The 53,241-nt window shown below is 42.7% G+C and overlaps 6 protein-coding genes, 1 long non-coding RNA gene and 1 other non-coding gene across 10 annotated transcripts; 2 read left to right on the top strand and 6 right to left on the bottom strand.

The window, feature by feature from the left end:
- The first annotated feature begins 808 nt into the window (after positions 1–808).
- oxtr (oxytocin receptor) lies at positions 809–8,412 on the top strand. Its single transcript, XM_037251383.1, has 2 exons — positions 809–2,232; positions 6,799–8,412. Exons 1-2 carry the CDS (start codon positions 1,326–1,328, stop codon positions 7,050–7,052), a joined length of 1,161 nt encoding a protein of 386 aa, XP_037107278.1. The 5' UTR covers positions 809–1,325; the 3' UTR covers positions 7,053–8,412.
- Positions 8,413–9,648: 1,236 nt separating this feature from the next.
- cav3 (caveolin 3) lies at positions 9,649–11,824 on the bottom strand. The gene is made up of 2 exons (XM_037251384.1): positions 11,571–11,824; positions 9,649–10,528 (listed from the first exon to the last, which is right to left on the bottom strand). The coding sequence occupies exons 1-2, from the start codon at positions 11,685–11,687 to the stop codon at positions 10,187–10,189; spliced, it is 459 nt and encodes a 152-aa protein (XP_037107279.1). The 5' UTR covers positions 11,688–11,824; the 3' UTR covers positions 9,649–10,186.
- Positions 11,825–12,669: 845 nt separating this feature from the next.
- On the top strand, positions 12,670–15,205 carry LOC119122805. The gene is made up of 3 exons (XR_005097952.1): positions 12,670–13,077; positions 13,158–13,190; positions 14,699–15,205. It is a non-coding gene; the product is annotated as an uncharacterized LOC119122805 (long non-coding RNA).
- A 4,242-nt stretch (positions 15,206–19,447) lies between these two features.
- On the bottom strand, positions 19,448–22,470 carry gpr61l (G protein-coupled receptor 61-like). The gene is made up of 2 exons (XM_037252680.1): positions 21,981–22,470; positions 19,448–21,299 (listed from the first exon to the last, which is right to left on the bottom strand). Exon 2 carries the CDS (start codon positions 21,242–21,244, stop codon positions 19,967–19,969), a length of 1,278 nt encoding a protein of 425 aa, XP_037108575.1. The 5' UTR covers positions 21,245–21,299; positions 21,981–22,470; the 3' UTR covers positions 19,448–19,966.
- Positions 22,471–23,535: 1,065 nt separating this feature from the next.
- Positions 23,536–27,018, bottom strand: parp3 (poly (ADP-ribose) polymerase family, member 3). 2 transcript variants are annotated; one of them, XM_037252073.1, is made up of 10 exons: positions 26,785–27,018; positions 26,401–26,611; positions 26,195–26,320; positions 25,660–25,839; positions 25,433–25,571; positions 25,054–25,277; positions 24,730–24,969; positions 24,480–24,657; positions 24,255–24,398; positions 23,536–24,098 (listed from the first exon to the last, which is right to left on the bottom strand). In XM_037252073.1, the coding sequence occupies exons 2-10, from the start codon at positions 26,584–26,586 to the stop codon at positions 23,929–23,931; spliced, it is 1,587 nt and encodes a 528-aa protein (XP_037107968.1). In that variant the 5' UTR covers positions 26,587–26,611; positions 26,785–27,018; the 3' UTR covers positions 23,536–23,928. The 2 variants fall into 2 exon arrangements, with proteins under 2 accessions (XP_037107968.1, XP_037107967.1); XM_037252072.1 differs by having other exon boundaries at positions 26,401–26,593; positions 26,785–27,017.
- Positions 27,019–27,690: 672 nt separating this feature from the next.
- Positions 27,691–48,023, bottom strand: LOC119123228 (metabotropic glutamate receptor 2-like). 2 transcript variants are annotated; one of them, XM_037252151.1, is made up of 7 exons: positions 46,773–48,023; positions 46,417–46,674; positions 39,782–40,531; positions 32,169–33,006; positions 30,715–31,772; positions 28,205–28,382; positions 27,691–28,101 (listed from the first exon to the last, which is right to left on the bottom strand). In XM_037252151.1, the coding sequence occupies exons 3-7, from the start codon at positions 40,307–40,309 to the stop codon at positions 28,028–28,030; spliced, it is 2,676 nt and encodes an 891-aa protein (XP_037108046.1). In that variant the 5' UTR covers positions 40,310–40,531; positions 46,417–46,674; positions 46,773–48,023; the 3' UTR covers positions 27,691–28,027. The 2 variants fall into 2 exon arrangements, with proteins under 2 accessions (XP_037108046.1, XP_037108047.1); XM_037252152.1 differs by having other exon boundaries at positions 46,417–48,023.
- trnal-uaa lies at positions 33,198–33,280 on the bottom strand. Its single transcript has one exon. It is a non-coding gene; the product is annotated as a tRNA-Leu (tRNA).
- A 1,299-nt stretch (positions 48,024–49,322) lies between the features above and the next one.
- On the bottom strand, positions 49,323–52,644 carry LOC119122686 (testis-expressed protein 264-like). Its single transcript, XM_037251155.1, has 2 exons — positions 52,454–52,644; positions 49,323–50,576 (listed from the first exon to the last, which is right to left on the bottom strand). Exons 1-2 carry the CDS (start codon positions 52,563–52,565, stop codon positions 50,212–50,214), a joined length of 477 nt encoding a protein of 158 aa, XP_037107050.1. The 5' UTR covers positions 52,566–52,644; the 3' UTR covers positions 49,323–50,211.
- Between the last annotated feature and the right edge of the window lie 597 nt (positions 52,645–53,241).

The following is a 53,241-nucleotide window of genomic DNA, read 5'->3' as shown; positions in this document are numbered from 1 at the left end:
CCGTCATAGTGTCATTAAGAAAGGTGCACGACAGCGAGAGTGGGTCCTTGAGATGGCCTTCAGGCTACGCTCATCAAGCATCTCTCCAAATGAGACCATGATCCCCACAGAGCCCACCACTATTTATTTCCGCATCTCCTTAAAATATTGAAAATGTCATTTTATCCCCAAGATATTTTGCCCTCCAACCATGTTGCCAAAAAATACAAGTTGGCAAAACATTGGGTAGACTGACAGCTCCGATCTAGAAAAAGCGAAAAGATTTAATCATTTGTAAGTCAAGATACCCCCGTATTTGCATTCAATCTGAAAATATGTTAATTACCTTTCGACTACACTTCATCCTTCACAGACACTGACTTGTTGGCTTTTTCCATGTGGCTGACCAGAAGAATGTACTTCAAGAAGTCAGTATATATTTTCCTCACCAATTCCTTCCTTTTTTTCCCTTGCCCTTTTGCTTTGCTGGTATAGCACTAAATCATAATCACTCTTCAAATTACCGCTCTCAATTTGCAGTTAGTCCACAGTTTTCCAGACTCAAAGCCACAATGAGGAGGCTAGCTGTTGGGGTCTGAAAATGCATGTTGCTGGAAAAGATGCATACAAGTTACACTTTGGTGATTTCTCTAGCAAATTGGGCTGTTTTATAACAAAACAATTTCATCAAATTGACCTAATTTCCTGGGCGTGTTCAATTTATATACCCAGCAGTTTAGAAAATTATCTTAATTGGAAAATGCAATTGGGGGGGGGGGGGGGGGGCAAACAGCCCTGTTGTTACTGTAGTGCTCTTAATGGATATCCTCAGGTAACTCCACAGAAAGTTGCATTTGATAACAGCACGAATTATATATTCTTTTTTTTTTTTCTTGAGTGGGCGTAACTTTGAAAGAACGTGCAACTGGTGCGCGGCGTCCCCTAGTGGCTGTGATGTAGCAGCCTGTTGGTGGGACGGGTAGTTGGCTCAAACACAAGAGCCAGCACACATATGCTGTGGTGCTGTTCTTGTGCTGCTCATTGTCAGTCTTAGCGGCGATGATGCCGCAGCTCTTTTGTTTTGCACTACTTTTATCCACTTTTCTCCTCACTCTCTCCGTTATTTTTGCCTGAGAATGACGCTGAGAATTTGCTTGTGATGTTTTCACTCTAAATAACGAGTGACTTGTTCTTTTTTTTTTAATTATTATTTTGGTATATGGTTTGGCTTAGGGTTATTTGGAAGCGGATTTGAACGCCGACTTTGGGACCGATGGGTCTAAATTGCAGTAATTAACGCAGTATGTTTGGAGGATCCTAATTGTCGTGACGCACGGACTGCGCCAATGGAGAGCTTTTTGAACCAAAGTGACTTGTGGCCGGGGAACAACTCATGGTCCTCCGAGCCGAACCAGACGAACCCCTTGGAAAGGAATGAGGAGGTGGCCAAGGTGGAAGTGGCCGTCCTCGCCCTGATTCTCTTCCTGGCGCTCACCGGCAACCTGTGCGTCCTGGCGGCCATTCGCAGCGCCAAGCACAGCCAGTCGCGTATGTACTACTTCATGAAGCACTTGAGCATCGCCGATCTGGTGGTGGCCGTATTCCAGGTCCTGCCCCAACTCATCTGGAAAATCACCTTTCGCTTCTACGGCCCGGATCTGCTGTGCAGGCTGGTCAAGTACCTGCAGGTGGTGGGCATGTTCGCCTCCACCTACATGCTGGTGCTCATGTCCGTGGACAGATGCCTGGCTATCTGCCAGCCTCTGCGCTCCCTGCACAGGAGGAAGGACCGCTTTTACGTGGTGTTCTCCTGGAGCCTCAGCATGCTCCTCAGCCTGCCGCAAATGTTCATCTTCTCCCTCAGGGAGGTGGTTTCGACCGGTTCCGGGGTGTATGACTGCTGGGGCGACTTCATCAGGCCGTGGGGGGCCAAAGCGTACATCACGTGGATCAGCTTGTCCATCTACATCATCCCGGTGGGAATCCTGAGCGTGTGCTATGGTCTGATCAGTTTCAAAATATGGCAGAACTTTAAGCTGAAGACCAGGCGGGAGCAATGCATCAGCCTGACACCCAAGAGCCGCAAAGGTACCAGCGCGTTGGCGCGCGTGAGCAGCGTCAAACTCATTTCCAAGGCCAAGATGACCACCGTCAAGATGACGTTTGTCATCGTGCTGGCGTACATCGTGTGCTGGACTCCCTTCTTCTCCGTGCAGATGTGGTCTGCGTGGGATCCTGCAGCCCCACGTGAGGGTGAGCGCAAATCCTTACATTATTTTTCGCTCCAATCTGCGCGTAAAAGCAACCGCAGTGTTGCCAAACCTTTGATGAACCCAAGGCGTATATTTTACATTCGTGACGCTATCAAACAAAATGTCACATGGCAATTGAATTTGATATAATTTAATATCTCGGTCTGGGTGGTGACAGAAATCTCATGCGCGCGCACGTCACCAAACAAAACAGGATGAGGGCAGCCATGTATAGGCTGCTGAAATAATGAGCCGGTCTCATTTGACTCACAAATAAATATGACTCACAAATGTACTTCTACGTGGACCCTCTGCCCCCCAGAAAGATGAGCACAAAGCTATTATGCTGTGTGAAAAGCTACAGGTGGCAGGTTAAATGAAACTTCTGCTATGGAGTGAAAGCACATTCGTCTGATTGGTCTGCAGGTCTTCATTTGTCGCAGAAATTGCTTGATGAACAAAGACACATTATTCATAATTACATTACGTTTCCAGACCACTTTAGTGAAATTGGATCTTTCTCTTCTCCTAAATACTTTTAGCACATCATCTCATTTCCTTCTATTCAACTTTTGGCACTAAAGACACTTTAAACAAGAAAAATGGAACAATATTGAATAAGATTTATACAGGCTCATTGTAATTCGACTGCATGTCATGAGTGTGGTGATTGACGATCATTTATTGTCACGTGCATTTCATTTGAATATCACCGAATGAATATCAATGAAGTTAAGGAACAACAAAAACTTGCTACTTCGGTAGGAACACTTGCCTGATTTGATCAGATCCAACTCTTGGTTACAAGGTATACAAAGGCAAGCTTGGAAGACTTTTATCTTTCTATCTGTCTGGCTGTCACTGCACACATTTGAATACATTTGTTATATTTTCCAATATGTCTTCCTCTTAGAATGCACAAGGCACCCGACTCCCATGAGTCCTGCGTCGCCTATCGCGCTGCACAGTGTCAGACGGCTAATCATTAATCAAATTAGTGTGGGCGACCGCACGCACGCCCACAAGCTTCATCTCTGCCCTCTGGCGCCAGATCGGAGCGCCTCGTTGACATTTAACAGCAATAAACTGCAAAGCACGATCATCACTGTACAAGTCATGGCTCGGATGGACGAGGTCGGGCCACACCCGACGAACCAGCCACATCATTTTCTTCATCCCTTGTATTTCATCTACAAGAGAGCAGACATTCATGAATTGGCAACTTTGAGGCTGTTAGCAATAGGCACTTAGGTTAAAAATAACCACCTAATGAGATCCAGTACAGTTGAATCTGAAAATCTGACCTTTGCAGTGTAATTGAAGTGACTTCAGTATACGCTTTACTTTTACGCTTCTGAAACTTCTTGCCGGGCAACAATTCTGTACCGCTGTTTCAATGTCAACGGATGATGCTCCAAAAAAATAATTGCATAGCTTAAACTGTCAAATGCGACTCATGTCTGTGCAAATAACGCCTGGAATGAAACAGTACAAATGAAGCTTGTGGTGACATGTAGGACCCCCCTGCATGTTTGCTATTGTGGCTTTCAGTTATGGTGTGGAAGTGAAAGGCGTCAAAGTGAGAGCTTTTCAAAAATCATTTAGGCATCCCGTGTGGCTGAGCAACAAAACATGTTCAATTGTATTTTTTTGCCTGGATGTTTTGTTTTCATCTAACCACAAAGAGGGGATATTTTTCTTCCTGGTAATGCTATTTCCTAAAGCCACGTAAGAAAAACAGTCAAAAAAAGGAGCTTGAATAATCGAGTTTGACCGAAACAAAAGGGTCAGGAAGTATCATGGCGAGGGGGAAGTAAACAAACTTTGATGGAGAAAACCTTTCTTTTCTTTTGTATATGTCTCGCTTCTGGGTGAAAGCTTCCAAGTGACAGAGTGAATGCCACCCTTTGACTCTCTAGCCGCATTATTTGCTTCAGACCAAAATAGCCACTTTAGTAAAATGTGCTGCTTTTTTTTTTTTTTAATTCTGTCTGCATGCTTGCAGGAAAGAGGTTTATGACCACGTGAATAACCCTCAGTAAGACCACAATTGTCTGATCCACGTGCCGGTGTTTGCGTACCATAGATAGGCCCGAGTGCCTGCTGCTTGTGTGCAGATCACTATCCATTTAGACTGACACTAATGTCAACTCAGACAGACAGTAGACGGCAATGAACAAACACTATTCAGGTAAATCTCAATCCTTTAGATCATATAAAAAAAAAAAAATTATTCATTGAATCAATGTCATTCCGATATGACATTTTTATTATTTCTTATGTAACATCCACATTTCTTGAGATGGTAGATTTTCTTACTGTAGAAATTATCAAAATCAAAATGATTAATTTTAATATTTCATAAAATCCACAATTCATTTGAATGCACTACTGCACATAAAAGTTAAATAAAACATTTTTAGACCCCGTCCAAAAAAACCCCAAACAGTTTAAAATTAAATGTAAATGAATTGAAGTTAAAAGTTAAATACAACTGAATTGTACAAGCAGTGACTCTTACCGCTCATGGTTTTGATACCACACTTTGCAAATCATTGCTAGTAATGATACAAATGAATATTTAGATTCGTGAGACGCACATATTAATCAATCCTATTTTCTCTTCACAATATTTTTTATCAACTCTGAAATTGCATCGGGTAGCAAATAACACGGTGCACTTCATGATCCTTTTCGGTAATATTTCGAGAAGTGACACTTGAGTCACATTGTGCAATATCCCCCTTTCACCGATCCAATCGTTAAGTGCTAAAATGGAAGGTGAAAATGGCCTCTCACCGTCATGTTGAGACTGGTACATCGCTTCATTTATTCTTTGGCTCGGCTTCAACCCGAGAATGCATCAGCATTACGAATTTGCCAAAATGATCAGTGGGCAATAATTGTCAGTACGAAACCTTCCCATTAGCTGACACCTGTGATTTCACATTTAGCCTACGTGGTTGGCTTTGATTGCGACAGAAAAGCGTTGGAAGGTGAACGCCGGCCGACTCAGACTGACAATCTGCAACATATTGGTGCTGAAAAACAGAAATCTCCCCCGCTGAGCCTGCTGACTCACCCTAGCTTTGCTATTGATTTGCATTCAACACTTGGTGCCTAGAAAGCCCAAGGAGTTTTAGACGCGCTAAAGGTCGACTCGTTTATTTTTAATACGCTTTCTTTCTTTGAAATGTATCGAGGAAAGAAAACAGCAAACATTTAAGAGAAACCACTTTTGCGTGGAGGGATATTGCTATCAGCCTGACTTTCTCAAAGATTCACCTCGATACATTCTCATTCCTGGCAATTAATCACACCCCGTGAAATCAATTAACAAGAATGAAATAAAAAATATATATTCTCTCACCCTTCAGAGGTGAAATCAACACTCTGTATTAAGAATGAGGTTGAAAGAAGTAATATTAATAAATTTTTACTATAGATGGAAAAGATTAATGTCATCATTTCTATATACTCTGTCTGCATGTGTTGCTGCACCATTTGTGCCCAAATGTCGTTGTTGAAACAGTGAGTGGCAAAAAGCTACTACCAGTATCGTACTTCACTTTATTAAGTTTGCCGCTGCCATCTAGCTGTGTGGAGTGCCTGTCACAATAAAAGTGCCCAAGTGTGACAACTTTCGAGACCGCACTGCAAGTATAATTTATGCATCTGTTGGTCGGTCGGTCAGTCAGTCTAGGTTTTTTCTCCTACCAATTCCAACCTGATCTAGTTCTTACTTTCCATGACCTTATACTCTTTTTTTTTTCTCAGTGGAGGAGGGCTGCAGACAAGTTCCTCAACACATGATCAGTCGCGCAGGTGACGAGACAATTACCGAGATCTTGAATACATTTGTAAAATGTCACATGTGAGAGAACAGAATCGACGCGGTTTAAATGTCATCCATCATGGCGCCACGTACAAGCTGTGATGTATGCTATGTTGTCAAAGATTTGGTATAGTTTTTAGGAATCCTCCCCACTTCTTGTTCTGTCTTTGTCTAATTCAAGGCCATAGCTATTATTGGAGGTGTATGGACATTCACAATTGATTGCCTGTGAGTGAACACGGGGGATTTAATCCCTCTTAACACTGCACTACAGGATAATCTCTCAGGGTCACCTTTCTAACCTTCAGATAATTAGACAAATGAGTCCTATAATGTTCAGGGATCATTATGTCATTTTTAGTCGACAAGTGGCGGTACATGGCTAAATGGCCGCCCACTGATATCAGAAAAAAATAGATGGATTATTCTGGGTAATTCATTTTCTACAATTGTAATTGTTTTAATCATAATACAGGTTTGGATTTATATGTTTTTGGGAAGATATTTTTTTTTATTTTTGCCCATTAAGGAAACTCCAATGTGAGCTTGCGGGAAATGTTTGTCTTTGTTTATCTAGTATAGTAGTTTGCACTAGAGAACGCTGAGTAGTCTAGACAGCTTGGCTATTGATGTGATGACTTACTTGACCTCACAGTATGTAGAATTTATGTTCCTGTCAGTTGGTGGATGTTTTTCCTTCTATCTGACGGTTCTCGTGACCTTTGCTTACAGTGATGCCCTTCCTCATCTCCATGCTGCTGGCCAGCCTCAACAGCTGCTGCAACCCGTGGATCTACATGTGTTTCGCGGGGCACCTCTTCCATGACCTGCGGCAGAACTTTCTCTGCTGCCCGGCGCGCTACCTCAAGTCGTCGCGGTGTCGTTGCGAGCGCGACTTGGACTGCAGTCACAAGAGCATCTCGTCCACCTTGGTCATTAAGAGCACGGGCAGCCAGAAGAGCATCACGCAGACATCCAGCACGTGAGCACTCAGCCGGGCAAGTAAACAAAAGATTCTTTTCGCTCATGAAAGAGAAATGTGAATTATTTTAATCACAGTACAGCCATTTATGCTGTGAATAGAAAATAAATATAATGTTTGAGTGCAATGAATATTTTCAGGATATAGGCCAAGCAATCAACATTTGTTTGCTTATTGTTATGTTTTGTACAGTGTATATACTACACACATATACCAGCCATAATATTAGGTACACCTGCACAATCAACGCAATAGTATTTGAGTTGTTTTACAAATTTTGAAATGCTATCTTTTGATTGACACTGTCAGAGAACAAGTGGCGGAGCTACAGGGGGATCACAAGGGGCACTGACTCCCCACTCCAAAATATGCTTCGACACCACTGGTGCCAGACCAGATAATTGACTTGTAGGTGTTTTTTTATTTTTGTTTTTGTTTCCCACATTTTCACCCACCCCTTGAAGCAAATATAAAATAAATCTTTACCAGCATTTTCTGAAGAATAACTCAAAATGATCCAACCCACCTTCTCCATAAATCAGATTCATAAAATCAAAATTGACAAATTATTGCTTGCAATGGTGTGTAATTTTAATAGTTATTTTGTTGTCAGTTGATAAATGTTTGAATGCATGTCAAAAAGATATTGCAACAGCAGTGCACACTGAGGAATTCTTCAATAATTATTGAAGTTTTGTATGAAACTAATATTGTGCACATGTGTAAACTACATGCTTGGCAGGCAGACAATGTAAAAGAAAGTGCAGCTGAGAGCATAAAACGTGTGTTTATGTGTTTATGAGTAATCATGTGCCATGTTGTTCACTTTGTTGCATCTGCAGTTGATCGCATAAGTGTCAAATATTTATACACTGTAATGTGAGGTGTAAAAATTCTTAAAAGAGAATAAAGTGCAAAAAGAGGAGACTAATATTATGTCTTAGGGATGTGCAACAGCACTTTATTCACTCTTGAGTAATCACTGATAAAGAAGTGCTTCTGTTAGCACTTTATTTACCAATTGCGAACATTCTTGATCAATTAACCGCATTCTTTCTGCATTCATTCACTGCTCATTGATTATTGCCACCGTTCAGTAGGAGTGATCTGAATGAAAAGAAACAAAGCACTGCCCGAGATTCCCTAAAGATTCTCTTACTGGTCTCATTAAATATTGACCCATTGTATATACATTATATACTCATTATAAATCTCAGGCAATTGCCGCCAAGCTTTGCCTGTAGTCTACACATTACTTCTGTCCACTCAAGTCTTGTCTACAACTAATGCTATATACAGTAATAGTGGTTATATTTAGTTTTTGAGAGGCCTTAAAAAGTCTCTGCTTTCCTTGGAAAAAAAAACACTGTATGCTTAAAACACTTAATAAATTGACCAAGGTAAAAAATATATATACATATATTGGTGCTTTTGTTGGTTGTACTACAGTACAAAAACAGTATTAGTGGAGCAAAGAATGATGAAGGAAATTATATAACATATGCTACTTAGTTTTAGATAATCTTAACTCTGTTTGTACAAAATGGCATTTGTCAACATTTGACTAAAATATGATTTACAATCTGAAATAATTCATAATTTCCCAAGCATAAACGTTGGGTCATTATTGCTCACGGTCTGCCGCACTTCTATTTATCTTTGTTGTAAGGAGGGGGAAATCTCATTTATGGATTATTAATCATACCAATAGACTTTCATTTCCATAATACAATTTGATGCTGGACAATAAGTTAACTAAAATGCATCAACTATAATTAAGTGACTGCGGACGCATATTAACACTATGATTTACAACCACTATGCCATGCAGGATGCATTCGAGATCATCAGGTGTGCAGGATATTTTTCCATTTCTTTTAATTGGTAAAAAAAAAGATGTGAAAGATGCACAACAGCAGCCTCTTGTGGGGGGCACTGATTAATTAACAAGGCAATCTAGTTTAAACGGGAAAAGACACAACCCACTCACATTTACATGTCGTTTGTGTTTAATCATTAAAGGGGTGGTGAGTTTGACAAATTCATTTTCAAGAAATATGACGGACGATCCATTTGATTTAACTTGCACTTAATGATGCAATCGAGCAAGTTTAATCACAGTTAGCTGAAGTCAACAAAGGTTAACGCATGACATCGTAAAAGACATTTTTCCATCCAGAAGACGTGTCACGCTTGCATGCACGTAAGTCGACAGTGGGCGCAACAACGATGAGCACTTCCCTCCATCTCATATGAATTATTGACGTTGTGGAAGGAGGCGGGGGGAACATGGCCCCCTTCCCGCGCCCTCCCAATCAACAATAAGGCCTTCCAGAGTGGCAGAGCTGCCACAGAAGCATGTTGCCTCCTGCAGCTGTCGCTGGGCTTCTGTGGCAAAGGCACACTGGGCATCCAGTTAAAAGAACGTGTGTGCGTGCGTGCGTGTGTGTGTGTGTGTGTGTGTGTGTGTGTGTGTGTGTGTGTGTGTGTGTGTGTGTGTGTGTGTGTGCGTGTGTGTGGGTGTGCGTGTGTGTGTGTGATTGTGTGTGTCACCGGCCTGCAGAGATGCACTTTGAAATAATAACGCATTCCACAAAACGTTGCCGTCCACTTAGAAGCATTTTACTTAAAAAGAAAGCTGACTGTCTCTGACAAAATTTTCATTGAACAACAGCCGTACTGAAAATCCTCCATGATGAAAAAGCTAAGTTTTGTACTTTGGGCTAATTTTTTTTCGTAATATTTTCTTTAAAGTCAATAACTCAAAAACAACATATTCCATTTCCTGCTAATAACTCTACTTTGTTGTGTGTTTTTTATAAAATCCTACAAAAGAATCTCTTTACAACACCCAGAGTACAGCAAGACAGGGTGCCAAAGTGGTTAAAATGTTTCTACTAATAACTAATTTTATGTGCAAAATATATTTTTTAATTCTCATGATAATAGATCTCTCCATGAAAAGGGGGCGGGGCAAACTTATAGATTTCCTATTAATAATGCTACCTTTTTTTGTACAAAATCCTACTAACAGACCTCTCTGGGATGAGAGAATGGTAGACAAAATATAGTCGCCAACGTGGTGTAGAAAAAGATAGCAGGCCTCGTCTGATTTTCCCAGCAGCGTCGTGTGAGTTTTTAGACCTCCTTGCGCAGTGCCACGCGTACGCTGCCGAAGATCTTGCCCAGGGCTTCGAACAAAGGATCGCAGAAGGTCTGAATGCACAGCAAGTAAATGCGGCTGACGCACTGCGACTCAATCAGGCAGCTCTTGATGCAGGGCATCACCGCCCAGATGTGGCAGAAGGAGATTAAGGCAAACAGGAAGCCCCAGATGAGAGCCACGGGGATGCCGAAGATGGCGGACAGAATGCGGTAGCACCAGTACTTGGACACGGTGAAGGTGGTGTAGCTGAGCTTCCAGACGCCGTCCAGGCTGTGTGTGCCATCTGGCTCCGCGATGACGTCCTCGAACTCCACCTGATGACATTAAGGTCAGCATTATTGGTCCTGAAATGTTCATGAACTGAGATCACATGTGTATGTAAAAGGTTGAGTGAGTGACCTGTGATGTAGCAAACAAACTTAGTGTGGCTTTGACTTGTTTCTGTAACCTCACGAGGAAGATAGTACGATATCATTGTGCTTTCTAATTGTTGCTGCTGTTTTGGTTAGCGATTCAAATGCGCTCAGTTGTCAACTGTGTCCATGAACGGAGGTAATTATAATTGCCAAGTGGGTCGTGTTAGTGTGGACAGTAGTACAGTATGACATGTGCGGGCAAGGTTACGCTGCAATCTGCCAGTTGAGCTCTTGGTAAATCTGTCTGCATTCCAAACTGAGACTCCAACAGAATGTTAATGAACTTTTCAGACAGGCAGGCGGGCAGCAGACGCCCCACACATCTATAAACATGTTGTCTTTGTCTTCCAAACCAATGGCCAGGTTCCGCTCGAGCTGATTGTTCAAAGAAAACCGTCTGGGCTCATCCTCGGAACAAATTGATGAATTGGTTTACATTTTGTCAAGCGCTGAAGGCGTTTTGAAGAAGAAGGGATTGCCTAAACCCTCCAGAACAATGTTGTTATAAAATTGTCCCATGCAGAAATGTGTGTGTGTGCGTGTGCGTGTGTGTGTACTTATTCATAAAATATGCATGCAATTATATTTATACTGTGCATCAACCTTCCAGACTTCCCATTCAGTTAGCAACAAAACAAAATCTAATCTCATGGTAAATGTAAATAAGTGATCCCCGCTAACAATCAGAGAATAAACAGCTGTCGAATCTAAATAAAACATGATAGCTCGGGATATCAGTTACACGCATACTCCACCATTCCCAAAATAAACACGACTTTCTGAACAAGCAACAGGAATAGTTCCTGATCTATTTAAGGAATTATGATCAAGTGCAGCAACCTGTATTTGCTAGCTACACATTTTTATGTCCATGCACGTTCTACAAAATATTTTTCATCATCCTTCCACTGAAAGGGAGGGGTCGTCGCATGGCACAAACCTTCACCACGTCCTCATTGATCTGCTTCGGGTCACGGTTGATAAGATCGATCTCCTTGGTGTTGCTGTCCTTCACGATCTTTTCATCGTTGGCGTTGTACTGGTACTGGTCCGCCATATTCGGGGCTGCAGGTCCTGGATGATGAAGAGGAGTGAAAAGGCGCACTGCAGGCACGGAGTGAACCCCTGCATGGACTGTGCTGACGATCCCGTTGACATGCCAGTGGACAGCTGCTGCACGCCCTGGTAAATTTGGAGGCCTGACCTCCCACCGTACACACACACACACACGCACGCGCACACAATGTACCGTGGTGAAGTTATGCCTTAAAGGAGAGCCCACGCTTGTGTCACATTTCACATGGGCTTGCGGGAGGCCGACTGGGCAGAGTTTGCACTGTGGCACCAACTTCCATCACACTGACATACAAGCAAACAATCCTGCATGTGGAATGTTGTGTTAATTACATTTAACTGCAGAGAAGACAATGAAATAATCACAGCGTCGTTGAACCGTTAAAGATGTTTCAAGATGTATTCTACGGCTTGTTAAATTAATTCGGATTTGCGGTGCGGATCAGGAAGCTTGTCATGTCTTTTTCCAGTCTAATTATTAAGAGCTACACTCAGCAGCCACTTCACTGGGTACGTGTGCATGACCTAATGAATTCCAACGCTAGCTTGAAACAAAAGAAATTCATTACAAAGCTAAAAAAAAAAAGTGTTGCTCAGTTTGCTTCATCACTGCCGGAGAGGTATTAATTTAACACAATATTTATTACTCTGTAGAATGAAGACCCATTAGAGTGAAAATGTCAGGCTGGAGTGTTCCACATTAATGGCGGCCTCTTTGTGAGCCCCATCAGTGTGGTGCAAATAGCCAGGATGGCCATTTTAGTCTTAATTGTCCTCCTACCATCATGCAGTTGTTGCTATCAGTCAGTGCTTTCTAGAATAGAATCTTGTATTCAAACAAGAAATAGCTCATCTACTGTCATGTTTCCAAAAAAAGAATAGGAAACCCTCATGGGAACTTGGGGAAGAAGGCAGCTAACAGATTGTTGATTATTGGATCTTATGTTGAAGCAAATGGCATTGGGTATGCATTAGCATTTGGCGCTCTGGTTCCCAGGCGGCATCAATGGGCCAGGGAAAGGGGATCAGAGTGCGTGGATCCATCCGACTTGATTAGACGGGCAGCATTCCTGCTGTGGCAAGCCAACAAGCCAGGAGGGCGATGGACACAAATAGATCAGCAGAGAGTGAAGGTGGGTCCGCCTCGCCCCCTCAGAGTGCAAGCGAGGCCACCTGATCCTAATACACGTCACGCAGCCAGCCCGCACCTAAATTTAGACCACGTTTACTGTGATGGGGCGGGGAGATGCCAGTAATGGGTCACGTGTTTAGTTATCAAATTGTCAAATCATGCAAATTAGCATGTTTGATGCTTTGTACTTGGATGTCATGCATACATCAGTATGCACGGATTTATCAGTATGTTAAATCAGGTGACATTTTCTCTCGGCTAACATGTTGTTTTGAAAGACAGTGGCAGTGTATTTGATTTATAAACATATGGAAATTACAGATGGAGCGAGTTCCGTTTGGAATCTCACCTAAGGTACATCGGGGTCGGGTGTGAAATGAGCAGTCGTGCCCTCACCATGGCAACAGTAACATGCTTCCCCCCGCCAACAAGACGTCATTGTCATTATTAGCTCATTATTAACAAGCACATTCAAATGACTGTAACACACAACCTAATGTGGCAGTTCACTTTATGCCATTCTCTAATTAGTCTTTGAAGAACCTTTTACGACCTTTTACTGGGAGTGGGCCATTATGGCTCACATATGCGATAATTAGCTAGCAAATGGATGGATGCTTGTTTGAAGACAATAATCAGTGCATTTTCCCAACTAATGATAATTCTTGATAAAGGGGCGGTTGTAACTCCAGTCATTTTTTTGTCTCTTGAAATGCAACCTTTTTGTAACACACACGCACACGCACGATCCAATGATATCAAGTTGAAGAGCTGTGACCTTCGTAAAGATAATAAGGCTCATTTTTGATGGACAGAGGTATTCGCTCTTCAACAAAAGGAAGTCAGAGTCAGACGCACTTGGGAATTGTTGCAAACACAATACTGTAAGGTTAACGAGGCCTGGATGTCAATACATATCCGCTTTACCCTTGAAGCCCTGTTCCGTGTTCAATATGAATAACATACAATATTAGAATGAAAGAGAAATTTCACCAGCTGCAGTATTTGATTTCCAATAGTGGAATCGCCAGCCATTGAGGATTCACACATGCATAATTTAGTCCACTTGGGGGCAGCAGTGTGCACTAGATCTAACAAGTGAATAGACTAAAATGCAATTTCTGGAGAAATTGTGTGAAGGCTAAGAAGCTAAATAAAAACTTGGGGAATGTTAGGGAAGGTCAGTAGGCATAAGCTGACTAGTTTAAAGGTGGAACAGTTTCAATCTCTCTAAATGTGGGAAATAAAGGGGGGAAACTAAAAGAGTCCAAATTCTTGTGGGTTTTGTTATGGAGAAAATTTGGAATTTTTGGTAAGGGAGAATTCTTGGAATTGATAGGAATAAGATAAACAGCCACTAGGGTTTCCAACTAGATAAAGTAAAGATTTTTTCAAGCAATAAGAGATCATAGATGAATTTTTCTTCAGGCGTTGTGCTTTTGTTAAATCACTTGATTGTCTACTAATAAGGCCTAATGGATGGATGGATGAAATCCTGTCATTTTTTTGACTGCAAATAAATGGGAGGCTTCCAACCTGCACAAAGGGCCCCTTGCGCTAAGAGCTGCTCGTAGTCTTCCCGGCAGTATGGACATCCGTCCCTCTCGAAGCAGCCTGTGGTGCTCAGCTGCGTCATCAGAGCAAGACAGGAAGTAGTTCGTATGTGAGTGAGAAAGATTTGAGTAGCAAGCCCAAGAGCAATAATCCAGTACCTTTCCCACAATCACTTTTGCTGCAGGCGGCACAGAGGCCCTTAGCTGCGGTGTGGACTCCGATCTTTTCCAACTCAACTGTGTCTTTGCCCCTGACTGAAGTCTTGACGTCAAAATCCTTTTAACCATCTTTTGTGTTCTTCTCATCAGAGTGTTCCTGTAAAAGAGGCGAGGATGCTGCATCCTAAATGGATAGGAGGCCAGACATTGGTTGCTTGCTCAAAAGTCAGATGAGTGATGGTGACGTGAGGTTAGCCTCCAAATTGGAACAATGTTGCTGTTAAATTCACAAATTCAGCATGCATTTGATTTCAGTCAATTATCCTAATTACCTAATGCAAAAAAAAAAAAAAAAAGTTACATAAATGTGAAGCTCTTGGTTAAGAAGAATCACATTGTATTTGACATTATTTGCTGCGAACATAATTCATTCTGTCTTCCTTTTATGAAAGGCTAATACAAACACTGGTGGCCATAAAATAGCACTTTGTTGACACTCTAAGAGCATTATCAACGTCCTGTAATGATTTCCATTATATATTAACCATAGCTCGCTCACTGTACACATTGACACGCTGATCCTTTCCTGCCTATACTTAGCACATGTTGATGAAGACTTTCAGAACATATAGGCTGGATCCGGTCATGCGTGCAGACTAGTGTTGGCTCGTGAGTGAACGATTCGTTCAAAGGAACGACTTTTGTTTTTCAGTGAACGAGAGGGAACGAATCACTTCCTAAAGTGATTCGTTCTTTTTTCAGTTCATATAACTTCAACCAGTAGGTGTCGGTAATGCGCATTGAAGCTGGTGCCACCTCGCCGTAAAACAAAACGAAGAAGAAAATGATGTAACTTCCCGTTCACGAACGAGTCGCGAATTGCATTTCCCGTTCGCCAACTGAACGGATCTGTGTGTGAACGAGTCAGTGAGTGATTTGCATTTCCAGTTCATTGCGAGAACGGATCAGTGAGGGAAAGAATTCTGACTTTCCCGTTCGCGAACGAGCCAATGGGTGAACTGCCTTCCTTCCCGTGCATCAACGGATCAGTCAGTGAACGTGTTGCGTCTCCCTCCTGGCGTGAACTATGTAAGCCAGAATGTAGATTTACGATTTGCCAAGGAAAGAAGGAACCACTCACTGAAACTCCACTTCTATTAAGCGCGTTCTCTCCAAGCTAACGGCTAACTTTATTGCATTAAGGAATGCGCCGTTATGCAACAATGGGAAGATTATGCTTCTCTTTGGGTCATCTTGATTTTATAACACTTGTAGTAGTTTTTAAATAACGTGTATGCATATATATGCCTAAATATTGTTATCCAATATATCTGCTGCAATTTCACATTAGATTGCTGGTTTGAAATTTACTTTTAATATTATTATTATTTTCAAATAAACATTTATGTTAAAACTTGTCTGGTGTTTTATTCCTTGTTTTTTTATTCGCCAATTAAAACATAAAAATCAGACATTTGGTTAACTGCTTTATATGACAATATGTGTAGGTACACCTCATGGACACGTCAATAGGTACACTGCACGAGGTAAAAAAAAAATAAAGTGTAGCGAACGATTCGGTGAACGATTCTTTTGAACAAATCTTTTGAGTGAACCGATTCTAAAGATTCAGTTCATGTAAAACTGGACTGCACATCACTCGTACAAAAGAGTGCAGACCGCTAAGGTTCACCAGGTTGAAATAGCCGACTGGTTAGTGGCACGGACTCTTGCTTGGTAAGAACCTGGGTCGATCCCAGGGTTGAGCATATACCTATATGTGCTTTTAGAATTGGAACCTTGCTTTTTATGCAAATGGCAGTTTTTATGTGTAAATACATAAGGTGGCCCCATTCCCAAGTAAAAAGTGCCACACCCGCCCGCACCCCCACTTTCTGATTGGCTGGTTAATCTGTGACGTCACTTGGACACTCCATTAGGTACACCGCCATTTCAAGTGTACCTAATAACAGGCCACTTTATTAGGGAAATATGGTCAAAGGTCACAGGTGTCAAGCTCTAGTCCTCGGGGCCGCGTTCCAATATGTTTTCCAAGTTACCCTCGTTAAACACACCTGCGTGAAAAGATTTTGGTCATTTTCACGTTCTACTGAAGCAAAACTTTTCACGCAGGTGCGCTTAACGAGGGAATCACACGGACACTCCATTAGGTACACCGCCATTTTCAAGTGTACCTTATAACAGGCCACTTTATTAGGGAAATATCACGGTCAAAGGTCACAGGTATCAAGCTCTAGTCCTTGGGGCCACGTTCCAATATGTTTTCCAAGTTACCCTCGTTAAGCGCACCTGCGTGAAAAGTTTTAGCTCCTTTCACGTTCTGCAGGAGCTAAAACTTTTCACGCAGGTGCACTTAACGAGGGAATCACACAGACACTCCATTAGGTACACCGCCATTTTCAAGTGTACCTAATAACAGGCCACTTTATTAGGGAAATATCATGGTCAAAGGTCACAGGTGGCAAGCTCTAGTCCTCGGGGCCGCGTTCCAATATGTTTTCCAAGTTACCCTCGTTAAACACACCTGCGTGAAAAGTTTTAGCCACTTTCACGTTCTGCAGGAGCTAAAACTTTTCACGCAGGTGCACTTAACGAGGGAATCACACGGACACTCCATTAGGTACACCGCCATTTTCAAGTGTACCTAATAACAGGCCACTTTATTAGGGAAATATCATGGTCAAAGGTCACAGGTGGCAAGCTCTAGTCCTCGGGGCCGCGTTCCAATATGTTTTCCAAGTTACCCTCGTTAAACACACCTGCGTGAAAAGGTTTTGGTCATTTTCACGTTCTACTGAAGCAAAACTTTTCACGCAGGTGCGCTTAACGAGGGAATCACACGGACACTCCATTAGGTACACCGCCATTTTCAAGTGTACCTTATAACAGGCCACTTTATTAGGGAAATATCACGGTCAAAGGTCACAGGTATCAAGCTCTAGTCCTTGGGGCCACGTTCCAATATGTTTTCCAAGTTACCCTCGTTAAGCGCACCTGCGTGAAAAGTTTTAGCTCCTTTCACGTTCTGCAGGAGCTAAAACTTTTCACGCAGGTGCACTTAACGAGGGAATCACACAGACACTCCATTAGGTACACCGCCATTTTCAAGTGTACCTAATAACAGGCCACTTTATTAGGGAAATATCATGGTCAAAGGTCACAGGTGGCAAGCTCTAGTCCTCGGGGCCGCGTTCCAATATGTTTTCCAAGTTACCCTCGTTAAACACACCTGCGTGAAAAGTTTTAGCCACTTTCACGTTCTGCAGGAGCTAAAACTTTTCACGCAGGTGCACTTAACGAGGGAATCACACGGACACTCCATTAGGTACACCGCCATTTTCAAGTGTACCTAATAACAGGCCACTTTATTAGGGAAATATCATGGTCAAAGGTCACAGGTGGCAAGCTCTAGTCCTCGGGGCCGCGTTCCAATATGTTTTCCAAGTTACCCTCGTTAAACACACCTGCGTGAAAAGTTTTAGCCACTTTCACGTTCTGCAGGAGCCAAAACTTTTCACGCAGCTGCACTTAACGAGGGAATCACATGGACACTCCATTAGGTACACCGCCATTTTCAAGTGTACCTAATAACAGGCCACTTTATTAGGGAAATATTATGGTCAAAGGTCACAGGTGTCAAGCTCTAGTCCTCGGGGCCGCGTTCCAATATGTTTCCAATATGTCCATTGGTTTGCTCCGCCAACTTGGGGGCGGGGCCACTTTATGTATTTACACATAAAAACTTTCATTTGTTGCATATGCATACAAAGCAAGGTTGAAATTCTAAAAGCACAGTTAGGTATATGCTCACATCTGGACTTGAACCAGGTACTTACCAAGCAAGAGCCCACTTCACTAACCAGTTGGCTATTTTGACCTGGAAACTCACGGCCGCCTGCATTCTTTTGTACTAGTGATGTGCATTCCAGTTTTAAGTGAACTTTAGAATCGGTTCACTCAAAAGACTTGTTCAAAAGAATTGTTCACCAAATCATTCGCTACACTTTCTTATTTATTCATTTATTTATTTTAGTTGATGGTGTTATTATACCAAATGTGTTTGTGTTTGAATAAAAGGTAGAAAAAAAATCCGTTTTGTCGACATTTGTTATTTTGGGGGACACCAACTCATATAACGTAAAACACATACATATTGTCATATAAAGCAGTTAACCAAATGTCTGATTTTTATGTTTTAATTGGCGAATATAAAAACAAGGAATAAAACACCAGACAAGTTTTAACATAAATGTTTATTAAAAATAATAATAATATTATTAAAAGTAAATTCCAAACCAGCAATCTAATGTGAAATAGCAGTAGATATATTGGATAACAATATTTAGGCGTATATATGCATACACGTTATTTAAAAACTACTATAAGTGTTATAAAATCAAGATGACCCAAAGAGAAGCATAATCTCCCCGTTTTTGCATAACGGCGCATCCCTTCATGCAAGAAAGTTAGCCGTTAGCTTGGAGAAAACGTGCATAAAAGAAGTGGTGTTTCAGTGAGTGGTTCTTTCTTTCCTTGGCAAATCGTAAATCGACATTCTGGCTTACATAGTTCACGCCAGGAGGGTTTACGATTCGTTGAACGATTCGTTTGAACGAATCTTTTGAGTGAACTGATTCAGTTCACTTAAAAGAACTGGAATGCACATCACTAGTGCAGACCCAGAATAAGTAGACCCCAACAAGGATCTATAAGATACATCCAACCGAAAGGTCCTTGTTGCCATGTGAGTCATCGGCTCACTCAATTGCCATGACGACCGAGGGGGATGACATTCAGCGTCTATCAGCATATCTGTTGCACACAGGAACTTGGAGGTATTGTCCCTCAGATTCACAAGAGCTGCTCACATTGCGGAGATGGCTGTGTTTGCACTGTGCGAATTTATTGAAGTTACAACATTACCTGGCAACATTAACACACAAAGGTCAATTAATGACATCAATGACAATATAAGCAAGTTGTTTTCCATTACGGTCAATTCTTAGGACTAATCACTAAGAACAATAGTTGAACTTCACAAACATCTTGCAGTTCCATCCAGCAGATGGCGTTTGAGTGGAAATGTGAATAAATAATGTTATAAACCCTGTAGTATTTTTTGGGGTGTAATGCAATTTTGTCTTTGGGTCCTGGTATATTTGTGCTTTCTTTTCTGTGTGGGGAAGTGTGCAGTGGAAAAGCAGGCCAAGTGGTAAATTGTCCACTAATCTTTTCAATAATAAAACAAAAAAAGTTCCATCACAATCATGAAATAGTTTTGTTATAGCAAAAGCACCCTGGCCAAATGTGAAAGACCACCCTGGATGTTTTACTGTACTCCGATTAAACAACAAAAAGAAGCCTTGAGAATAATAGAAAAAATGTTCCACTGACATCCTAAGTGTGATCTTCTGGTATTTGCCCTGGGATCTTAACCCTGCTGTCCAGAGTGGTTCTGGGACTGGAGCGGGTTTCAGCTGTGCTGGTGGTTCTCTGGATGAACTGGAGGAAGTTCTCCTGCAGGGAGCCCTCGTGGCTGCTAACGGCAAAATCCACCGGCTGGGTCAGGCAGCAGCGGCGAAGCTTAACCAGCTCCTCTCTGATCTGCCTGTTGAGCAAACCGTAGAAGAACGGGTTGACTGCAAATGAGGAAAAGGCGAGCCAGTTGACTGCTTCTTCCAAGTCTCCTGGGCTGCGCATGGATCCGGTCAGAGACATTTGCAGGTGGAAGATGAAGTAAGGCAGCCAGCAGATCAAGAACTGGCCCACAATGAACACTAAGGTGATGGCCGCCTTGCCCCCGCTGAAGGCCCTTTCCGGGGAAAGTCTCTGGGGCAGAGAGCGGTTGGTGTCGATCATGGTGGTCTGGCTGCCGATGGAGTCGGACCGATTCTTATCCGGGTTTGGGCTGGCCCACGTTGAAACAGGGGGCACTTGTTGCAGGGCAGCTGAACGAGCGACCCTGTACACGGCGCAGTACACGGAGAAGATGATCACCGAAGGAACCAGGAAACAGAGAACACTGTAGAGCACGGCAAAAGTTCCTCTAAGGCGACTGTGGCTCGCATGGAGAGAGCAGTGAGCCGCAGCGATGGAGCTTTGGTTCCCGTATGCCGGCCATCCAAACAGAGTCAACAAAGCCAGGACAACCGACTTGATCCAGATAAGAAACATGACACCGATGGCTAAATTGATGGTCATCTTAACTTCGTATCGCATCGGGTGCACGATGTAGAAGTAGCGTTCAACGCTGATAGCCGTGATAGTGAGAATGGATAAACAGATGAGAAATACATTGAGGAAAAGGTAAACCCGACACTCCAGAACGGTGAACACCACCGTTCCGAAAAAGGGAGAGCTGGATATGATCCCCAGGGGCATGAGGAGAATGGCGCACAGTAGGTCCACAGCGCAAAGGTGGCACACAAAAGCGAACCTCTTCAAGTGTGGGGCGCGAGCGATAGCCACCATCACGCCAATGTTGGCCAACAAAGCGATAAGGTTCAGCGTCACCATGCAGAACAAGCCAAAAAGATCTTTGAGCTGCGACTGGGAGCTCGTGACCACGCCCACGTCGGAAGGAACTGTTGGATGTTGCTCCCATGGGACAGTTGAAGAATTTGGATTGGGCTGATTTGAGACAGACGAAATCATAGGAATAAACTTCTCCGCCATTATTCTTCCATAACTTGATCCGTTTCTGTCGGAGATGTCTTTATGGCTGGATGTCCTGAGATCAAGAGACAGAGTTAGTAATTAAAGCACTCAGCAGACTTCATTGGCCAAAGGAAGCTAGAACCTGCTGTGGTAAAAGTCATACATGAGACCAAATGGGTTTTAGTTATGAGTTTGGATGTATTTCTGAAATCGCCAAATGTCAAGCCAGATTGCTAACCTCCAGTCCTGCAGGGGGCAGTCATGCATTTTACCCAGTGGATACCAGCCATCACTGCTTTTTTCCCACCAAAACTGGTTATGTTAGGCCACTGTCTCAATAAAACCAAAAAGTGGAAATTTCTTTGGAAACTTAAATCGATATCTTTATCCTACCCTACAACGTAAACTGTCAAGTATTGTGGTTGTGTTTTGCGGCAGTGTATCCATAGATACTATTCAGCACAAGGATAACAATCCGTGTCCACGCAGTCATAATAAATAATAAAAGAAATTTAAGACAACCACTTAACAAGTAAAAATTGAACAAGTAAATTAATATGCCCTGTTCCATTCTGTCACAAAGTGCTATTGACATTTTTCAGAACAATAAATCCTCGTTAGGTTCCTCCATAAACAGTTTTCTAAAGCGAGGAATTGAAAATACATTGTTTGGCATTATAAAGCTAGACCATGAAAGGTATGACATATAACCTTAAAAGTTCAAGCAGAATTTATCATTTTGAAAAGTACTCACCCATCGTCTGTGTTCTTCACTTCATAAACAGCTCAATCAGACTCCTGAGTAGCTAGATTGAAACTCCACATGGCTCCAATGGAAAAATCAAGCTCTATCATTCCTTGTGATAACAAAAATGGGTCTGCACCCCAGATGAGGGTCCATCTTGTCCTAATGCAACAGGTTGATTTCTCCCAGACAGGCTCTTGAGGTCATAAGTGCGTATCTCCAAGATTACAGCAGCAGAACACGTGACTTTATTATGACTGTCACGTCATCATCTTCTTCTATTTGAGGTGAATCTCGTCCTTCTTCTCTGCCCTGCTCCTGTAGGGCTGCCATTCATGACTCGTGCTGTGTATGGCACCGACTGTCACACATTGTATTGTGCGTGTGTGTGTGTATGTATGTGTGTGTGTGTGCGCCCTCCCCCTCCTCTCAAACCTACACACACTCCACTGTCCCCAGTCAAGTCCGGTTTTTCCAGGGTCCTACTTCCCACCAAATTAAGGCTAGACTTCCAACATTAGGTGTTAAAAACGGCTTGCTGACTTTGACGATGCATCGAACACAATTAATATCCAGGAGTTGAGGAATACAAACTAAACATGTTTGTTCGGGGACATCAATTTATTGGTTCTATCATATAGTGCAAATGACATCACAGCGTGTCGGTCATTCTACGAGCACCGCGTGATGCTGCCGGAACCTCTAAAGTAGAACACAATCTGTTCGGGAACACTGGTTGACAAAACAATGTTTCCCATGGGAAATTTATAATCACATGAATTTATTAAATCCAGCCTTGAACTGCTGCCATTATAAAACTTTAAGAACTTAACCATATGCTTTAATAAGCATTGTACCGTAATTTTCGGACTATAAGTCGCGGTTTTTTTCATAGTTTGGGTGGGGGGGCAACTTATACTCAGGAGCGATTTATATACATATATATGTTTTTTTTCACTTTTTTGGGCATTTTATGGCTGGTACGACTTATACTCCGGTGCGATTTATAGTCCGAAAACTACGGTAACTTCTTTTTTTTTTTGTTGGTCTGATACCAGTGTAAAGAAAGTGGCAAAGCATAGAAAATTAAAACAGTTTAAGTCAAAATGACGATGAAATCAGCTGAGACAAATAGAAGCGTAATGGGCAGCAAAAATGTTTGACAAGCTTCTCAAGTCATTAGTCATATTTCCGGCTACATGATAGCGTCATTAGCATCTAGCTAAAATCCCTTGGGATTATTGTACGGACATTAGCATAAAATTCAGTTTGAACTCCAAATTAAATGAATTTTGGGGAATATAACTTTGTAGGTTCCACAACCAAGGCAAGAAATCCACCCAAAATATTCCAACTTCCATATTGCTTTGCTTTACAGAAGCACTTAGTGGGCATTTTCTTAGCAGTATGGACAGTGCTTTAGGATTAGTAGTAACATTGCAGTTTATACCATGTTTTCCTCTAAATATTGAACAATATAATTACAGAAGAATTGAAACATTCTAGTGTATAGAATTGAAAGCATTTTCAAGATTAGTTTTAAAGTATGGACAGTGCTTTAGGATTAGTAGTAACATTGCAGTTTATACCATGTTTTCCTCTAAATATTGAACAATATAATTACAGAAGAATTAAAACATTCTAGTGTATAGAATTGAAAGCATTTTCAAGATTGCATGACATGCATTCGCAAAGGCTTCACAACCAGATTGCACATATCAAGTGATGCATTAGAAAGCAGAAGCAAGCTTCTTCAAGGAGACTACCAAGACTCCGGCCATAACATTAGGTACACCTTCAAAATTCATTAAGGGGTGCAAAATGAGCGGCAATGCAGATTGAGATTTTTTAAATTGAGTGAACCAAAGTTCAATTTTTCCCACTCTTAACTGGATGAATAGACTGTAGAACTTGTGAGTAAAAAGGCAAAGGCGGGCATAAGGTGGTCCCGTCTTCCTTACATATTGAGCTCAAGCAAGAAGCGCAGGCGACACTGACTCTCTTTGTAGATGAGATATTCACTGTTGCTGAAGTAGCTGTCAGAGTACCGAGACTGCTTGATAGGCTTACCCTGTGGGACGGACACTTTCTTGCCCTCAAGGGTGATGAAGGTGTCTTTAGAGGGATCTGAAAACACACATCGTTTCAGAGCAACACTTGATTTTTGTGTTTTTTAGTCAAAATGATTTTTCCTCGGGGATGCCCCAAGACTAGTAATTAGTACATTTTTGTAAAATCTTTCAAAGTATCGAGATTCATTGACTTGTGTCGTCACTCAAATACCTGGTTCCACATTGCCACGCGCAACGACAGAATCGTATCCGTTAGGAGCCTTTTTCAATGACGAGTCGTCTTGAGTGATGGTATGTTCTCTACCGAGGGCCACTTCACTCAAAAACATCACGCCTGTTTTTTTGGACGTGCGCACTAGAAATGAGAACGAGAAGCAATTTTTGTTGTGGTTACCGTGATTTCAGATATGACGGGTAAGCATTTACTCGTCCTCACCATAAGATGCTGACTTGCTGTTTTCAGATGCAAAATAGATACCACGACCAACGCGGCCCCCCGAATGGGGCATTATCCTCAGGCCGCTCTTCAGTATCGCAGCCACGACCGCGATGTTCGTGCCATGCCACAGCAGACGGCGGTTCTCCAGTGCATCATTCTCCTGAAATCGCTCCCCCTGCAAGATGCAACAATTTAATTGCAGCTTCGGGTCTTAGTAAGAAGGACCAAAGTAAAGCCCAGATCCTACCTCGCTCTGTCTGTCAACTTCCCATACATTGACAATTTTGGGCTTATGATAGCCCTGTGTTTGCTTCAGGTATGTTTCGATTATCTTGAATGTTTCTGTGCTTTTCTCCATCAGAGAAAGCTTGCTCTTGAGGGACTCGTAGTCCTGGTCGAGCGGGTCGGGAACCACTTCTATCATCTCTTCCTGTGCCTTCTCCGTCTCTGATTTCAGGGTCTGGGCGAGCTCGATATCAGCCAGCACCTAGTTGAGAAGATCGTAATTTGTGAGGAAAATCATCTGAAGGAGAGCCATTGAACAACTGATAAATAACGAAAGAAAAACAACCATCAGCATCTCTTTCTTCTTGTCCACAATGTCGTTGTTGTCGATGATTGGTGGTCTGTTGCGACCAAAGTTATGCGGGATCGCTGTGAAGAACTTGGAGGAAAGTTCTTCAAGCTGCGGCCTTTTGCTCTTTTGAGTCAAGGCTGCTTCAATTTCTTCCAGCACCTCGAAGCCCTTTGCGATCTGCAGCTTACTGAGCTTACCTAATGGCATCTTCTTGATATCTATTTTAACACACAAATTCGTCACATTGACATCAGGTGGGAGGTAAAGTCAGATCTTCGAGTTTGTAACAAAGGTCAGTCATAGTGGCTCAGGTATGCATGGACTTTGGAAAATGACAAGAGTGGTCAAACCTGTCCGTCCATGTCGCACCCACCTAAGTTCATACATTCCATTGCCTCTTTGAACATGTCATTGCTGAAAATGAGCTTGATGAGCGCCTGTGTAGCTTCATCCAGGGTGCAAGGTAGCACATTTTTAGTGACTTTGACAGTATTTCCATCCACACTGTCCACCTAACAAATGGGACAAACAGTTTCGGAGTTGCTAGTCATCATGTTTGCTTGTTTATAGTCAGCCTAACTTGCCTGTAAATAACATTACCTTGACTTCAGCATCCTGATCTCCATCCACCTCAATCAAGGTGTACTTCCCAGAGTGACACACAAAATTCTCACGGTCATTCCAGTTGTTCTTTGTCTTGTCTTTAAACTTTTTTTCAAAGTCCTTTATGGCACCTTCAATATCTGAAAACATTTGCAGTTTGGATTGTCCCCTCTCGCCCTGAATTTGGATGAAAAGGAATCTGATGTTATCACGTTATAGATCAAAATTTATACACAGCCAAAAATATAAAGGGAAGCAAAACAACCATAAAAAAGTGATTATTAAATCGTGGGAACTTCTGATCTATGAGAGCTTAAGAAATTACTTGGCTACAAGTTAAACACTAATGCCAGTTTTACAGACAAATACCAATAATAGTGGCTGGAGTATCTCTCTTGTACTAAGTGAGCACATGAAAAGCACTTTCAAAATAAAAGCACCTAATATTTGACTTATTGCTTTCCACTGTGGGCGGGTCGGATGTCAACAAGCCCAATATTTTGCCCAAGTGTGATCCAGCAGCACAACTTACCACTCTGCCCCATCTGTTCCACACATGGTACTTGTTGGCTGCTTTAATGATTTGAATGACATAGAACTTATTATTGTTGTGTCCAATATTCGTCTGATTGAGCATGCAGTCAAAGTCTTCGTGCACCTGGAGGGAAACATTACAGCATTTGTTATTCCATTGTGTTTGCATCTGACAACTGACTGGGCCTTGACGTGCTTCGCTACCTCTCCACTCCCTGACAGTGAGCAGTGTTCGTCCACCTTCCTCCTGCCTTTGATTTGTGGCCCTGCGGCCAGAAGGGCCTCTTTAGCGGAGGTAAAGGCATCCTTCGGCTTCGGTGCCTCGGGTTCTGCCTTCGCCTTCTTGCCACCCGCTTTGGTAGCAGCAGCAGACCGTCTCTTTGGTGCCATGATGATGCTGTTTGGACAAACACAGCTGTTTTTTTGCTAAAGTAGCCGCCATGCCCTTCTAATACTACAACAGCAACGTTTGTGTGACGTGCAACCAGTGATGCGAGTGCTCTCTTTTTTTAATCGAGTCATTAAGTGTGCAGAATTAACAATGTTCAAGAACGAATCTGCGTCACCATAAAGACGTCCGGAACTCACCTTTTAACTTCGAATGGAGTCGAACGGGAATGAAGATGGATTGTTGCACGTAAATAAAAAAAAAACTTTACAGTCACTGCACAGTCTTGAAGGTCTGAAACACTTTCCAGCCACTGCACAGTCCTGAAGGTCTGACTTAAGCGTTTTCGGGAAGTTTTCCTGGTGTCAGTGTGTAGGGAGGAGGCGGAACGGGATTGTCAAGCTTCCTTCCTCCATGCTGCCGTCACGCAGTCAGCTGTGAGACAGCAACTAAGCAAACATGTTGGCCTGCACTGCCACCTAGCGAGAATGTCGGGAAATGTTCTACGTTCAAAAATATTTAAACACGATGTGAAATAAAAAATAAAAAATTGTTTTTAGTCATATAAATCTTTATTACACGATTCGAACTCGATACAAATATGGACCTAATGTTTTGCTACTTTTTTATTTGCTCGCATATTTGTATTTTTCAGTGACTTAACTTTCCTCATCCAAAAGACATACAATGACAGCAATATTTTAATTGCGGCTTTTAATTTTTTTAATAAATAACTAAATAAATAACTAAATAAATAAATAGATAAATAAATAAATAAATCTGTTTTATAAGACCAACCCCGAAGTTGACGCTTAGACGATGAGCATGTTAAAACAATTTGAACACAAGATGGCAGTGTTAAACTACTACTGCTCTTTTTAAACCAGAATTGAATAATGCTGCTGTTTTAAAATGCCAGTCGAGATGATATTGTGTGTTTATCTTGAGAGAAAAGGGCTGTTGCACAAATTAAATTATGCATGTTGTCATAGCATTCTTTGATGACAATCAAATCTATTACGTTTGGCTATTACATTAAGTTCTCCTGAGAAAACACAAACAATGTTCATGATTTATCCCAATAGACTACAAGGGAAATCTTCATATTAATTTAAAAAAACACATTTTATTTACATAAATTACAAGAAAGCACAAACCGTTCACCAAAATCTACATGAAAAACATCCTGTATATAATACATTTAACGGATTCACGATCATTGTTGCAGTAAAAACGAGGGCAATACTCTATGTAACCTTTATTGGCATTAATTCACTCAGTAATTTATTTGAATCGAAAAACAGAAGAAAATAATTGGGACATTGTACTCACAGCACTTTGAGGACAACAAAGTCAGGACAATGGTCCTCTTTAATATCTGAGACACCTGTTTGAGGACAAGTAGTTATCTAATGGTTTACATCGCTTGGCAGAAGATGATCTTCACAAGGAAGACGTCGTGGAGTCCACCACCTCTCGCCCATTACACACCGTTGGAACAACGTTGGACACCGATGCTGCAAAACAAAGACACAGAAGCACAGATTGATACAGAGACGTCTTTCCCTAATTGATTAATTGAAATTTTATTGATCCCCGGCCATCAATTGTGCCACACACCTTGAGAGAAACTGGAGCCGGGGCCAGTGGTGACGCTGAAGCGGGTGGTGGCCACCCTGAGAGTGCTGACATTCTTCTGCGGCTGGAATAGGATGATGTGGACTTTAGGGGCAAAGAGGCAGCCTAGGACAACCGAGCCGCTCAGACTGACCGAGATGCACATCGTAGTGGTCTGCACCTGTAAACACACGGTCAAATTCACTTATTAGAATACCATTGACACTACCATAAAAATATACAATTGTGCATATCTGTGGTCATTATTTTGACACTCTGATTTGAGTGATTTGAATTAGGTACAATTTATGCAAAAGATACTGACACACGTGGAATATTTGGACATTAATGTTATTTACTTCTAAAGATATGTAAACAAGAGACTGCAAAGGCGAAATGGTCCCTGGTTAGATCAGAATCTATTTAGAATATTCCCGCATACTGAACTGCATTGGAACGACTTTTGGGTGACTAATTCACAAATGTTGCGTAGGAAGAGGACAGCAACGTTCTGTTGGAGACGCCTCCTGCTGGAGGATAAAACCATGTAAAACGCGTCTATGCCAGTTTCACACATTTGGAAGTATGATTTTTATGTCACAAAAGCAGCACTGCTGGGCTCAGTATAAATCGTGTATTCGTCTCTTTTCACTGATTTTTTTTTTGTGTGGTTATTGAAAAGCGTTTGAGATGAACCAGCAAGCCAGTCTACAAAGCCGGTATGGACTTTGAATTTTATAGTTGGTTTGGCTTTCTAAGTGTGGAGGTCAAAACAAATCACTATGTCCAATGTACATTGTCTCCATTTGTCATTGGTAAACCTTGATTTGTATTTTTCTTTTTCTTTTAATCTTAGCGATACATTTGTGCAATGTCCTCATACTGCTTTTGGGCAAACAAGAGCTGCAGGATTTCTTCCTGCGGTTGACCCCGTTTGAAGCTCCATTTCCGAGTGCAAGATTCTGTAACATGTCAGGAGTTATACTTCTGTCCTTCCCGTCCGCCCTCGGTGTGATCACGGAGGCGCCGTCTGTGACTGTGAGTGTTTAATCGGTTGTGTTTGCTGCCAAGATGAGATGACCAGGCCTGGCATAAGAGGGGAGACCTTTCTCCCTCGGGGGCGCGGAGAGCAGCTTCAATATTTCATATGATAATCAGATGAGCTATTCATGGCTCAGTGGATTGTATTTAATTTATGTTAACATTTCATGACAGACCACAGTCAAATTTTTCCCCTCGCTGGAGATTTGCATCAGGGTGTGACAACAATTTGAGAAGCGGTATTAAACTCAGGAAACACTAGTAATGTTTGAATACAGCTGACTCTATGCTTCACTTATTATTTATTGGTCAAATTGGTGTCTGATGAGCTCACTCTGGATGCAAGTACCGCACGCTGCCAGCAGGGGCGGAGCATCTCACAGTGGTCCCAGGACGGAGGGCACAGCTGGGGCGCAGCATTCTTGTCTTTCACACTCCATTCCACACAGCAATGTGCAGGGACACAGTGGGACATCCAGTTCCCTTTCTGCCCTCGCAGTCCTGTCTGTCTTTCTCTTTGTTTCTGCAGAGGCTGTTGTGTCAAGGGAGTCTACATCTACCCCCTTGGCTCCCCGATTTGGCAATGTGTTCCGATCCCAGGGGCAAATAGTCCGACAACTTTGCTCACTGATTTTTCTGACAGTCTATCAATTTGGTTTATATGGTGCGTGCTAGCTTAAGTACAATGTTTGGTTCGGAATATTATATGAATTCCGGGATTAGCCACTAGGGGTGCTACAATATTAATGTGATATTTCATGTAAGAGTAATTACTTAACAAGTAACATTTTGACGGAAAACTACCATTACGTAGTTGATATAAAATGGTTTATACACCTCTGAATAAAAATAATAATAATTATGAATGACTCCAAAACGTTTTACGCTATTAAGGTGATAAACTTTAATTTAAAAAAAAGAAAACTTTAAGAAAGGGGATAGTACAATATAAACAGCTGGCAGTGTCGCTGCATAAATGTTCACACCCTCTTGTAACTGGGGAATTGCGTGTGTTAATAATCAACCACTCACATCTAAATTTAGGTTTAATGGGAGTCAGCACACAGCTGCCTCTATTTAAAGCACCTCTGATAACCCCAGGTACAATTCTAATGTGTTAGTAGGCTTTTCCCTGCCCCTTTTTCCCCCACTTGCTTTCAAGCAGAAGCCTAAAGGCATTGTGCAAGGATTAACTTGTATTGAAACTGTTCCCAATCCTCTCCATCTATTCTGAGGCTCTCTGCAGATCACGACTTTAGCTTTAAGATTGGATGGGAAAAAAACCAGACGGAAAGCCTATTAGATCAGCGGCGTTAATCAGAGAAAATTCAAACGGTGGCAGGTATGTGTTAAGTCTCATTTCACACGAGTTCAAATCCGATTGATGAATTCCGAACATCACCAGAGCCCAGGGTGTGTACACTTTTGCAACCACATGATCTCAAGACATGGACATTATTGTCATAACTCACCCTGTAGTCACTGGCGGTGACGTAGAAAATGGGCTGAAACGCCAGCCAGATGATGCAGGTTGTATACATGGTGAAGCCAATGAACTTGGCTTCGTTGAAGTTTTCGGGGCACTTGCGGGTCTTGAAGGCGTAAACCGTGCAGAGGATGATGAGGATGCAGTTGTAGGTGAGCGACATGAGCATGCTGGAGTCTTTGCTGTTACACTTGAGGGTGACGACATCCCTCTTCTCCGGACTCACTTCCTTTCTCACCCCCGGAGCTTCCACGAGCAGCCAGACTATCACCACCACCAATTGGCAGGAGATCAAACCTCCGCAGATGGCCACCTGTGAGGCCGGGCTGATAAATCGCGGCCGCTGGGCCCCGCCTTTAACCCCGTTGAAGATCCGAGCGATGCGATTGGTCTTGGTCAGGAGGGCTGAGTAGCACACGGCAAAGGAGGTTCCCAAGCCCAGGCGGCGTAGCGTGCAAACCGCCGTGGAAGGTTTGGCGATGTAAATGAAAGTCATTGTATAGCACATCAGCACTCCCATCAGGAGAATGTAGGAGAGCTCACGTCCACTGGCTTTCACCACGGGTGTCTCGTTGTGTTTGACGAAGAGGCCAATAACGAATAGCGTGCTCATCATGCCCAGACAGGAAATGCTGACGGGCCCAATGGCCCAGGCATCTTCCCAGCGGATGTACTCCTCGGGTAGGTCGTAGCAACCTGTCAGATTAGCCAGAGGCCACTGTCCGAAGCTGCAGTCGGCGCACGTGAACTCATCCTGCAAGTATTGGTAAGACTGACACGGGATGCAGATCCAGCAGCACACGTCTCCGGGCTGCATACTCTTCACCTCGTTCTTCCTGCAAGGATCGCTACACTGCGAGGTGGGGGCGCCAGCCCAGGGGATGAGGCTAGTGTTGAGGATCAGGGCCTGAGCCCAGTAGCCCACCTTGCGATAGCTGTAGCGTCCGCCCACCTTGTGATAGTGGAAGATGTTGTAGCGGCCGAAGCTGTCTCCGAAGGAGTCAAAGCGGACAAAATTATCGGTATCTGGCGGACGGAATGGTGCTGTTGGAAATAAATGGAGAGAATGTTAAAATACAGATAAGACATCGTAAAAAGCACTGGACAATGTCAACAACATGCGGCCTTTCCCACTATTTATTTATTCATTGTTTGTTCATTCGTCGGTTCAGTTGTTGGTTCAGTCGTTCGTTCGTTAGTTACTTAGTTCGTTCATTTGTCTGTTTGTTATTTAGTCGTTGTTTCTTTCGTTCATTCATTCGTTCATTTGTCCGTTCGTTTATTCATTCATTGTTTCTTTTGTTCGTTCTTTCGTTCGCTTGTTCATTTGGTCATTCTTTCTTTCATTTTTCACACCACTGTAAATGCAGAAAATTCAATATTCTTGCATGAGAATGGATGAAGAGATGAAAACTTTTGGTCAATGAAGACTTCACTCACCCTCAAACTTGGTCTTGAGGATATAGTCCCTGTAAAACTTCCTGCCATTGCCAGGCTTAAGAGCATCGCAGACCTTGGTGGAGTTCGGGCACAAGGCCTGCCTCATGTTGTGCAACGCGGTGGCCATCGCATAAACTGCATTCACCACAAACATAATTTTAGATTCGGGTTGAAATGGAGCCTCTCGCAGCGAGTGCTTCCCACAGCTTAAATCATGAAGACTGCACTGGAATTGGTTCTCCCAGAACTCTCTGAACCAAGGATTCCTGGTGTTGTTGTACGGATGGAGAGCCGTGAAGTAGTCATTAAACTGCGGGATCTGATAGGAGGCCAGCTCGATGGTGAACGCGCCGTCCGCAACGGCTTCGCTGCCCCTCACCACACTCTCCTGTGCCCCCCATCCATCGCTGGCCACCCAGGTGAAGGTGACGTTCATGCGGTTGGCCGCCACCAGGAGCTCACGGGCGTCTTCGCTGCGCGTAAACATGATGACCACCTTGGCGTTGGACTTCTGCTGCAGGGAGCGGATCACGTTCTCGTAGCTCCAGCGGCTCATGGAACGGCTCACCTTGGCCGACGTGGCGATGCAGATGTGGTGGGCTCGAGCCTCCTGTTGAAAGGCGTCGATACCCGTCTCGCCGTAATCGCCTTCCGACGCCACCGTCGATACGTACGTCCAGTTAAAGTAACGGAGGATTTCGGCTATCGCCTTAGCCTGGAAGAAATCTGGGGGCACGGTACGGGCGAAGTAGTCGTAGCGAGTCTTGTCGCTGAGTTTGGCACTGGTGGAGGCATAACTGATCTGAGGGATCTGAAAGAGGCGTAGCAAGTTGGCCACCTGGAAAAACAAAAGGATAATAACATGAATATACTGCTATAAACATATTTGGGAGGTCAAATTAAGACAAGAAGCACACATGCTGGGATATTGAGAACAAAGTAGCACTCTGACGGAATTATAATTTGGCATGAGACTTCATTTCCAAAGATTGGGCCCTAACAGAAGGCCTACTGTTGCTGAAAAATTGCTACCAGGAGTGGGGTTCGAACCCACGCGGACAATTGTCCATTGGATCTTAAGTCCAACGCCTTAACCACTCGGCCATCCTGGTGATGAAAGCCATGCTCCCTGTTATTTGTCCCAAAACAATTATCGGAGTGAACAGCCAGCCGGATAACTCAGTCTCGTGTCCACTATTTCTTGACAGCATCTTCTAATTGTCAACCAAAGTGAGTGACGATGGAGGCCACACTGAACAGAATTTGCTGTAAAACTGCAAACCCTGTCAGAAAGTTCCCGCTACACTTTGGAAAGAAGACATACGTAAGTCGGCGGAAAGGATGACGGTGGAAAGGTTTGAGAGTGAAGCAGAATGAAACAATCATGAAAGTTTGAATATTCTGACTTCAAGGTTTTGTCAGGGCTGCGACAACTTGGACAGCGTGCAAAAGAAGTGACAGACTAGTTTTTGCTCCAGGCAATTCTGAACGCCCAAGGGCAGCTACGCTCATTTAAAGGAAAAGAAAATCTGGTTGGGATTCAAGTAGTGGCTCATTTTCACTCGTATAGTAAAAGCAATCAGCTCAAATACCGTAATGGCGTCGTGAAACTGCTTGCACATAAAAAATTATTATCCATCCAAACACATTATAAAGCACAATATATTTGGTGATGCACATTAAAGTTCAAACTATAACTAACAGGAACCAACAAATAGAAGTCTCCATTGCACAAGCAGACATTCTTGAGTATGTCTTAGATGCATTAGATGGCTCAAGACATTTATGCAGGAGATGAGAGATGAATATCAAATGTGTCAATCTTGCGAAAATTTCCAGGCCTCAACATTTGTTGGGAGGTTCAGCACACACACAAAAAGGAGATGAACTCCCGGAGTCCGGTTTCCATCATTATCATAAGCAATTTAGGACTATTTCGGTCTCATCCGAGACATTTCAACTGAAATGAAAATATAGATTGCCGCAACGCACGAGTGCACATTTCGCATCAGTTCAAAGGTGAGGAAGCCAGGCCAGATGAAGAATGCATATGGCTTAATAATGACGTTTCCGTGGAAAATGGTATTTTTCTTCAAACAGCCTTGGCAGCATTTCTCAACATGTGGCAAAGCAGCTGGCAGCGGTGCACCTGTTCTCTACAAACTCTTATCTGGAGTGGCACCCCCTTACCCTACACACACACACACACACACACACACACAAACACACACACAAACACACACACAAGTCATGAAAAATTGCATAGGAATCCTTTTCAAATGACCGTAGTGACCAAATGGAGTTGCTTTTTAGGTTGACTTAATAGATAATTTAAAGCCTCTTCATTTTTCCTCTAGGATGTTTCACTACATGCTGACTGAACTGTAGGAGACTTTACATGAATTAATAACTCTTCAGAATTTGCTGCGATGGACTTTTTTTCCTTTTTACTTCCTGTGTAATGTGTGGACACATTCTGGCTTTTATGGTTTGTTAGCACAAAGGCAGTCGGAAGGCTGGGAGGGCACCTGCAGGGAAGTTTTAGTTGGATTTAAATCCACTTTAAGATGAGATGGTTAACATAAGTGACTTTGAATTATTGGTTGCACATTTACTTTTGGCTTTGGATTTTTTTTATTGGTTTTTTTCTCTCATTGTTTTAGTTTGTTTTGTCTTAGTCTGTATTTAAATGTTTGAGCCCCCACGTAGCTTGATGAATCTCCAATTGAAAGAGAGGAAGGAAGGAAGGAAGGAAGGAAGGAAGGAAGGAAGGAAGGAAGGAAGGAAGGAAGGAAGGAAGGAAGGAAGGAAGGAAGGAAGGAAGGAAGGATATAAAGTAAACTATGCTGTATGCTAAATGTGCTGACTTGGCACCTTAAAGTCATGTCAAAGGCCATGAGCAACTACCTGTTACAAGTTAATCTTTTTTCGGGGCTTTGTGATATAAAAGAAGCAGAATACTGAGAAAATCTCCTGTAGGGATGTGATGATCTTTTCAACATGAAAAAGCCATCCGCTCCTCCCAGGAGACCCGAGCCGAAGACGTAAGTAAGACATTTATATGACCCAAGTTCTGACACACAAATTCCAATGAAGGAGAACACGTCAGTCGTCATTGGTTGTTTTTTTTTTTTTTTTGCAGTTGCCTGGTAACTTGTTAGCGCCACCGAATGAGGATGTTTTTGATCAACCGCAGCCCCTTCGTTCTGCAAGATGAAGAGCATCTCATCTACCGCAGTCATCTTTCACAGCCCACATTGAATGGAGCAGCCTTTCATACTCCAACATGCATTGAGCACTTCCATTCATTTACAAGGTCAGCTACTCGGAACTGACGCATGCAAAGCTCGCCGCATTATTCGACCAAAGTCCGACGCGGGTTCTGCCTGTACCAAACCGACATCTGAAGGTTTTGGTTGGCAAATGACATATCGGGAAATATTCACTGATCATATATAACGCAAGTGCACAAATAGAGACGTCTTCCAAGCCACTGAATAATCCAATCATATTTGAATTATTTATAATTTCACAAGCACATTCTTTACTTTTATCCATGAATAATTAATTTTCACTGGGCGGCTTTAGTGATACGTTTGATCACTGTTGTTCTTTCTTGGCCTGAAATTGGCACGTTTGACTAATGAGATCGGTATTCATGTCTATCGGCACACGGAGACGACTCTATAAAAACGGCTGGTGCTGCATGAATGAAAAGACAATGCTAGGCTCAGAAATGTAGTTGATTATCCTGCGCCTATATTTGGGCTGAAAATGTCAAGAAGTGCATCCGTGTCAGGTACTTTGTCTTTGGCTAAAGGCCGTACGAACCCGAGGATGTCCGATTTCGTCCGTTGCAGAATCTTTTTGAATATCTCAGTCTCAATAATCAAACAAGCTACAATGGAAATAAATAACACAATTATGAACTTAGCTGTTGTTGCGTCTGAACAACCTTTTTTTTTTTAAACTTGAATTGAACTGACCTTTACCAGCGGGAAAAATAATGAATATTTAGCTATTTGGCATTCCAGATGTGTGCTTCTAATTTGCCCTGGTGATTATAATTTTTTTTTTCCTTTTTGCCCGGGGGCACGCTTTTGCGGCCTCTACTAGTGAGTCATATTTAGCATTGCAGCTCACTATGGGGGTAAAGAAAAAAAAAAAGGGTGGATTTGCTCCAGCGTATGGAAATCAAAAGGCAGGCTTGAGGCTAATGTTCCTGGACTGAACTATGGAATACATCTGATTAGCTCACGCCTTCAGGACGAAGATCCCTAAATGAGGAAAATGCTGATGAAATACTGACAGTATGTCGGACATCTTGATAGATGAAAGCCTTTTTTTTTTTATGTAATATCGGTATGCAAACAACCGGCTGAATATTTTTCGCTTCACACCTGCTTTTTAAATGGAGGCGAGGATTTTCATTGGAGAGTCATTAAAAGATCCCAGATGGCTTCACAGAGTTCTTTAAAAAAAGAAGCATGCTTTGATTGTCAAATGGCTTGACGCCACGTGATGACGGGTGACTCTTCCTCCATCTCATTGCCTCCATGTCTGGCCGTCACAAGTGTTTGTGGATTCTCACAATGTCTCAATATCTTCCACGCGCATCTCTGCCAAAGTACCAGACAGCCCGGCTGCAACCACAGATGGAGAAGACAGCAACTTCCCGGCGAGAATATCGCACAACTCAGGCTCCGCACGCAACTCCGTCTGTAGCGAGGCCTGCAGCCAGCGCCGCCTCCGGAGCTGCGATTGTCACACCGGTGGCATGGCAACATGCTCCTTTTTTTGTGAAAGATTTAGAAAGCACTTGCTACCTGTCAGTTCAGATTGCTCCCACCATGTCACCATGGTGATCAGGCTCTTTTTAAATGATGGTTAAATTGCAGTAGAGCTGCCTGATCCTTACACGCTAATTGACTCAATAAAACTGCAGCAAAATCTTCCCTCACTATCATCGAACATGTACAAATAAAATTCTGAGCGTCAAAATATGGCCCGCGGGCCAAATGTGGCCCTTAGTGTAATTATATTTGGCCTGCAAAGACAAATTGTGCATTGACTTTTTCTCGATACAATTGTGAAATACAAATACAATACAAATTGTCTTCACTTTTAGAAAATAGAGATGTTGCTACTTTCATCTTTTTAAAAATCTGAACAGTTTTTACTCGTCTCTGATTCCAAAACTAGTTAGTTTGTTGTGTAGTCTATGCTGTATACAATATGAGACGTTCATCCATTTATTTAGGTTGACAGTCATAATGGCCCTCCGAAGGAAACTATGACTACAATGCGGCCCGCGACAAAAACGAGTTTGACACAGGACAGGGAATGATACAGGTCCAACAATCGGTGGGCACAAATACCCCCAACATACCCCAGGCGCTGACAATACACCACATTTGGCGCTGCCTGAGTTTTTTTTACTAAACAAATGAAGTTACCCGGCCAGTGAAGAAAAAAAAAACCCTCATCGTGACTGAGTGAAAATAAAGAGGGCCATCCACGGCGAAAAGGGGAACAGTATCCCGCGGTGCTATCCTGATCATCAGGAAGATTCACCGGGAAGGTCAGGCAGACCTGAGGCTCATAATAGTACATCCATAAATTACAACAAGACAAGGGCATTCTCTAAGGATCCCCAGATACAGGGTCTCACTAAAATTACACCTCATTCATCAAATCCAAACTGTCGTTTACATCAGGAATCCATTTTTGGTGCTCTGGATTCTCTTCCCACATCATTTCCCGGGAGGCTTCCTATCTGTACAACGTATCATCGTGCTCCTATGTAGGTTTTCCGTATTTCTTTTGTGAGTCAAAATATTTGTTTTACAACTGTGGAAAAAAAAAAAGAAGCTTTTGTCAAAGAATAGCTCCAAGGAGTTTACGTGGCTATATGAGGAAACAATTGATGGCTGACGTACTGATGGAGCTTCACAGTGATACATATGGCGCGGTTATATATATATTGGCTCTGACATGTTCTCCTGGCCTCTGTTGTCAAAAAAATAAAACTAACCGCAGTTTCTCGACCTTTGACCACTGAAGTTCAGTCATCCATGAGCCCAAGGGAAGAGTTCAACATTTGAATAAAAAAAAATGCCTCGGCTGTACGAGATGTTTCGTTTGACCAAATAAATGCCTCATCCTAAAAAGACGCCTTCCACATTTCCACCAAATGGATTTGGATTATTTAGTTATGATTTACTATGCCACACCCTCCATGAATTCATTAGCCTTTCCACTCTGTACTCTAGGTCAGCATATTAGATGAGCTCTCTCGTATAAAATCGTAGTAGCAGAAGAGTATGCGGCTCACCATTAAATTCTACTGAGAGAAAAAAAAAAAAGAACCCCACAGCATTTTTTATTTAACATGGCTTTTGTTTTTCCTCACATATTGCAGCGCAAGAGGCTGGTTTGGCTACTATGGGGAAAAATTAAGATATAGCATATTTGATCAAATCTAGCTAGATGTGTTTGTTTAGCTAGAATACATTTTGCAACATTGAGGAAACAAAGGGGGACGATTCTGCCTCTCATTGCATTCCATTGCATTTCAAACATGGCTATGAGGTTCATTCTTTGAGGATGTTATTTACGCCCAACATTATTTCAAGCCAAGTGAAGCCTACATGATCAGCTGAGGCAGAAGACGTGGGCCTCCTCTGCTTGAAGTTCACGCTAGATCTGTGCATATTTACACAAGCGAGCTTCTACGTGACATGCCGTCCCTTCTCACAATGAGCCGAGATCACAAACATATTAGAGCGCCCAAGACTGGAGACCCAATTAGCAGAGCTTTCATCGCATCAGCGCGAGAGAGCCGAGCGGGGCGCCGCCGCCGCCGCCTCCGAGAGTAAATCTGCCGTCACTAGTCATCCTGTCAGCCAAATCTGCGCACAACATCTGCAGCATGTCAGCCTCTGACAGCCCTTCAGCTCAAGTGTGAATTACCGGGAAAGAAAATGGCATGCTCCAAATCACATCAGGTAAACAGATCCTCCCTGTGAAACGGATGGACATTACCAACCAGTGTAACATCTCGCTAGGTGTAATCACAGATGCTACTTTAGTGCAAATAGGCACTCTTAGGATCATCCATCATGGTCTCTTTTCTTACTATCGCTACAGAGCCAGTGGTAAAAGCTACTTGCTATGCTTCACTGATCACAATCTGAATCATCTTTATAGGCCAAGTATGTAAAAACACAAGGAACTCGTCTCTGGTTTTGTGAGCCACACCAACAATCATCAACAACAAAAACAAGATTTAGGAGTCCGGATACTTAAAGATGCGAAATCAGCCATCGCAATTCATCTCAGGCTTGATGAATCACGTTGCACGTGCTAAATGACTCGATTTGCATAGACTACACACAATTAACTCTGCAGTAATTCAGTGCTTTTGGCAGGGAGATGCAATCCTGGTTGTGCCTGGGTAATCAATTTCTACATCTGTTTGGGAGTGCAAATAAGCTTGTAGTGAATCTCGCCTTGTAAAAGTATGGAGTTAAAATATTTTGACTGGCAAATGCATTCGAATGTACTTCATTCATTCCTAGAATTTCATTAACCCTAAACACACACACACATACCTGAATGGAAACGTCGCTGTACGATCCTCCTATAACTCCAGAGATGGCCAACGGGACTTCATCATGGATGGCGTAGGATCCGTCGGGGCACGTGTACTCACTGTCGTCCACTTTGGTGAGTGAAGCCCTGACAAACTCCAGCGACTGCTCCAGAGCGTACGTGTCCTTGGAGCACGTGTCCAATATATGAGCTCCTAAATGAATCCCGGGCAAGATGCGCTCGTCCCTGTTGATTTCATCGAGAGCGAGCAGCATGGCTTCCAGTCGCTGGATTCCTCGCTGAGCGTTGATCTTCCCGCAGTCCTCGGCAGCCTCACCTTTCTGGTGCACGGGGAAGAGACCGCCGATCATCAGATCTCCTTCCAGCGTGATCTCTTTTTTGGAGTCTGTGTTGTAACCAACCACAGGCAAACCCTTAGAAGCCCGGGCCAACAGAGTCACGCATATGACCAAGGGGACCATGTGGGACAGCCAGAGGGGTCGGGGCACAGGGCGCACCCCCAACACTGGGGAGCTACCCAGAGACATATCCCTGGTCAGAGCAAAGTGCTGACTCTGCTTTTTTTTTTTGGGCGGGGGTCAGCGTTTGATCTGCTTTGGATGTGGCAGCCTCTGAAGAAGAACACAGCGAGGCACAACGGCACCAGATCTCACAGCAGCACCAGTGTTTTTATTCTGACTGAGGCCATTGAAAGCATCGGTGGGATCCACTTGCTCAGTCTCCTCCTCTGTGCTTTTTGAGATTACAGCCTGGAGATCAAACGGAGAGGAAGTCACTCACAGTCTCAGATGCAACACAACAATTTCTTTGTCTTATTGTGGCTGTGGGGACCCCGTGAGCCATTGCGTGAGCAAGGTTAGCGATAGGGTCGGAAGAGAGGAAAAATTAAGGCAGTAGATGAAAGTAAATTATTATATTGAATATTTTTATACTAAGCACTGGCTTGTGTGCCAGGCCAGATTTTTCTGAGATTTTTTTTCCCACATTTCCCACCCATCACCTATAGGAAACATATAGTAAATGTTTATCAGTGTGGTTTTTTTTTTAAAAAGAAAAATATTTTGTTTAATTTTGCAAACTTCACAAGATATCAAGGGTTGCTTATCAGGCAACAAACCGTTACTGATATTGTCCGAAACGTTTTATGTCTTCAGGCCAACATTCCATCAGAAAAAAACATACTGCCTTGGTGAAGACATTAATGAGCACTAAAAATTCTTAACAACCCATAAAGATGCCCCTCTGGTCCATTTAGAACTCCATGGTAACACTCAAACAAATTCTAATCTTTCCTTAATCCCCAATGCAAAAATAAATGTCAATGCGCAACAAGTGTCTGATTAGCTTCATCGCTTTTTAACAACCATTACGAAAACCAGAGTGGTGAATTCCGGCTGAGTACATCTCCTCAAACTAAACATTCTTTTATGTGCTATTTCAAGCTTTCGTGCATCAGTGTTATGTTGGGAGCAAAAGCAGATCCTGTTAATACACTGCAGAGGCGAAGGGTTATTGTTCTTTGTCTCCACTATTTCTGCCTGGGTTGCCCAGAGTCCCAGAGGCTTAATCAAGCAAGAGGTTGACTGTGGGTAAAGTTTTTATCGGAGTAAATCATTGAGCCAAAAGGATTTGTATCATATCCAGAGTCTCAACAAATCAACTTGACAAGACGTGCAAATAATTAACTGCACTGAAGTCATCAAGGTTGCTAAAAATGCGAATGAATCATTGCAAAACACAGAAAGCTTGTAGATTAAAACAAAATAAAAGCTCTCAGTAGGAGTTAAGACTGCAGACAAGATTCTTTTGGGGTTTCCTCTGTTTTTCCTGTCTTCCTCCATCCCTCTCCTCCCTCTGCTCGTTGTTTCCATGGAAACTTGCCGGTAGTTGGAGAGGGTGAAGCGCAAAGTGGAATGCAGACCAAGACAAGTTGGTGTGTCTGGCCATGCATGGTGCTCGGTCCTCTGGGGGAACTGGTGAGAGAGCGTACGGCGTGTCAACTGCCCCTACTCGCCCCTCGTCTCGGCTTCACGTCTGCTGTCATTAAAGGAAAAACTATCAGCATCACATATGCTTGTGTTTGCTCTTGTTATCTGTACATGGATTTGGAGAGATATTCTTCCTGTCACCGGGTCTCCTCCACATGGTTGGTTGGTTACGATATCATAAAACAAAAAAGCCAGGCAAGGCGACAGCATGTCAATGTCAAATGCTGGTTAGGACTGCATTCATGATTTCATACGCTCTCAACTTGAGTTGAGCGGAACAAACAAACAACACCGGCGGGGAAGCACAGACCAGAAGAATACTTCTTGCCCGGCAGCCCACATGCAACTTTTAATGAAAAATGAGAGGTGGCATGTTGCATTAGACACAAAGTGTGGATGTCAGATGTTTCATTTGCTCCCTCAGCAGCTTGTCAACAAGTGGAGCGGTTGACAGCGTAAATGGGTCAAGTCACTTCGACTTCCCTCGAATACAAAAGCACCAGCAGACGGGAGCGCCGGCGTTGTTACACAAGAAGACTTTTTCATGTTGCAGAATGCGCACTGCAGCTCGCCGAAGTACGAAGCTTTGCCTCATTAGACGCACAGGCGGGCAAACAAAAACTTGGGAGATTGTTGACAAAAAAACGTTTCCTTTTTTTTTTTTTTACACACTGTATGTAACAAGACAACAAAGGTAATGTTGTGCGTCGCTACAAAGCCTCAAGAAACAATGGTGGCAAACAGATTTGTGGCTGTCACATTTGCAGCCTCCTTCCCAAATGTCGACAGCCCCAGGAGGCCTCCGAGCTCACCAGTGGATTCTCTTTCTCTTTGCTGGCTTTGTTCACTCCCACGTCTGTGCTCTTTTAATATTTTTCTCTTTAGTGTTCTTTCGAAGAATAGAGAGAGAGAGAGAGAGAGAGAGAGAGAGAGAGAGAGAGAGAGAGAGAGAGAGAGAGAGAGAGAGAGAGAGACTATATCTATATAATGTGACTACATTTGTAATTTCACATGTAGCCGTGGCTAAAAAGCGAAGCGTGGAGAGTCTCTGTTGTTGTTGAAATGCCTGAGTGTAGGCAATGATTATTAAGAGTCTCTCTCATTTCCTCTTGCCTCTTTCCTTATACACAATTTCAGTTGCCTGCCCAAAAGCAGCTAACATTTTTGATGCTAGCTGAACTACACTGTTTTCCAGCAACACTGAATGAAATAAAACAATAGCCTTGTTACAACTCCATAAACATCACAGGCAACCTTCCCGGGTCTCATATTTTGCCTTTTTGAATGAATTTTTACAAAATTTCGACTAAGCTCCACTCAGTTACTGACACACAGCCAGTTGTTCATTGTTACTTTTACAAGCTTATGAGTTCAATAAAACACAAGATGCTGGTTGCACATATACATTTAAGACGTAATATCCAACCAAGGATTATTGCCTGCTCCTTTTTTTTCCCTCTCCTTTTCTCCTCCTGTGTGACCGTCTTTACTTTCTTCAGCAGATGGCCTTTTTTAATTCAGGTGCATAAATCCCGGCAGCCTCTTCCACACTTCAAGCCAGACTGTGTGAAGGAATGGCAAAAGTGTGTGTGTGTGGGGGGGGGGGGTTGTCAAAAGAAAAAGAGTAGAGAAACAAAGCAGCAGAAGCAGCATGTGGGCGGAAAAAAGGAGATGAAGAATATTGAGGTAAGGTTTTGAGAAAGACGTCATTCAGATTTGATTCTTATTTCGGAATATTCATATTAACAAGGCCAATTGTAGCATAATGTAAAGCTTTATCACACGCGGAAAGTGGAAAGAATCACAAGTAGGACCTCCCAAAAATCACATTGTACGCATGCAGACAGAAAGACTTGTCTTGAGTGGGCGGGTGGGTTAGTGGAGCTTGTTAGTAGGAAGGGCAGATGAACGACTTGCCGCTGTTGCCGACATCACACTCAAATATAAATGTCACACAGAAGACATGAAGCTGAAAGAAAGACTGTCAGAATTGAAATGTTTGCATGTGGACTCAAACTGGGTCAACCAATCCACACCCAATGATGCTCTCATTATGCAAACAGTATATATAATTTCTCCTTGACATACGATTAAACCTTTTTAGTTCCCATGAAAAGATACTACATGAATTGAAGTTATTTATTATCACAGGCTGAATACAAAATAAGAGCACTTGAGGATTTGTCACCCGTAAAACGTACATTCTATCGATCGTGATACGGCTGCTAAATGTCTAGAAATGATTGAAAAGATTAAAAATGTAATATATGTAATGTATTAAAACTCAAGGCCACATTATGCTTCAAGTTGTTGCAAGTACAGTGGCCCTAGTGGGTCAAAAAGTGAAAAGCCGTCAAATAAAAAGCAAAACCAACTGATTGTGACACTTTTCAAGAGATATATTAACATAAACTATTCTCCGCATAAATCACCTTGGAGGTGTCAAGTTTATTCCGTGCCGCCTGCTGCCACTGATCATCAAAACTAGGAAGCGCCTCCCGAAAAATAACGCGTCTGACCTTTCGTAATAAGGCCAAAGATACAATTAGCGACGAGGACCTTCAAGTTGAAACTGTGTCATCACACATCTCCACCTGGTTGCCATGGTAGCCAAAGTATTCCAGGACAATTTAACCGATCCCTCACTGCTGCCCCTCCCCTAGCCTTACCCACCTGGAAAAAAAGGGGGAATCCCTTGCATGCGCCCTTTTCCTCCTCCCACCAGCCCCATTTCACCTTCCTCATCTGGCTGTGTCTCACACAGATCGTTACTGCAGAAAGTGGCACAAACTGTGTGATGGATGGACGGCACTTTTGTTTCTGAGACGCACACTTTTTATTGTCTTTTGCCTTTTTGTTGTTTTGCATAATTCATCATCCCTCTGCTACATAGAAATGATGTTCCAGGGAGTTACTGTAAGGTATTTTATATTTTTGTGATATCATTTGGAATTCCAGCAATAAGTTATTTTTTTTCCATTGGATTATCAAGATTTTGTTACGCTGTCAATCTTACAGTGCTTTATGATTACATTTTATTACCATTTTCATTGTAGACATTTTGAAATGGTTAAGCAAAGCCATAAAAGTAAAGCTTGACAGTTCAGTCTCGGTGTTGTATTGTGCAAATATGGTCACTGTAGATTTGCTAAAATAGTGTCTTGCAGTAAAGTTTAAAATCGTCTATGAGTGATTCTCAAGGTAGGTGGTGTGTGGGCTCCCTCTATTGGTACAGCATCATGGAACTAAAAGTTCTTTCATTTAAAATGTGCAGTGATAGTTCAGTTGTATTTAACTTTTAAGTACAATACATTTTGACTCAATATTTCATCGCTGTTTTCAAGTAGCAATTTGATTTAATTTGTACGTAATACATTTTGAATTATTATCATCTTGAATTTTTGAATCATTTGAATTATTTAGCTATTTTAGTCGTGCTTCCTTCATTTTGTATTCCATCGGTATTTCAATGAGGTGGTATGCTTGGTGTAAAACGTTTGATCTGCTTAATATCATTCATTGTTAAATTGGACAGTTGTGAGCACAAGGGAAGGAATTAGATGAAAACTTTGCACGCACATAATGAGACGTAGTCATTCAGTGTCAGCACACGCATTACTTTGAATCCGACAGACTAGGAGGTCATTCATCGGAAGATTTTGGCGCCTTTCCATCTCACTACACATCTCACCTAAATGTTTGTTCACTCTTTTCTTTTCAGGCATCATGTACTCACTGAAACTAATTTCCCCTTCATTTATATTTACAGAATGCACATAAGAGCACCAACAAGCTTGTATATTAATGTGAGGATCTGTCATTGACGACGGCAGATGTTACGTGGGCATCAGGTGCACAATGGAGCAATAAACACACACGTGCACTCAAGTGGAGCTCGGTGACTACTAGAACAACACATCATTGTATGAAAAGCCACACATAAATGTACAAAATCAGCCCAAATAGAAGCTGCTTTCAAGTCAACTCCGCATGTTGCAACTAAAGTGACTCCAAATAAACAGTATGAGGGATATTTCTTTCTAAGTGAGTGATCCTTCAAGCCAAACTCAAATGTAACAGGTGACAAGGAGTGAGGTGTTTTAACATTATGATAGCCGGGAGCGCACACTCTTCTTCACATATTTAAATAATTCACCATTATCACCTTCTTCATGAAGCTTGTCATCACTCTACACATCCTTTGGGTTTTTATTTCTTTATGAATCAGAAAATATATATTATTTGCTTAGCAGTGGCATTTTCAAGCTTGATGTGCACTTTAAACCTGATAATCATTTTTGATATGTGTTCCGTTTTATTAAGTGGGGAGATGATGATTGATTTTATGAGTATTAACTACTCAGCTGTGAGCAGCAAGAAATATCGTTTATTAGTTTGTCTTTTCCCACTGCAACAAAAAAAATGTCCTATATTTTTGTAAAGATCTTAACTAAAAGCATAATTAAATAGATTATGCGTTTATTGTGTGTGGTTGAATGCACCCGCAAATAAATCCCCAATCTCCGCAGTCCTAAATATGTATTGTGTGCGTCATGAGAGGGTGTGAAGAGGCTTCACCAAGAAACCGAACTTGGACTAAGCAAAGAGAAAGATAACATTGGCATGCATCCATAGAGACTTCTTACCTGTGCGGGCTTCCTCAGCTTCCAGCGGGCTGGACGTGCAGCGCAGATCCGGCGCACATCGTCCGGAGCGCTCTCGAACGTGCGGAGCGAATGAAAAGGTGGAAAGAAGGAAGGCGGGCTAAGTTGAGAGAAAGAGGCGCGTCTGGCTGCGCCGCTGTCCGTGGTGCTGCACACGAGAGCCGCCTAAGCTCCTGCAGACTCCTCCGAAGTCACATTTCACCCTCGACCCGCAGCGCAATCGACGCCCACTTCATTGATCTGACAGTGAGGGGAGGGGGGGAGCCTTTTAAATAATAACGCGCGAGTTGGGAATTGACTTTTTTTTTTTTTATATTGCGCAAATTGGAAAATTCTACCTGTTACTCCACGAGGTGCTGAAATGATCACTTAGACAAAAGCGAGCCCGACTGCAGAGTCCACCCAGCAAGGCTGATGCAGTGGAGAAATCATTATTCTAGGAGCAAACTAGGTTGTGGTGTAACATTTAAAGCTCAGAGCAACCACAATGTGTTTGCATCGAGATGTTGACTTGCAAAGCAGAAAATCTTAAGGAGTCGCACTCTATTTGTGCAGGCGAGATAGAAAAGACGGTCTCTTTGGAGACTGCACATTTTTAATTTGGTCTCCACAAACACGTTGTGACACGTTCACGGGAGAGTGTGAGGTCAGTCCCAGATGGCCCCGGTGCGCGCAGGGGTCGCACGTCTCCCCCCCGCCAAAAAAACAAACATCACAAAAAGTGGCTTCACATACGCAGTCTGAAAAGCACACGTCGGTTTCCTTCACTTTCTCCAGCAGAGATCTAATGAGATTAATATTTAACATCGCAGGGAGGCAATCATCTTCGTGCCCTGGAAGCTCGAAGACAGCCCAGTGAGTTTCACTATTAATTAAATCACTTGTTGGCCCACTATGTCATCAGCGCCTCTCCCAGACTGACTTTCATGTTTAGCCTCAGGCTAGACTGGACTCAAGTGTGGAGGACATGCAGTGAGGAGGACACGCATGAGGACACTTTGTGTGGAAAATACAGAAAGAGGACATGTGATGAAGTGATTCATGAGGACATATAGTGAGGACATATTGTCTCGTGGACGGGAACACATTTATAGAGACAATCTGGAGCTGAAGGGTATCATATGAAGGGTGCAAAGCGTGTGTGGATTACATATTGAAAATGTACATTGGTGCCTTGAGATATACGTGAACTGACTTACAACACTTTCAAGTATTTCAGCTGATATATTTTTATTTTATTTTGAGTTTAACACATCAGAGTTTCATGAACTATAATTCTGGGACGGATTGATGACATGTCCATTCATTTCAATGAGGAAAGATGATTCAAGAGTCTTTTAACACATCTCATGGCAACAATGTAGATTGCAGAAAATGCAAAAGCGTGAACGTGTAAAGAGGTAGAAAGGACATATTGCTATACTATAGTAACATGCAAGTCGAACATACCTTGTGGAAGTAATGTGTTGTCCAAACAGTAAGAACATGTGACCACTGGCGGAGTTAGGATTTTTTCTTTGGGGGGGCGGTTAAGAATATCAGAGGAATTGTCTGCAAAACATTTCTTTTATACAATATTTCTTGGGTTAATCAGACCATAACACATTTTTCTAAGTGTTTGGACAATTTTGTTAGTTTTTTTTTTCTTGGACACCCCAAAATTATTGCATTTGAGCATGCGTGTGTACTATTCCACTGTATGTAGTTAAAGATGTGATAGAGACCTGCAGTGAAAATAATATATTGTGGATATGCAGCAGAGGATATTGATGGGAGTCTGTCCTCCACACCTCATTGGTCAGAAGCAACCATGGCCGCTCGGTCACATAAACATCGCAGAGTTAGTTAAAAAGCTCTCGTAGCTAACATTTATCCACATGAAACCACAGCGGAACCACCGGTGACATGATTTATTTCAAGTGACTTTCTCACCGAAGCCGCAAATAATTATCACCCAGACTAGACTGCACTTGCGAGGAAGCAGTTGTAAAATATTTATTTCCCTCCCCTCTTCTTAGTTAGTTTACAATGTTGATTTCAAAAAGAGAGAAAAAGACAGGGAGGGTGCAAGAGAGAAGTATTTGAAGTGTAGGTCATGCTGTTCATTAAGCAGTACAAGAAGGCAGTAAGCAGCTACACTGCGGCCGTGATGTATCGTCACCCAAATGTCAAAGCCTTCGTTCAAATTCTGACCGGGTCAATGCGGTGACTGAATTTAAAGTTTGGGATATTTGTTGGACTCCTATTACAAGAAGCATTGAAGGAGCATGGGCAAATTTGCTTGCGATTGTCGTACCAGTGATGGTTATACAGCAGGGGTGTCAAACAAATTTTTTTCGAGGGCCGCATTGTAGTCATAGCTTCTTTCGGAGGGCCATTATGACTGTCAACCCAAATAAATGTATGAGCACCTCATATTATATACAGTAAAAGCTACAAAACAAACCGACAAATAACTCGTTTTCAAATCAGATGAGTAAAAACTGGACCAAAAAAAAGATATTAAAACTGAAGATAATTTGCAATTCTAGTCATGACACACGAATTTGATGCACAATTTGTTTTCGCGGGCCACATAAAATGATGTGCCCCCGGGCCTTGAGTTTGACACCCGTGTTATACAGTCACGCGCCCCCCATCCCCGTCCATTTCCCCGTTTATCAAGTTGTTGAATTGCTCTTACCTAAAAAGATTAAGTGTTTTTTCGTGAGCCTAATAAATTATGAGAAGCTCATCAGCAGCCGCCGCAGCTTCATCCGAGCCCGACCACCGCCCACAATGCACCGTACAAGACAAAAAAAAAAAGCAAATGTCTTCAACACATGTGGCTTTGTCTGATAACTCTTTTACAGACCAAACGCATACCAGAGCAATACGCGTGACTTCCTTTAAGGCATTTTTGATGCTTTATTATTACAGGCGCGCGGACACGCTACTGTACATCATTTCCATGAGATCGTTTTAACAAATGAATACTGATGACCAAATGTGCTACTTTTTATCGGACTCTTCATTAGGTACACCTGCACAATTGAATGCGGTGATTTTTTTTACATTAGTCTAATGAGACAAATTCTACCTGTATAAAATGAATGGGGATCATTTTAGACTGAGTCAATTTACCTCAATGTTCATTTTTGTGGTTTGCTGGGATGCTTCACAGTCGTGGCATGTGGTGGTAGTAGTACTCCACCACTGCCAGCTGGTGGCACTGTATCCCCCCCACCCCCCCCCCTTTTCAATAATGCTCGTAGGTCAAATTTTAAACGAATGTGTACAAATACACAAGTTGTCAGACATTAATGCATTGAATAAAAATGGAACTAATCGGTTTGCATTAACATAGAATTACACAGCATTATACAATCAAACCTCGGTTGACGAAAACAAATTAAGGTCATGAACTGAGGTTTGACTGTGCCTCGTCTTTTTGTCGCATACTGCTAACCAAAACCACAATAAGAAAATACTGTCAAATCGATGCTTCCCTAACGGAGCCAATCAGAAGTCAACACTGCCTTTGAAAACAAATCATTTCGAATACAATAAGTTTCCACAGGTGTTTCTCCAGTGAGACCTTCAGGTATATGGCACATGTGACCGCATGGTTTAAATATGAAGATGTATTGTTTTCATGATTAAGAGTTAATAAAATGAACTAAAAATTGCTGTGAATGGGTTTAGATCCAGCGACATGGTAACATGGTGACCAGCAACAAGAACAACAACGAGACGCTCTCTCGTGTGCCGCCGTTAAGTGGCCAACATCGCTTCTCGTTACTCCTTGCCGTCATCCCCTAAAGGCTCCTTCTTCTCCACCTTCTCCTCCTGTAAAGGTTCACCAGATTTTTTATCGCCACCCGCAGGGGCCTCCTCCTCTTCCACTTCCTCCTCCTCCTCCTTTACCGCCTGCTCCTCCTGATCCATGTCGAGCTCCTCGAAGGACGAGCCGCTGGCCAGTGAGCCGTCCGAGCCTCGCTCGCTGCCGTCTCTGTGCTTGACGTCTCCTTGCGCGTCCACCACGTCCCTCAGCGGGAGAGAAGAGGCCAAGGAGGCGGCGGTGGACGCGGCCAGCGACGTCTCTCGGCTGTCCCAGGGAACGCCGCCGCTTCCTGAGCTGGTGTCGCTGTGAGAGTCAGCACCTAAGGCGACGCGGGAGGAAGGCAGGAGTGACTAATTGATTAAGGAAAGTGGTGACTATGCATTAGAGGTGTGGTGGTCAAGATCCAACCATTATTTTTATTTTTTTTGCCCCATTTAATAAAAAGCAGTGATTCAAGGCAGTGTCCCACTATAAATTCCACTGATCAGCAAATTTTAATCAGAGATGTCTGATGGAAAAAAACAATGTTATTTTTTCCCCCCATCTAATTTAAATGGTGTGTTTCTCATCACTTGGCCTGGAAAGAATCAACAGATCAGAAGCAGGTGGAGTTCTGAAAGCATTACTGGCTGATCATGTGACTAGAAACGTCCATCAGCGACGCAAGCGTGCTTACTTGTTCAGCATTGCATGCGGTGTTGTCATAGTGAGGCAAGCGATGCCTAAATGGCAATATGCTACAGAGGATTATGACGGCCATCTTTTGACCAGCTGCTCCCCTCTGGGCACACACCTCCACCATCCCCTGTGCACATATCTCTATATACAGGCTTGTGGAATTTTATTTTTATCAGCATCTAATACCATAGCCAATTTCAAAATGGTAACTCGTCTAATAATTAGACTATCAAATGACAACAAACAACAGAACAATAAACATCTGGCAATTCATAAATCAAACTCCACTCACACTCCAGATGGCTGTCACGAACACGGCACATGGTCCCAAAAAAAAAAACACAAGTCATGTCCAGACTGGGTCCCATCACAATGTAATTATCACATGGGGTGTTCTATATGAGAAGTTCATTGGTGTTATTCATCGAGGGGCTGCGAAATGTTCTGTTGATGAGCTGGCATGTCCCAACAGCAGGCGATACAAGCGGATGCTCTTCGCTGAGGTGCGAATGGGATTTATGATGAATGCAGATGATCTTTGCACATGGGATCGCATCCACGCTCCAAGGACATTTATGGAGAAATCATGGCTCTGTTTAAAGCTAATTGGCTGGACGGCCCTTCCGAGATGGTGCTTGGACATGCGGGCTGGATGACCCTCAAGCGGTTGTAAAAACACAACCTCGGATGAAAGCCAAGTGGACCTCTCAAAGTCTTTTGGTGAAGTTTTCCTAATTCCGTTGCTAAATTGGCCCCATTGGGATTATAATAGCTCAGAACCAAGGTCTTGAAGATCATTTATTTTTAAAAACGGTAGTAATGTGAGAAGTATATGGCTCTCAAAATGAGATGGAAAGTTAAAGAGTAGGCGGCGGCCATTTTGCCACTTGAGGTCGACTGAAAATGACATCACAGTTGCCAACCAATCACAACTTAGCGTCAGAAAACTGGTGAATACTGCTGAAGTATATTTTAATGTGTTTATTTCCGGTATATTTACTGGGTAGCTATGCGCCTTGGAAAACTTTCAAACTTTCTAATTTCAAACTTTTTAATTTGTTCAAAAGATGACTTGTGACCTAACGCATGCAGAATGTAAACCTGCCATCATCCGCGCAGTCATCCAGAAAGCCGAATTATTTCCGGAATTCACAAGGCCAGAGTGCAGCTCAGTCCATCAGTCCTTCATTTAGTCATTTGTACTTGTTGACAGTTCATCCAGGCGTGGACGCGTGATGGTCGCTAATATCACATTGCGCTCCATCACCCGTACACGGCGTGACAGAACAATTACAAGCTCTCATTTATCTCCACGTCCTCTGTGATTACGGTGTCAAACGCTTTTTATGTGTCGCCGCAAAGTGACGCCAGCTGCCGTCACCGCCGGAGCACACTTGAACCGCAGTCACCAGTAATCGGCTGTACGAGCTCTCAAGAAAATAAATGAACACTTCTCTCGGAATGCGCGATGACTGATATTGGACACTTGACTGTGTCTTCCATTGTGTAAAATATTACCTGTAATGTCAGTTCCTCTGTCTTCATCAGAGTCTTCCTCTTTCACATCAGCTTTGGCCTCATCCCTCATCTCGGGAACAAAGAAATCCGTCTGGCGGGACAGTGGCATCATATAATTGGTGACGAGCGAGCAACAAATTTCAATGCACGGGAAGGCCGACAGCTTCCTCTCCTGGAAAACAAACGGAAAAAAAGGAAAAGTGGGACGTTAGATGCTAAGGTGTTAAACTGCGGAAAAGATAGTGAGAAGGGCCTCACACCTCAAATACATGCCACACATCTGGCATAACATTTGACTGAATGCATTTGACAGATAAAGTCGATTTGCTGACACTTTTAACATTATGTCCTCGACACAGTACGTCCTCCCATGTGAATGCATTAAAGTTGTATGTACGAACCACATCTATGTCTCTACATTTGTACTCTCCAATGGTACGTATGGGATGTTTAGAAATATTAGACCATATTTTATCCATACAGTACATTAGACCTGCACATTTCATCTTGGTGGTGAGAAGTCAGCGTGACATAATGTTTTGCTGCTCGGTTTGCAGAACGGCGGCGGAATGGTTTCGTAGGAAAAGTGTGCAAAATGACAAGCCTGGCAGAACTACAAACTCTATTATTCAATGCTGGGTTTTGCTCGCCAAGCTAGCAAGAGCACACTCACAGGAATTTGCATGCTGAATCGAATTGTTTGCTATCTTTTTGGGGGAGGGGGGTCACAGTTTTGAATATTAAAATTAATATAATGTTGGCTGAAAAGGCACACAATGTATTTTGCA

The sequence above is a fragment of the Syngnathus acus genome, chromosome 5 (genome assembly GCF_901709675.1).
Source record: "Syngnathus acus chromosome 5, fSynAcu1.2, whole genome shotgun sequence".
Taxonomy (NCBI): Eukaryota; Metazoa; Chordata; class Actinopteri; order Syngnathiformes; family Syngnathidae; genus Syngnathus; species Syngnathus acus.
The sequence above is the reverse complement of the archived record's forward strand: the minus strand, read 5'-3'. Positions and strand labels throughout refer to the sequence as shown.

What these genes read in the sequence shown, in the direction of transcription:
- gpr61l (XM_037252680.1), bottom strand. Translation starts at nt 21,244, where the DNA reads ATGGCGGAGAAGTTTATTCCTATGATTTCGTCTGTCTCAAATCAGCCC.
- cav3 (XM_037251384.1), bottom strand. Translation starts at nt 11,687, where the DNA reads ATGGCGGACCAGTACCAGTACAACGCCAACGATGAAAAGATCGTGAAG. An exon ending in TCAATGAGGACGTGGTGAAG is followed by an intron (nt 10,529 to 11,570) that starts GTTTGTGCCATG and finishes TAATGTCATCAG; the next exon opens with GTGGAGTTCGAGGACGTCAT.
- oxtr (XM_037251383.1), top strand. Translation starts at nt 1,326, where the DNA reads ATGGAGAGCTTTTTGAACCAAAGTGACTTGTGGCCGGGGAACAACTCA. An exon ending in TCCTGCAGCCCCACGTGAGG is followed by an intron (nt 2,233 to 6,798) that starts GTGAGCGCAAAT and finishes CTTTGCTTACAG; the next exon opens with TGATGCCCTTCCTCATCTCC.
- parp3 (XM_037252073.1), bottom strand. Translation starts at nt 26,586, where the DNA reads ATGGCACCAAAGAGACGGTCTGCTGCTGCTACCAAAGCGGGTGGCAAG. An exon ending in ATCAGGATGCTGAAGTCAAG is followed by an intron (nt 25,572 to 25,659) that starts GTAATGTTATTT and finishes CCCATTTGTTAG; the next exon opens with GTGGACAGTGTGGATGGAAA. An exon ending in AGAAGAAAGAGATGCTGATG is followed by an intron (nt 24,970 to 25,053) that starts GTTGTTTTTCTT and finishes CTTCTCAACTAG; the next exon opens with GTGCTGGCTGATATCGAGCT.
- LOC119122686 (XM_037251155.1), bottom strand. Translation starts at nt 52,565, where the DNA reads ATGATGCCACTGTCCCGCCAGACGGATTTCTTTGTTCCCGAGATGAGG. An exon ending in CAGAGGAACTGACATTACAG is followed by an intron (nt 50,577 to 52,453) that starts GTAATATTTTAC and finishes GCGTCGCCTTAG; the next exon opens with GTGCTGACTCTCACAGCGAC.
- LOC119123228 (XM_037252152.1), bottom strand. Translation starts at nt 40,309, where the DNA reads ATGTCTCTGGGTAGCTCCCCAGTGTTGGGGGTGCGCCCTGTGCCCCGA. An exon ending in ACAGCGACGTTTCCATTCAG is followed by an intron (nt 33,007 to 39,781) that starts GTATGTGTGTGT and finishes TTGTTTTTCCAG; the next exon opens with GTGGCCAACTTGCTACGCCT. An exon ending in TCACCGCCAGTGACTACAGG is followed by an intron (nt 28,383 to 30,714) that starts GTGAGTTATGAC and finishes GTGTGTTTACAG; the next exon opens with GTGCAGACCACTACGATGTG.